The sequence below is a fragment of the Andrographis paniculata genome, unplaced genomic scaffold, assembly GCF_009805555.1.
Source record: "Andrographis paniculata isolate CXL003 unplaced genomic scaffold, ASM980555v1 Contig79END, whole genome shotgun sequence".
Classification (NCBI taxonomy): domain Eukaryota; kingdom Viridiplantae; phylum Streptophyta; class Magnoliopsida; order Lamiales; family Acanthaceae; genus Andrographis; species Andrographis paniculata.
The window spans coordinates 3,043,103-3,115,191 of record NW_026137616.1 but is presented as its reverse complement, the minus strand read 5'-3'; the positions used below and the strand labels follow the sequence as shown (position 1 = coordinate 3,115,191).

At 27.8% G+C, this 72,089-nt stretch overlaps 6 protein-coding genes across 11 annotated transcripts; 1 reads left to right on the top strand and 5 right to left on the bottom strand.

The window, feature by feature from the left end:
- Nucleotides 1–5,950: 5,950 nt before the first annotated feature.
- LOC127240035 (calcium uniporter protein 2, mitochondrial-like) lies at nucleotides 5,951–8,592 on the bottom strand. Its single transcript, XM_051258451.1, has 2 exons — nucleotides 7,911–8,592; nucleotides 5,951–6,622 (listed from the first exon to the last, which is right to left on the bottom strand). Exons 1-2 carry the CDS (start codon nucleotides 8,460–8,462, stop codon nucleotides 6,161–6,163), a joined length of 1,014 nt encoding a protein of 337 aa, XP_051114408.1. The 5' UTR covers nucleotides 8,463–8,592; the 3' UTR covers nucleotides 5,951–6,160.
- Nucleotides 8,593–44,066: 35,474 nt separating this feature from the next.
- LOC127240563 (uncharacterized) lies at nucleotides 44,067–48,162 on the top strand. 2 transcript variants are annotated; one of them, XM_051259289.1, is made up of 7 exons: nucleotides 44,067–44,585; nucleotides 44,677–44,796; nucleotides 45,769–46,109; nucleotides 46,205–46,952; nucleotides 47,026–47,122; nucleotides 47,196–47,250; nucleotides 47,776–48,162. In XM_051259289.1, the coding sequence occupies exons 1-7, from the start codon at nucleotides 44,153–44,155 to the stop codon at nucleotides 47,836–47,838; spliced, it is 1,857 nt and encodes a 618-aa protein (XP_051115246.1). In that variant the 5' UTR covers nucleotides 44,067–44,152; the 3' UTR covers nucleotides 47,839–48,162. The 2 variants fall into 2 exon arrangements, with proteins under 2 accessions (XP_051115246.1, XP_051115247.1); XM_051259290.1 differs by having other exon boundaries at nucleotides 44,677–44,790; nucleotides 47,776–48,159.
- LOC127240564 (transmembrane ascorbate ferrireductase 2) lies at nucleotides 47,053–53,782 on the bottom strand. Of its 4 annotated transcripts, none has more exons than XM_051259295.1 (5): nucleotides 53,129–53,777; nucleotides 52,909–52,957; nucleotides 51,714–51,913; nucleotides 51,496–51,636; nucleotides 47,053–47,152 (listed from the first exon to the last, which is right to left on the bottom strand). In XM_051259295.1, exons 1-5 carry the CDS (start codon nucleotides 53,270–53,272, stop codon nucleotides 47,138–47,140), a joined length of 549 nt encoding a protein of 182 aa, XP_051115252.1. In that variant the 5' UTR covers nucleotides 53,273–53,777; the 3' UTR covers nucleotides 47,053–47,137. The 4 variants fall into 4 exon arrangements, with proteins under 4 accessions (XP_051115252.1, XP_051115250.1, XP_051115251.1 ...); XM_051259293.1 differs by lacking the exon at nucleotides 47,053–47,152 and adding an exon at nucleotides 49,595–49,741 and having other exon boundaries at nucleotides 53,129–53,782; XM_051259294.1 differs by lacking the exon at nucleotides 47,053–47,152 and adding an exon at nucleotides 50,314–50,895 and having other exon boundaries at nucleotides 53,129–53,780.
- Nucleotides 53,783–55,092: 1,310 nt separating this feature from the next.
- LOC127240712 (uncharacterized) lies at nucleotides 55,093–60,426 on the bottom strand. The gene is made up of 9 exons (XM_051259530.1): nucleotides 60,019–60,426; nucleotides 59,373–59,487; nucleotides 59,151–59,254; nucleotides 58,569–58,694; nucleotides 58,370–58,490; nucleotides 58,177–58,261; nucleotides 56,462–56,575; nucleotides 56,306–56,345; nucleotides 55,093–55,692 (listed from the first exon to the last, which is right to left on the bottom strand). Exons 1-9 carry the CDS (start codon nucleotides 60,196–60,198, stop codon nucleotides 55,540–55,542), a joined length of 1,038 nt encoding a protein of 345 aa, XP_051115487.1. The 5' UTR covers nucleotides 60,199–60,426; the 3' UTR covers nucleotides 55,093–55,539.
- Nucleotides 60,427–61,251: 825 nt separating this feature from the next.
- Nucleotides 61,252–65,452, bottom strand: LOC127240737 (uncharacterized). The gene is made up of 6 exons (XM_051259567.1): nucleotides 65,331–65,452; nucleotides 64,596–64,915; nucleotides 63,762–63,907; nucleotides 63,367–63,643; nucleotides 62,596–62,868; nucleotides 61,252–62,005 (listed from the first exon to the last, which is right to left on the bottom strand). The coding sequence occupies exons 2-6, from the start codon at nucleotides 64,902–64,904 to the stop codon at nucleotides 61,523–61,525; spliced, it is 1,488 nt and encodes a 495-aa protein (XP_051115524.1). The 5' UTR covers nucleotides 64,905–64,915; nucleotides 65,331–65,452; the 3' UTR covers nucleotides 61,252–61,522.
- Nucleotides 65,453–66,685: 1,233 nt separating this feature from the next.
- Nucleotides 66,686–71,137, bottom strand: LOC127240084 (uncharacterized). 2 transcript variants are annotated; one of them, XM_051258534.1, is made up of 9 exons: nucleotides 70,947–71,137; nucleotides 70,394–70,524; nucleotides 69,450–69,566; nucleotides 69,128–69,367; nucleotides 68,893–68,982; nucleotides 68,148–68,245; nucleotides 67,186–67,396; nucleotides 66,939–67,043; nucleotides 66,686–66,840 (listed from the first exon to the last, which is right to left on the bottom strand). In XM_051258534.1, the coding sequence occupies exons 2-8, from the start codon at nucleotides 70,479–70,481 to the stop codon at nucleotides 66,958–66,960; spliced, it is 930 nt and encodes a 309-aa protein (XP_051114491.1). In that variant the 5' UTR covers nucleotides 70,482–70,524; nucleotides 70,947–71,137; the 3' UTR covers nucleotides 66,686–66,840; nucleotides 66,939–66,957. The 2 variants fall into 2 exon arrangements, with proteins under 2 accessions (XP_051114491.1, XP_051114492.1); XM_051258535.1 differs by having other exon boundaries at nucleotides 69,128–69,364; nucleotides 70,947–71,136.
- Between the last annotated feature and the right edge of the window lie 952 nt (nucleotides 71,138–72,089).

Genomic DNA, 72,089 nt, shown 5'->3' with positions numbered 1-72,089 from the left:
ATATAAAATTATCCCACCCTTTTTATAATATTACACAAATGCCATCAAATAACACCACTTAATACCATAAATGTTAAGGGATATAATAGTCTTTATGTATATCAGTTGTACCATATATCAATATAATACTAATATACTAAAATCTACGTACAAAAAGTAAACAGATAGATAGGCGGTGGACGGACGGATGAAGTATAACAAAAAGTAAAACAAATGACTAGATTACACAACTTTGCATTTCCTCTATTTTATGGAAAAATACTTCATATTTAGAGTCCTTTCGAAATACCCTAACTAAATATTTCTCATAATCGATACTTAAAATTAAAAATGAAATAAAATGCCAAAGCAACAAAATTTTAAATCAAAGAAACATCATACAATGCATCTGTTAGAAATTTTGGGGGAAAATAATAAGATGGTCTTATTGATCATCAAAATAAAGAACCTATATATATAGACAATACAAAACAGACTCGATAGACTCAAAAATCTAAGTAATCTAATCTATGAATAAGATCAAATGTAGATATAAATCTACTAAATCTAAAACTGAATATCTAAAATATCTCAACAGGATCAAAGAAGATAAACTTCGATATCTTTAATGCTACTATTGGTTGAGGTGAAATAAATTGTGTGTGGTTAGTTAGCCCTAATTAGGACATGAATAACGAATTACCGTTGCACGGTTTGAAATAAATCAGCATGTATTGCGTGTATATATTATTGTCGTGTAATGTTGATTCATATCAAATATGTGTGTGCTTTGTTAATATATATTTTCCGCTGAAATCAACCGTGACATGTATTGTATGAACTATTGTCACGAACATCATGTGATGTTAAATTTATTGCTTATATATTCTTCAAAATTTAAATCAAAACCAAACAATCAAAATCGTATTTTGCTATAAACTTATGCTAAATAATAAATAATGAAAGATTTTCAATCAAAGTAGTAAATGGATGGCAATTAGTTGGTAGGTCTGCTGCACGTTTCGAAATTGAATCTTTAATATATATATATATATATTTAAAAATAATTGTCGGTGGTCCAAACAAATTAAAAATATTACTATCTCCGTCCCACAATGAGTATCTTGGTCATTGTAGACACGAGAATTTAAGATAAGTACAATCAGTAAATAATTAAGAATATATTAATGAAAATAATTAATTTATAATATAAATTATTATAGATTAAGATTAAGATAAATAATCAGTTTAATTAAAATTAAATTAAAAAATTTAAAAAGAAGATTAAAATGGGTAATCATTTTCCAAAAAAGGAAAGTGACATGAGATGTAGAACGGACAGAAATGGTAACATGGACATAGTAAATGAGACAGATGGTGTATTTTTTTATATTACACAAAAAAGACCATCTACTAAACAAACAATCAGTTTTTATATGTTTTATCACTGATAAATCGGACAAAAATAATTTATACAATTTAATTTAAAATTTAAATTTGCAAAATTTTAAAATCGATGAATAAACAAAAAAAAAAATGATATGACTATATATATATATATATCATGGATTGGACTTGATTAGTGAGTTTGATTGTGCTTAAAGGACAAACAATATAGTCTCTCTATCCCAATTTAAAATACTATTTGAAATACTTCTTAATTTCTACTTGAATTACAAATATATAATTATACATACAGTTATTTTATATAAAAAGTCAAATTACAACAATGTCAAAATCTCTTACACACTTCCTGTTAACCAATAAAATACTATTATTTCTTAATTTACTACAAAACTCCTAATAAAATATATGTTACATTGTTTTAAAAGATTACTATTGAAAGTTTTCTAAGATAATAAGCATCAAATTTTGTTTAAGTATCTCACATGGCTTGTTAACACATAATGTGATGAGTTTATATGTAAAGATAAAAAGTGTGGCTAATGGCAATAGTGTGACTTAGTCATATATCTTAAATATATTTTTGACTTTTACTTATATTACAAGAAGAAATCCTTCAAAATTCAATTTAGAGACAATTGCTTTAAAATTTACAATATTATAGTGGTAAATCAACCAAATTATTTGAAAATTTTAAAACTTTGATTCAATAAGAAAACAAATTGTAAAAATCTTAACTAAACGCTCGATTGTCATTTTCTAAAAGAAACGAGTGTAATTTCAATCTTGGTTCAACGAAAAACTAAGTTGTTAAAATCCTACGCCAACACTCAATTGTCATTTTCTAAAAAAACGAGTGTAATTTAGTATATATATGTAGCGGGGTTAAGTCAATAACCCATAAAAATCATTACAGGTACAGCTAGATATTTGAGAAATAATTACTATATAAATGTGAAGTGAGTGTTGCTTCAAATAAACCACATATGAATCCAAACACTAATTTATGGTCAAAATATGAGAAAAATAAAAATAAAATAGTGATATTTAAATTTTTATTGACTAAATTTATATTAAAATAGAATAGTTGAATGCATTATGACAACTAGTTCACCAGTACATCATCTAATGTTGACTATGAAAATTTTAAAATCGCAAGTTACTTATCTTGACATGTTAAGAACTCTATTAGATATCTGGCTCAATTATAGACATCTTCATTGTTCTCGTTAATTGGATGATATCAATCGACAAAATTTGAGCCGAGCAAAAAAAAAAAAAAAAAACATAAAGATATGATTATCATTGGTTTGAATTTAATTAATGGATTTAATTGGGCTTAATATTGAAACAATGTGTTACCATTATTTTTAATGATTATTAAGAAATTAAAAACTTATAGGATAATTAACATAAAGTTTTGTTAATTGTCTCACATTGTTTTTAAAAACATAATACTTCCTCCGTCCCTTCCCAAAATAAGGTTACTGTTTTCTAATTTAGTAATTGTACTACCTACCTAACATAATAAATATCCTTCCAATTTACACTATATTACACAAATGTCATTACTTTTATATTACACAATACTAATAGGGATATTTTCGTCTTTTTTACTACAATCTATTATAATACTAATATTAAAAAACATACATGCAAAACAAATAGAAAATGTGATCTAAAGCATGTTCTATAATATTTTTGTAGGAATATTTTTTCAGATCATCATTGATTGGAAATCAATGAACAATTATTTATTATTTATTTATTTATTATTTAAATGAGAAGTAAATTATAAACCACAAATCTAAAAACCTTTAAAATCCATAGGTAAACCTTCTTTTATAACCATCTGGGCTCTCAATTTTTGAGGATTTATATATATATATATATATATACATATATAATATTAAGTTTTAGTTTAATAATTTATATATATAATTAAGTTTTAGTTTAATAATAATTTGACAATATATATACTCCCTTCGTCCCATTGAAAGGTTACTATTTTTTTTTTCGTCCGTCCCAAAACAAGGTTATTATTTCTTAATTTAATAATTGTATTACCTTTCTAACATAATAAATACCCTTTCAATTTACAGTACGTTACAGAGATATCATTACTTCTATATTATACCATACTAATAGGGATATTTTTGTCTTTTTCTTTACAATCCAATATAATACTAATATTAAAAAATTCACGTACAAAAAACAAATGTCACCGTTTCATTGGAACGGGGGAATATATATATATATATATATTAATTGAGAAATAGAGTGATAAGTGAATAGTTAAAAAGACAAAAGAAACTAAAAAGGACAAACCCATATTAGGAAATCGTTTAGTTGCAATGTGATGGATTTTAAGGATGTTTGGTTTGAAAGTTGAGACTAGTAATAATTTGAATTAAAATAAATATTTTGAATTGTTGTAATATTAATATAGGATTAGTCATTATAAATTTAATTATTTCCACCGCTAATCACTGTTTTATACTACCTCCTTCCGGTTTTAAGGGTTTTATTTATTTTTTACATGTTGATATTTGAATATTAATTATTATATCAAAATTTAGTATAAATTAAAAAAAAAAATTGCAAAAATAATTACATTTGTATCCTATAATATTAATAAAAAGATATTTGTATAAAAAATTATACAAATATAAGGATATTTTTAATGTTAAATACAATGACGCAAAAGGTAAATGTAATCGTCAGAGACGGACGGAGGGAGTATTATATATATATATATGTACGGCGGTGTGTGACGGAGGGAGTATTATATATATATATGTACGGCGGTGTGTGTATATATAATATATAAGTGTGTGCAGCGCAACGTGTGTATAAATATATATAGTATATGTATATATATTCTTATAGATATTATGGATGAAGATGTATGTATGAATATATTAAGGACAAGGGTGTCTTTGTTTCGGGATTGGATTGGATTTATATTATTTATTTTATTTTTTTTTCCAAAAACATCAAATCAAATATTTAACTTTTATTTTTTATATTATATTAAAAATTAATTTTATATTCAAAACATCACATCAACATCTATTTACATCACATCATACGACTATTCAAATTCAAAATTTTTACTATTCAAATTTCAGTTCAAAATCCAAACCCTCAAACAAACACACCCTAAATGCATTTAATGCAAAGTAAGAACGAACTTCCGTGGGCCACGTCGCATCATGTTTTGTATACAAGTATATTACGTGTACAGTATGAATGATTTTATTATTATTATTATTATTATTATTATTATTTTCACAATATATAAAAATAAGTGTTTGATTAGTAATAATTTTGATAAAAAATAAATTTAATGTGTTATGAAAAATAATCCCTTTTTTAATTTTGGCATATAATACATTTAATATATAAAGTGTTGTAACTCGAAGTCAATATCAAGATGAAAATGTAACTAGTAGTTTCTATTTAATTTTAGTGAGAAATCATTTTTGTTCTCTCAACTTATGTAGAGATGCTTGTAGAAAACGATAGCTTGTGTTTGATGTTTGTTCGATTGTAGTATAAATTTTAATAGATATTTCTTGAATTGAAATCCCCTAAATATAGATTTTTAAAATTAATTTAAAAAGTATTTAATCACATGGCTTCGTTTAGATTGAGATTTTTTTAAATTTTATAAGAAAATTAGTATTTGAATGAAATTGTGTAATGTTTATAAGTTAAATAGGGATATTTTTTAAAAAATAAATAATATCAAATGAATGAAATTGTGTAATATTTATAAGTTAAATAGGGATGGTTACGGTGCTGATTGGTGTTGATTTTTCACATGCACGCGTTATATATATAAACAACACACGTTAGTATTACATGTTTTTTTTAATAAAGATCTGTTGTGTGTTGTACGAGACCATTTGTTAGTTCATGTGCTGAATTTGTATTATATTAATATGTACAATATTTATCTATAGTAATAATGTGTGCTATCTTTAGTAATATTGTGTGCTGTCAGACAGCACACAATGTGTTTTAAGATTATAGCATGATGTTTAACACTTAAAATTCAGCACTATAGCTAACCCAAAGTTAAATATTCCCTCCGTCCCTTAACAATCTATCCATTTTTTTCATTTTGGTCTGTCCATAACAAAATATCCATTTTCTTTTTTAATAATTGTACTATCTACCTAACATTACAAATACTCTTCAAATTTACAATATATTACACAAATGACATTACCTTTATATCATACAATACTAATATGATTAATTTAGTCTTTTTACCTTTATTTCTACTTTATCCCAATATAATACTAATATTTATAAAATTTCGTACAAAAAATAAATAAATATATAAATATGAGACAGGAGAAAGTATATAAACACTCATTGTTACCTAGATTGTTGTCATATGTCATCAGTTATGTCCACATATATTTGTCTACTTGTCAATACAATATCCAATAATATCATTCAGCCTTATTTGGCGTCATATCGATACGATTTTTTTCTTAAAAAATAACATAGACTAATAATGTCAAACTAATAAAAGAAAAAAAATCACATAAAATGATTATTTAACCTTCCATGATTAAAAACAAAATGGATACACTGGTTCATTGCAGCACAACCATCATCATCTTCAAAATGACAATATATTTCATTCAACTATCCTAACCATCTGTTTATGTTCATTTCAAATCTGTCTGTGCATCTTTTCACATTTTTTTTTTTAAAAAAAAAAAAGTTCAATCCTTCCTTCCAACTGTGCAGCAAATTGCTATGAGCTCAAGTTAGAGAGAGTGAAGGTACCTTCAAATGGCCTCTGTGAAGAAGGATAGCAACAATTCTTCAGTTCCTCGTACCTCTCGACATCGAACTTCATTTTCTCGATCAGTCGCTTCTGCTTCGCCTTAAGCCTGCTCTGGTAAAACCCCTCGAACGACGGCTCTTTTGACGTCCTCAGGAAGAACGCGTAGCCTGCCAAGAAATAACCCGACGTGACGTAGAAACAAATGGGCTCCATCACGTCCCACGTCAGCTCCCAGAATGTTAGCCTCATGAAAGCCCCGGTTTGGATCAGTAGATAAGCTAATCCGCACCAGAGCTCTCGTTTCACAAGTGTCGATGCTTTTTTGTCAATGGCCGCCATCTGTTTCTCCAGTTCTTGAAGCTCCTTCATTCTCGGATCTTTCGGGGATATGGGCGTCGTTGAGATATGTTTTTCGACGGCTTTCACTACCTGTAAGAAAACAACAAGCGCAGACCAATATGACGGTGAAAATAAGGTTCCATTTCAAGAACCTGGATTTATTGTTTTATTCGGAAACATCATTTATAGATCAATCGCTAGAGAAAAACAATATGGTTTTCGTAATCATTTATAGTGACGAAGATGTTGTAAAACTATCCGGGATAAAACTTTAAGCTCTAGTAGGTAAGAACAATAATTGAAATAATCAAGAGTTACTATATGGTTCCTAATGAAAATCAAATTTATATGCGTAATAAGTATACTTATATATAAGCAAACATAGAAATAATGTAAAAAAACAAACGTCATTCTACCCCGGGGTCATAATAGTATATATATATATATATATACACAATATATGAAAGTTTTTGAAAAATAGAAACAATTTAGAACAGAGAGAAAGGGAGAGATCAAAATTCATATCGATTTCGATCTTCCAAATTTCTCGCTTATCAAAATCCGAGGATAAGATTTCTTCCAAACTTATATTCACCAAACTAATCCTTTCTAAACCAAAAAAAGAATGAAAAGGATTTCAAGAATGCCTAATCACGAAGAAATACACTTTAGTCGGAAATTCCTTCCATGTTTTCCTCTTCAAAGTCGTAAAGAAAACAAGATTCCCCCCTATCAAACAATATGGATTTTCTTGCAAAGGATTTCAAGAATGCCTAATCACGAAGAACTATACTTTAATCGGAAATTCCTTGCATGTTTTCCACTTCAAACTCGTAAAGAAAACAAGATTTTTCTCCCGTATCAAATAAGAATTTTCTTGCGTAGGTAGATTCACAAAAAAACCTCTTGAATATCCCTACCCCCTATACCCCCCCCCACCCCCCCCCCCCCCACCCCCAATTTCCCTAACCAAACATCCAACTCTCACTATCACACAATATATCTTCCTATTAAAAGTGTGTGGCTATTAAAGATTCCTAAAGTTCGATACAGCCGAATCAGCCACCCCCAAATTAAGGTCACCATCACAAGAGATCTGGTTGTGCGAAAACATTTGTTTCACTTTCCTGTGGAATGGAAAAACACAAACACAACCATAAAAGAGCCAATCAGTTTTCGATCTAATAACAAAACATGTAGCTGCAAGATAGTGCAAAATTGAAGAATCTCATCTTGTGTAGCTGCTCTACATACAGTCTAAACTACTGTAATCAGTTGCTGTTGTAGTCTCCAAATTAACACTGAAAAGATGTATTAAAAGCATAGAATGTTCCAAAGTTAACCGCATTAGTAGGAAGTAATGAGATGAGAAACTGACCTTCTGTGGCCTGAGGTGCACGATGTTGCCTAGAACAATCACGCTTCCTGATTCATCTAGAATCTTCGCGAATTCCAGACCTAGATCCCAATCCAAGCATTCCGCAGTAATAATCTCCAGAAAATCCGGATACGAAACGCAATCCTTCTCAATCTGACTCAGACGAGACTTCACCTTCTCCATTAAAGTCAATCGGAGGATCTTCTTCGCGTCCTCGACCGTCACCGTCGCCTCCGGCGACTCCACCGACGGCGGAATCAGTCCTTCCAGCCTAATCCTGTCCTTGGAGATATTCAAATCGCGAAGCTTCTCGAGAAGCGTGTCGCCGGGGGGAAGGAGCCCTAGCCCCGCCGGCGCGGAGCGGCGGTGCAGGTATCGACGGAATACGCCGTCGTCTCCTCGATCTGGAGCGAGTTTGTTCGGCGCGGGTTCGTGGTTGAGCATCACCGCCTTGCGCGGCAAGGAAGTGCGGCAAGTGGTTATGGATGAAGGATTGTTGATCCTTGACAGCCCCAAAAGGCGCTGCGCTAGGGGTTTCCTGAACAACGCCATTGATGATGATGAATTAGAGTTAGATAGATGGAGCAAGGATTCAACAAGCAGGAGAAGAGGGTTAAGGGTTTGGTGTAATATAGCTGTGGCTTCCGAACGTTCTCCAATGGCGTCTCTCTCTGGATTCTGTTCCAACAATGAATGAACCGCAGATTTGCATACGCGCTATTTCTTAGCCATTATTTACTATAAAATATTATTATAATATTTTTTATTTTTTTAATATTTGAAAATTGGATTATATTTTTCTAACTTTCAATACCGAAAAATCAGCTATTTGAAATACTACTCTCTCTTTTTTCTCTTTCAGGTCACATGATATATTTGTTATGAATTCACTATTTTAGGGTATTAGGTACCACGTATTAGTAAATTATTAATAATAAATTATAATATTATTTTATTATTTTATTATTTTGATTATAATGGAAATAAATTATTAATAATAAATTATAATATTATTTTATTATTTTGACTATATGTCCATTATAAACACATGAATTCCACAATTTTTTTTGAATTTTTTTTTTAAGATATTAAATTTAGATAATTAATTAAATTTTGTTACATGATTTATTAGGATAATTAATAACAAAAATGTGGATAAAGTTAAAATTTCTTATATCTATATATATATTTAAGTCAAATAATCAAGTCAAAATCATTGACAAATTTTTTAGGTTTGTTTTCTTGATTTTTGTAAAAAAATTATTTTTGTTGATTGATTGAATGATAATCGAACATGCTTATGATTATAATGAACTTTATATTGGACAACTTGTAATTTTACTTTAATTTATTTATCGTTCTTTATATACTTTTAAGGGAGCGAAGAATTTTTCACATTAAAAAATATCAAATCTATTTTATAATTTATTTACGCAAATAATATATATATTAAAATCATTATAGTAATTTTTTTTGTTTAACTTTTAATATTTAAAGTTTAATTATGCAAAAATTAACCAACCATAATTTTTTTATATTAACTATCTTATTCTTATTAATATATATGTTTTTTAATTTTCACTAATAAATTATTTTATAAAAAGAAAAACAAAATCTCAAGGAAAAAAAAGAAGCAAACAAAATATAATGTATATAATTTTTATAGGATATATGTATTTTTTAATTAATTTAATTTCGAGTATTATATTACAATATTTTTTAAAGTTGTAGATTACATTCAAATTTCCAAAATTTTATTGAAATGAATATTTGAATAAAAATTTTATTTTTATTTTAGTACATTCATTTTTATTGTATATAAATTTTTTAATTATTTATTATTTTTTATTAATCAATTTTTTTTATTATATATATATATTATTCAAATTGATTTAGTTTTAAATATAATATTTTAATACACTTTTTAATTTTTTAGATTATAATCGAATTTTAAGTCTTTGATTTAAAAAAATATTTAGAAGATCCGTATAGAAAATTATGATAAATTTTAAAATATAAGAAAATTATTTTTATTGAAGTCGTTTCATTTTTATTATATATGTATTTTTTTTTTTTTATCTATTTCATTGTTTTTATTTTCTACAAATTATTTTTGTTTTAATATTTTAATGTGTACGTTGTCTTTCTAATTGATTTGATTCGATAATATGTTATATATATAAACACTATATATAGTATTTATATTTTAAAAGAAAATAGTAATATATAATTTAATATAAAATCATTCATGCATAACACGGGTTACAAGTTAGTTAGTAAATAATTAATAATTTATTAGTAAAAATAATTATAGTGTAATAAAAATAATTATAGATTAATAAAATTAATTAGTCTAATTAAACTTTAAAATTTTATAAATTAAAAAATTTAAAATAAGATTAAAGTGTATAATTTTTTTCCAAAAAAAAAGTGACAAAACAAGTGAGACGAACGGAAATAGAAATATGGACATGATAAGTGGAACGGAGAGAGTATTTATTTATATGAGTAGTATTGTTAGTATTTAAATATTTTTAACAATTACATCTCAATAAAATATATGCAATATGAATAATATTTTGTAAATAGTAAAATTTTATACAATACAAATAAATAAAAAATTTAAAAATAATTTTATAAAAAGTAAAGAATTTTAAATATATATATATTTGTTTATTAAACATAATACAAATGAGAGGTTTTGAATGAATCATATGGAATGGCCAATAAAGAAAAATAAGTTATATGTGGCACTACAAAGAGACTATGTTATTTAAGATTATAATATTTTAATAATAAATTATGATATTATTTTATTATATTTTATATAAATAATATTATTTCTAATTTTAATATAATAATTAATATATATAATTAAAATAAATTTATATGTATTTAAATATTTTAAATATGCTATCTTAATAAAATATGATTCGTCCCATTTTAAAGGGATTATTTGTTTTTTTTTCTAGTGAATTAAAAAATAATAATATTTTTTGATAAATAAAAGTGAAAGTATATAAGATAATTTAATATTTTTGTCCTTGAAAAGTAAAAATAAAATAACGATATTTTTGTAATTTGTGTAAAAATATAAATATGTTAATATTTGTATATAAAATATTTTTACTATATTAGAAAAAATATGCTTTGAGTATAATAAAAAAAATAGTAGAAAGATACTTTGAATTTAGTCTACAAAAATAGGGTCGAAATAATATTTCGGCCGTGCTTGAATATGAACTGGATTGTGTCCAGATCCATCGGAGTCGGGCCATGCCCGTCCTGCCCGATCTATATATTAAATATAATTTTTTAAAAATTATTTAATAAATATATTATCAATTGAATTTATGTTAATAATAAATATACAATACAATGGTTTGATTCAAATTAAAAATAAACATGCTCTAATATAAAATAGACTTATGTGCACCAAGCAACTCTAAATTATTGTCCAATTATTTTAATATGCAATCCTAATAATTTTTTCCATTTTTTATTTATGAAAAATACATTATTTTTTTTTATAAAATATTTAAACATTTAAACAAAACTTAAATCAAAATATAAAATCAAACTCTATATAAACAATCTCTTATAAATATTAATAAAAATTACAGTAATGTTAGACTCCACTATTTATTTAGTTAAAAATAAGTTTTAATATATATATGAACAAAATAATGTCATTTTTTTTTTATGATATGAGATTTCGCTACTGAAATTGCACACTGGGTAAACCTCCGACCAAACTTAATACCCTGCTAACCATTGCGTTCTTTTAGTATTTAAATGTTTTAAAAGTTTCCATTGTTATTAAGAATTATAAAAATATTACGAAAAAATATTAACTTTTTGTTATTTAAAATATTTTATAAAGAAATATAGTACTATATTCGTCTTGCTATAAGGGTCTCATTTACTTTTTGCATATTGTTATTTGAATATTAATTATTATATGAAAACATAGTACAAATTTAAAAAAAAATTTGCAAAAATACTTCTATTAGTGTTTTATAATACTGTTATAACGATATTTGTGGAAAAAAATAAAATTATACAAATATAAAGATATTTTTAAAATTAATTACAATATTGCAAAACGTAAATGAGACCCTTAGAGCTTGACGAAATGAGTATACTTTTATTAATGAATGTGCTATGAAAAATGATAAAAATTAAAAATAATCTCATCATATATTGTTTGAGTTTAAATTTCAGTAGTTTCCATTTATACTCTACTCCTCCGTTCAATACAATATTCTTATTTATCATTTTTGTCTGTCCGAAAATAATATTTTCATTTCCATAAATAACCATATAACTATGAAACTACCCTTATTTTTTATTATTATTACACAATTGTCACTACGTTTTACACTAATATACTCACAAGGGCAAAAAATATTTTTACCTATTATTTTTACTCACTACCAATATAATATCAATATTTCTTAAATATCGTGTCGAACATAACCCAGACTTGTAGTTTTGGGACGGAGGAAGTATTATAAATTAATACTATTTTTTTATAATATTTCTTATATTCTGTTGGTCGGACTTCAATGCTCAGAAGAGCCGACCGAACGATGAATTTAGGGTGTTTTTGTTTGGGGGTTTAGATTTTAGGTTGAGATTTGAATAGTAAAAATTTTGAATTTGAATAGTTGTATGATGTAATAAATAGGTGTTGATATGATGTTTTAAATCTAAAATTGATTTTTAGTATAATATAAAAAATAGATGTTTGATTTGATATTTTTTGGGAGAAAAATGAGATGAATAGTGGATTTAAAATTCAATCCTCAAAACAAACACAGTATATAAAACTCTGATATTAAATAATTGGATCAAAATCAATTATTAGCTTGTAACTTAAATACTCCCTCCGCGTGGGATGAACCCTTTTGTCAAAGGAACGATTTTTTAGGTAATACAGATTAATAAGTTATTAATAATAAGTTATTATTTAAGTTTATTATTTTTTATATGAGCAATATTATTGATATTTTAAAATATTTTAGGATTATATCTCAAAAAAAATATGCAATATGAATATCATTTTGTAGATAATAAAAATTTATATAATACAAATAAATAAAAAAATATTATCATTACCCTAAATTAGTTTTATAAAAAATGAGGAGTTTTAAAGATAAATAAAAAATTATATTGATTGAGGAGAGACATAGAAATAAGTGAGTTTTGAATAGGTCTTGCGTGTAAGATCTTAGAAGATTAATTAAATTGATTTATGTTTAAGATCGATAAAATTACAAAAATTAAAAGAGATCATCTTTTGTAAAATATATATAAAAAAAAAAAAAAAAAAAATTGGATCATTTGAGGCAAAGTAAGAGGGAGTATAAAATTGCACAATTGCAAGAGCATATACAATATAATTAACATAAAATTAAATAATAATAGTAAAGTCTTTTTTGGACTGATAATTTTGGGTAAACTATTTTTTTTAGTCCCGGACCCTTATCATTTTAGTTCCATAAATAGAGTCTGTCGCAAACTAGTCCTATAAATAAAAAAATTTTCGTTGTTTTAGTCCTCCGGTGTCGGAGACGCCCGCGTCGCCCGGAGTTCGCTCCCAGAAATATAGCCATCCCTGCCCCCTCACGTCAATCCCACGAGCCTCTTATCCATTCTCTCTCGCCGGATGTGACGTGTCCGCCAGGCCAGCGACACCTGGCGGACACGTGGATTTATTTTTATTTTTTCATTTATTTTTATTTTTTTAATTAGACCAAATAAAAAAATTCAAATAAAATTAAAAATAAATGAAAAATAAGTTTTTTAAAAAAATTAAAAAATAAAAAATAAATAAAAAAATCTACGTCTCCGCCAAGTGTCGCTGACCTGGCAGACACGTCACCTCCGGCGAGCCACGCGAGCGTCTCTGGCGCCGGAGGACTAAAATAGCGAAAATTTTTCACTTATAGAACTAATTTACGACAGACTCCCCTTACGGGACTAAAATGATAAAGGGATCTAGTTACGAGATTAAGTTTACCCAATGAGTTTTGCGTTTCTACTGCATCAATCTGAACCATGTTTGTGCATTAAAAAAAATATATAAAAAAAATCTTAAAAATTATATAATTGTATACTTATTTTTGCCTCTATGTGGTTTCTACGGGTGTGTTTGTTTGAAGGATTTTAGTGGATTTCCACTATTCATCCAATTTTTTCCCCCCAAAAACATCAAATCAAACACCTATTTTTCATTTTTTATATTATACTAAAAATCAATTTTACATTCAAAACATCACATCAAACCCTATTTATATCACATCATACAACTATTCAAATTCAAAATTTTTACTATTCAAATCCCAACTCAAAATCCAAACCTCCAAACAAACACACCCTAATAAGACTTTTAAATACAGTTATAACATCGTATATATTATTTTTTTAAGAACGGATTACTCTAATAAAAAAAAAAGACTTAATTAATTTTACATTTTGAAATTTAAAAATTTAAATTTATTGATAATTTATTTATACAAATATAATACAAAATTATTTTAAAATATCATGTTCATCTACATATTTTTTAAGTATTTAGATTTCTTTAATTATTATATCAAAATTCAATATTTAAATTTCTCTAAATTTTATATTCAAATTTTCAAATATAACTAATCCCACAAATTCAAATAATTTTAATATTTCAAAATTATTATAAAAACTATAACATTTTTCATAATTTATATAATAAATATCTTAAAATTTAAATATATTATTAATGAAAGTATTTGTATATATTTTTCACCACTATTGTTATAATAGTATTATAAGATACTAATAGAAATATTTTTATTATTTTCTCTTGATTTGTACTACGTTTTTATATAATAATTAATATTTAAATATCAATACGCAAAAAGTGAATGAGACCCTTAGAGCCGGACTGAAGCAGTAATATTTTATTAATTAATAAAAATATGTAAGGTAATTTTGATGTTTTTATCATTGTGCTTTATGTATAAGTTAATTGTAAATGTAATAGTATATTTGTAATTTATGTAAATGTAAAATCGTACTTTGATATTAATGTATGATTAATTTTATTATAATAAAAATTATTCTTATTATGTAAAACGAACGAAAATGATAAAATACTATTTATAATTGGGATAAAAATAGTACTTCCTCCGTCCGGTTAGAAAGTATACATGTTTCTATTTTGAGACGTCCAATTACAAAGTAAATATTTCATTAAATACCTTATTTTTTTCCACAAATACCCCTACTTTACATCACATCATTACTTTTACACCAAAAAGCAAGGGCAAAAATGTCATTACACTACTTTTAACTATCCACTATAATTAAAATACTATTATTTCTTAAACATCGCGCCAAAAGTAATTGTATACTTTTTTTTGTGGACGGAGGGAGTATGATATTATGTATATATATATATATATATATATAGATTTTTTTAGAACCACACATGAGTGATTTTAATTTAAAATGAAAACCAAACACACCCTTAGATAAAGAATTGCAAAAAATATATAGTTTATTTGATTATGATTTGAAATGAGGTGTTAGATTTGAATTTTTGTTTAAGTAATATTTTGATACGATTTTATAAAAAAATAATATTTTTTATGTCCCAATACAATAGTCATCTTTATCATATTTGTCCGTCTCAAAACAATAGTTTTATTTCCATAAATAATCATATCACTATAAAACTATCCTTATTTTTTCATCATTATTACACAATTGCCACTATTTTTTATACTAATATACTCACAATCATCACAAGGGCAAAAAAGTCTTTTACCCGTAATTTTTACTCACAAAGTTCTGGGAGAAAGGGAGTATATTTTTATTAAAAAATAATTTTAGATTGAATAATAATAATTTTTATCTGAAATTTTTTAGAAAAAAAAAAAATCTATATATATGTATATGCTTGTATTGGAATATGAATAAAAAAAAAAAAAGAAAAAAAGTAAGACATAGGTTTTGTTAATTTAATAAAAAGAATAATTAAAAAAAATTAATATGAAACAAATTAACCTTTGTTTTTCAATCTTTTTAATAACTTTTATTGTTGTCTAAAATAAATAAATATTTTTATTTTTTATCAAATATTTTATTAGATTATTATTGAATAAAAATCTAAACTTAAAATACAAACATAAATGCGTAAATGAGATGAGTGGAAGGAGTATTTGCGTTTAGAAGTAGGAATGACATCTGGCAAGCGTTGCATATTATGAAATGGACAAACCATTTAAAAAATAAATTTAAAAAAAAAAAAAAAAAACGGATTGAAAAATCTAGACGAAGGCGACAGCTTGGCGCTGACGTGGCTGAATGATTGATTTTGTTGGACTTTCCAATGTTCACGCCACCGTGTCTCCGCGTAACATAAATGAAATAGTATTATATGGTTTTTTATTTTATTTCTTTCGTTCCATATAATTTATCCATATTTTTTATTTTTGTCCGTTCTATATAATATTTTTTTTTTGAAAAATTGATTATACACTTTAATCATATTTTAAAATTTAAAATTTATTTTTTTAATCTTAATTATACTATTTAATTATCTTAATCTTAATCTATAATTATTTTTATTAATGTACCTATTAATTACTTACTAATTATATTTTACCTAAATTCTCGTATATACGGTAATGCGCCAATTGACGGAGGAGTATTATTTACATCATTCTTAGAGTGGGCTCGGTTTTTGAAATTTTAATTTAAATATAATATTATTTTATATTTAATTTGGAGGTTTGAATTTTGAGTTTAGATTTGAATAGAAGAAATTTTGAATTGAAATAATTAAATTATGTCATATAAATAAGTATTAATATGATATTAGTGTGTTTGTTTGGGGGTTTGGGTTTTGATTTGGGATTTGAATAGTAAAAAATTTGGATTTGAATAGTTGTATGATGTGATATAAATAGGTGTTGATGTGATGTTTTGAATGTAAAATTTATTTTTAGTATAATATAAAAAATAAAAATTAGGTGTTTAATTTGATATTTTTGGAGGAAAAATGGGATGAATAGTGAAAATCTAATCCAATCCCCCAAACAAACACAAATGTAAAACAAATTTATTATAATATAAAAAATAAAAAAAGTACTACTAATTTGATATTTTTAGAAGAAATTTGATAAATAGTAAATTATTAGAAAAAATTTCCTACAATAAAATTTTGATATTTTTATTAAAAATTATACAACTAAATAATATCGATCTAAATTTATTTTTTTTAAAAAAGACTCTAAAAACTTTGTGTGTGTTTTTTTAGAGCACACACTTAACTCTAGAGTCTTTTCAGTATGGCTCCCAAAAAAATATGCATATTGTCTATATGAGTAGTCTATTCAATTTATTTTAACCTCTTATTCAACTTCATGGGTATTTCATCTTCCCCGACTTAAGAATGCAACGTCAACGTTGCACCCCAAAGATCCATCAACTACTAAGCACGTCAACAGTCCGGTCAACAACTGCGGGCTGTCGCAAGTCGGTTCTGGTACTAATTATGACACCCCGACCCGTAAGCCACGCGAAGCCAGACGTATTGGGATTGTAGACTGGCCCACAGGTGAACATGAGTCCTTTTAGGACACTTATGTCCTTACTCACGCGCACCCTGGGAGACTTTCCAATGGGTCATCCATCCTCAAATTATTTGAGGGAAAGCACACTTAATTGTAGAGTTCTTTCAGTAGAACTCCCGAAAAGGAATGTGCGCATTGTTGACATAAGTCGTCTATTCAATCCATTTAACTTCTTATTCAACCTCGAGGGTATTTCATCATCAGGGTCGTTCCTCACTTTCGAGCGAAATAAAAGTCAGGGGCCTTAAATATATATATATATATAATATATTTTATCTATAATAAAATATAAAAAAAAATATTTTTTCTAGCATTAATTTAGTTTCGAAACTTAGCATAAATTTTTTATATACTTTACAAATTATGTAAAGTCATCTTCTCATCACCAAAAAAATATAAAATGAGTTCCATAGAATATTTTTAAAGTATAAGAGGTTCATGCTATTTTTAAAATATATAAAAAATTTACACTGAGTTTCGAAATCATAAATGAGTTATTGATAATTTTGCCTAATAATAATAATAATAATAATTTTATCTAATATTTATTATTTTTTAATGCAAAAAAAATAATTAAAATAAAAATAAAAGACCCCTAATATATATAAATGATCTACTTCGATTTTTTTTACCTATAATATAATATAAATTATTAAATAAAATATTTTTTTAAGAATTTTTAGATAAAATATTAGTATTAATATTAACAATGTTAAAACAAATTTTTTTAGATAGAACTTAACCACCAAGCTATGCTATTGTATTAATACTATTGATGTATTTTTTTAACAAACAAAAATAAAATTCAAAGATATGGAAATATCCTTAAATTTGATTAATTAGTGCCTGAGATTAGGAATCTCTAAACACTATACGGTACTATACGGTACAGAAAATAAACTGGAAAGTAAAATACTGGAAATTAAAGTGGTGATCCCCGAATCTCTTGACTTTGCTATCGTTTGTAGATGATTGAAGATAATTGTCAGTTGTTGATCCAAATCCTTAAATATTCCTTGAAAAGACGTTTTGGAACCGTCGCCAGCAACCGCCGTCAACTGCCCAAGACGAAACATTTTGAAACGTCGTCTGGTCGGTTACATCAACCGTCTCACCAACCGCATAACCCAACCGACCAATCCAGAGACCAACTGGTCGCTAGACAAAAAGACTCCTTGGTCGCCTCATCAAGCGACTTGTTGGTCCAGCCGCAAACCTCCCGACCTATAGACCATCCGACCTGCAGACTTTCGGACCTATGGACCATCCGACCCGTTAACCAACCGACCTGCCTATCCGACCGCAGACCTTTCGACCTGTAGACCATCCGACCTGCAGACTTTCCGACCTATGGACCATCCGACCCGCTAACCAACCGACCTGCCTATCCGACTGCAGACCTTCCGACTTGCCTATCCGACCGAGGACCAACCGACCTGCCTATCCGACTGCAGACCTTCCGACTTGCCTATCCGACCGAGGACCAACCGACCTGGCTATCCGACCGAGGACCAACCGACCTGCTTATCCAACTGCGGACCAACCAACCGGACCAACCGACCGAGGACCAACCGACCTACCCAACCGACCTGAGCGCAAATTTTTCTTCTTTTTCACCCGACTTCATTTATAACTTCATTTAAGATCCTGCTATCCTTATTTTTATTATTATTATTAATTTTTGTGCATGTCAAATAACTTATATATATAAATATTTTATATATAACATAAATAAATAATGGACCCCTGTTTATCATCCCCAATTTATATCACTATTCAACTCCGGAGTATTACACATTATCTGTTGATATATATTATTTAAATTATCACATTAGATATTAATTTTTTTGTTTCTTACAAAATTTCATATCAAATGAATCAGTGTCTTTTATCAAATGAATTAGTGTCTTTTATGCTCCCTCCGTCCACAAAAAAAGTATACAATTACTTTTGGCGCGGTGTTTAAGAAATAATAGTATTTTAATTATAGTGGGTAGTTAAAAGTAGTGTAATGACATTTTTGCCCTTGCTTTTTGGTGTAAAAGTAATGATGTGATGTAAAGTAGGGGTATTTGTGGAAAAAAATTAAGGTATTTAATGCAATGTTTACTTTGTAATTGGACGTCCCAAAATAGAAACATGTATGCTTTCTAGCTGGACGGATGAAGTAATATTTATAGAGAACCGTATTAGTAAAAATATTTGGTGAACAAATCATCCTTAATTTTTTACTATTTTCAAAATATTGCAATGAAAATGGGTCTTTTTTTTGTTGTGTTTCAAAATTATTTTCACTATTTATAACATAATAATTTATTTTTCGACCTAAAAAAATATCATATACTTCATCGGTGCAAGAAAAATATAGTCATAATGTTATATAGAAAGACAAAAATACTCCTCCATCCGTCTCATTTTAAGGATTTTTTTAGAATTTTATAATATATTAAGAAATAATACTCTCTTCGTTCAAATCAAGGGGGTATTGAGAATTTCGTAGTAAATAAGAATTAATATTATTTTTATTAATTAGTGAAAATGCGTGAGTTTTTAACATTTTTGTCACTTGATTTTATATATAAAGTAATTATATATGTGATGGTATATTTGTAATTTAAGTAAATATTAAGGGTATCTTGATTAGATATTTTTTTAAAAAAATAGGAAATAGATACTTTGAAGCGAGACAAACGAAGTAAAAATAGTATTTTGAATTGAGACGGATGGAGTAATGTTTTATTATTTAGTGAAAGTATAAAAAATGTTTTAATATTTTTGTCTTTTGACTTTATGCATAAATTAATTATATTTATAATGATATATTTGTAATTTAGATCAAAGTTACGAGTATTTTGGTATTAGTGTATGATTATTTTTATTAAAATAAAAAACAAATACTTTTGAGTGAGATATCGAAAATAAAAAAAAATATATATTTTTTGAGTTAGAATGAAAGAAATATTTACTTTTTTATTCAAATTTATGTTCACTTCTTTTTAATTGTTATAAACAAATATTTTTGTTTATTACTTTAGCAAAAAAATTATATAATTTTTTAAGATTTCTTTTACTATAAAAAATAAAAAATTATAATTATATTCATTTTTATTAAACTTGTGCTTAAATATTTGAACGTACATATACCATGAGTATTATCTCTTATGGTTGTTTTTAAAGATTTATAAAAATGTACTCTAATTTTTTTTTATAAAATATTATTTAAATCCAAGTTAAATCTAAAATCAAATAATAATAATAATAATAATAATAATAATAATAATAATAATACTCTTGAGTATTGACATTTGATGCTGCAAAGAAAAAACGTGGAATAAAATTAATTCAAAACACATTATTAATTACTTTTAATTCAAAATCTCAAAATAAATAAATAAATAAAAATATAAATTTAAATGAACACACTATTACGCGTACCATTATTTTATTCTCTCAACATAATTTCTAAAAGATAATACTACTTTTTTTTGTTTTACATTGCATGTTCAGATTAGGGTAAACACGAAAATTTAGACAAGTATAATTAGTAGATAATCAGTTAAAACAATTATTCTACAGTATAAATAATTATATATTAAGATTAAAATAACTAATTAGTTTAATTAATATTAAAAAATAAAAAAATTAAAATGAAATTAAAGTGAGTAATTACTTTTCAAAAAAGAAAATATAAAATGTAGGACGGATAGAAACAACAATGTGGACATAGTAGGAGACGGAGGGAGTAATAAAAATAAACATAAAAATTTACAAAACTTAAAAGTAAAAAAAAAAAAATTAAAATATTCACTACAAGAAGTTAAGAAATCAAATATTCAATTTAAAATAATATTTTTGTTACTTTTGACACAATTTTTCATATGCACACCAAAAATTAATTCATCTAAAAATATTAAATAACAAAGCTATTTTCTATATTTTATGACATTTTCATTGTTGTTTAATTTGTAACGGGTAGATTAGCTAGTCTTTTAACTTATAATTAGGTTAGCCCAATTTTAAATTTTACTTCTTCAATCCCGGATAAATTGTCCTTGTTAGTGTAGGTACGAGAATTTTAGTAAAGTCTAATTAGTAAGTAATTAAAAAATATAATAATAAAAATAATTATATATTAAGATTAAGATAATTAAATAATTTAATTAAAATTATATATAATAAAATTTAAAATGTGATTAAAATATATAATTATATTTATAAAAAGAAAAGAACAAGTTATGTGGAATAAACAAAAATAAAAAATATGAACAATTTATATGGGACATGAGGGGTATTTATTTATTGTATTATATCATTTCACTATTATCTTTTACAAAAAATAATTCTTTTGTCCACTTAATAAATATTTATTTTTTATACGAAATTTAATAAATATTGTATTTTAATTAGAGTTGGTGATAGTTTTAATATATAAAAATTATTTTAATTTTATAATGTATAAAATTAACAAAAGTATTAATATAAATAAATATAAAAATAAAAATATTGTAAAAAAAAAAAAAAAAAAAAAAAAGAAGACTATTTTTACCGACATCATGAAGAGTAAATATAAAGAAGATAAAAAATTATCATATGTTGAATTCTGAATACTTAAAAAAAATTATACTCCTCCGTCATTCAAATCTATGTTCACTTTCTTTTTGGGTTATTATTAAAAAATATTTTTATTTTTTTTTTAAATAAAAAATTATTATATTTTTGTATTTTTTTTACTATATAAAAAAAGTAACAATTATTACTCATTTTTATTAAAACTTGTGCCCGGTCAAATGAACACATATTTGCATGATGGAGGGAGTATTATTTATAGTATTATTTATTTGTATAAATTAGAGAAAATACATTTTTAAGCATTTAGCACATGTCCTCCGTAAAATATTATTCTATCCGTTCATAAACTAATATCCTACTTTTTTTATTTGGGACGTTCAACAACTATTGTCTTATTTCATTTTTTAAACACAAATTTTACATTTTTACCCTTCATTCGTTTAATACTTTTAATCTCTACCGTATAATTAAAGACAAATTTGTCAATTCATAACAAAAAGACAATCACCTAAAAAACCGTACAAATATACTTTAGAACAATATAAATTTGACGGAGGGAGTAAGTATATAATACTTATTTTTATCCCAATTTTAAATATTTATTTGAATTTTTGTAGCAAATTTAAAATAATACTCCCTCCGTCCCAAAAGAATTGTCTTGTTTTTCCATTTTCCTCAGTCTCAAAACATTTGTCATGTTTTCTTATTAAGTAACAGTGGTCCACACTTTATATCAAAATTATTCATACTTTTTCAAACTACCTTTAATTATTAATCTAACATATTTTTTTTAATTCTTCAAAAGGTAAGGATATTTTAGTTTTTTATATTTTATTTTATACACGCTTTTAATTAAATATTATTATTTCTTAATTTCTGTGTCAACTCCCAACAAGACGCTTCTTCAGAGACGGAGTATATTTTACTTTGGTATAGGGTGTGTTTGTTGTGTTTTGAACTCAAATTGTTATTATGTTAAAAATAAAGTGTATCGGCAATACAAAAGTATCGGAATTGTTGACTTTTTTAGTATGCAAATTATAAATATTATAGTATATGTTATGTAAATATATTGTATTTTTTTATAATGTTAATTAGGAATGTGTCAAAAAAAATAAAATTAGGGGATGATCACATATTCTTTTAAATATTTTGTGAAAAGTTTAAAATATTTTTATTGATAGTATTTTTTATTTGGAAGTGGTGTATTCATATATGTATTTTTATTATGTTAAAAATTGATAAATGAGTAATTTCAATAATTAGATGGGCTCAAAATAATATATTTAAATAGTTATTTGATATAATATTATATATATAAATATTTTATCTGTTCTAACTCAATGTATTTCTCTTATTATTTTTGTATTTCTCACTTAAAATATTTATTTTTAAAAATTATACCTAAATATTAAAATACTTTTAATTTTTATAAAATGATTCATTTCATTTGTATTTTTAATGACAAAGATATTAAAATTATTTTACATATTTTTATTAATCAATAAAATTTATTACTATATTTTAATCTACTAAAAAAATACTCATTCCGTCCCATATACCGTGTCTGCTACACTATAGACACGTTATTTTAAGAGGGGTGTAATTAGTAGATAATTAAGAATATATTAGTGAAAATAATTATCATATAATATAAATAATTATAAATTAAGATTAAGATAACTAATTAGTTTAATTAAAATTAAAAAAATAAAAAAAAAAATTAAAATGAGATTAAAGTGTGTAATTATTTTCCAAAAAAAGTGACATGATATGTGGGACGGATAAAAACGACAACGTAGATATGATATCTGAGACGGAGAGAGTAAGTATATTCAATTGAGGTTGAGAAAGTATATTTATAATAAAATTTATTATGTTGTACACGTAACACAAGATGTTGATAGTTTCTTACATAACAGCTACGTTGTCAGCCCGTGGAAGATTAACGGTCACAATTTTCATTCTATATTGCCTATAATGAGTTTTTTTTCAGGGGACTTGGATTTTGAGTTGGAATTTGAATAATAAAAATTTTGAATTTGTATAATTGTATGATGTGATATAAATAGATTTTGATGTAATATTTTAAATATAAAATTAATTTTTAATATAATATAAAAAATAAAAAATAAATATTTAATTTAATATATATAAAAAAAAATAATGTATTTAAAATTCAATCTTGCAAGCAAACCCAACCTAAATAACCTAAATATATATAAATAGATGCAAACACGATAATAATACTTATCTCCCTTGCTTTCTCTCTCTTCATTGATTTCGTTACTATATATATATTCTATCTAAATATATATATATATATATATATATTAATATAGAGCCGAAACAAGAGCTGTCTCATACTATTTTCAATAGACCATCTAAAATTTTAAAAAATATATGATTTAAATTTTTTTTTTTCATAATAAATGTAATAATTGATTAGAAGTTGTAACATATGTTATAAATAATTAAATTACAATATTAAATAATAAGTGTAAAAATAAAAATAAAAAATTACTAATTTACCTATTATTAGTTGAAAAGTTTTGTTTTTCGAGCATTTCTTAAAGCAAATTCATCAAATTAAATCTTCATAACCAATTGTATTTATAATCTCGTTTTCTATTACCGCCGAAGATAGTCCCGTGACATAGAACTAAAACAAGCAAGATTTTAATACTTATAATTTTAAAAATCTTCTTTCAGCTGATGCAATTGTTACGGAAATTATTAATAATATTATATGTGTTATAATTGTATTACGAAAACAATCAACACGTTTAAAAAAATTTAAAATATCAAGAGCTCTCAACTTTTTTTTTGGTAAAAATGTTTTGAGTAATTTCAACTACACATATAAGTCATAGCCATAAATATTACATCTTATCACTATTTTTTAAGTTTATCTTTTAAATTCATACAAACAAGACTTTAAACTTGAATCATCCAATAAATACATTTTTTTCACAAAAATAATAATAATAAAAAAAAATCAAACATATTTACATATTTCTCATATTGTTCAAATCTTCCTTAAAAAAAAACAATTGTTTAATCGACAATACAATTTTTTGTTCTTTTAATAAACAATTTATTGTATAATTTTAGCATATTTACTTTCATATATATATATATATAAAGTTATTATTTATTAACATATACATATATTAATGGGCCTTCACAAATTAGGAATTGTGTGATTTTAATTTGTTTTATATTTTTTCATAAATAATTTGTTTGTAATTTTAATATATCTACCTTAATATTTAAATCTATTATTAATTAAATATAATATTATATGTGTATATGTTTAGTATAATATATATATATATATACTTATGGCCCTACAAATTCAGGGTACCGGCGATTCCTCACGCAGCATATGCTAATAGTCGATTATGCATTCTATATACATTTATATTCATAGTATATATATTTTTATATATACACACATCGCTATATATATATATTATAAAATATATAAAATAGTGGTTAGATAATTAATCTAAAAACATGTTCTTTTTTATTTTTCTTTATTTTTTTATATATTACTCTTTTCGTATTAACTAGTATCATTTTTATTATTTTGTTTGTTTTATTTAAAAGTATTTATTTTTTATTTTAGTAAAAATAATTATACATTAATACCAAAATACAATTTAATTTTTTATTTAAATTAAAAATATACTAATACACATATAATTATTTTATACATAAAATAAAACAAAAATAATAATAATAAAAAAAAAGCAAAATTTCTTACATATTTTCACTAATCAATAAAATAAGTATTATTTTTTAATCTATATAAATTCACAAATAGGTAGATTGGAGTGGGACAGAAGAGAGTATTATTCTTCTAGTATTTGACATAAGTACGATGGCCTAACCCAATAACACAATTTGTAATTATGTCACACGGGATAGCCCAATTTAAAATAATGGGCCTTCACTTTTTCATAAGGCCCAAAATAAGTCCATCTATTATTGGGCCGAAGAACAAGGGCTGTTTAAAATGTTTTTGAAATATTTAATAATAATCGGACATCATGATCAACATTATTTGAGAAAATTTGAGTTTGAGTTTGTGTTTGATTTTTATTTTAATTTTAAGGTGAGTTTGAATTTATATGTTTTTTTGTGTTAAGATTTTGAGTTGGATTTGAAGATTTTTTTTTTATGTGTATTGATTCGATGGTACTGAATATAATAATGTAAATGTATATTAATTTGTATAATTTTATTATAAATTTTTATTTTTAAATTTTTATTTATTTATATTATAAAAAATTTATTATTTATAAAATAACATATATATTGTATATATTTTATTAAATTATAATTGCTAGAAAATTTAAATTCAAAAATAATAATAATAATAATAATAATGCATCAGGCTTTTTCCCCAAAACCGTGACACCCCAATTTTGGGCAAATTGGGGGTTGTATTCAATTTAGAATTTGTAGGATTTTGATGAATTTTCAAAATTCAAATTGAAGTGTATTCAATCTGATTTTTAAAAGTCTATATTCAATACAGATTTTTAAAAGTCTTTTAAAATATTGAAATATTCAACCATTCATAAACTTTCAAAGTCAATGGATTTTAATAGATAGAACTTCAAAGTCAATGGATTTTAATAATCATTAGAGATTTTTATTGATTCTCAAAATTATTATTATTATTATTATTATTGTTGTTGTTGTTGTTTTCATATGGAATAACTAATATGATAATATTTAATAAAAATAATAATTTAAAACTAAAATATATTAGCAAATTATTATGAACTTTCTTTTAAATATATATTTTTATATTATAAATATAATTTTAAAAAATATTATTATCATAATAAATATGTATTACTATCGTTTTTTCTTTTCAATTATCGAATATAATATATTGTCATTTTGGTGTAATTTTTTTTAATTATCGAATACACTATATATTATCGTTTCGATGATGGTGAAATAAATATTTAAATATATAAATATATTTTAACCATTAATTTATATTTATTTATTTTAATATTTTTTCAAAAATAAAAAATTATATTTTTTATTTTATTTATATACGTATTTATTTTTTATGTAAAAAATTTATATAAATAATAATAATAATAATTAATAAAGAAATATAAAACTAATTTGATATATTGAATGATAATATAATACTAAAATTATAAAATTAAAATTAATAATCTACAATATAGTAATGTACACTGTACGGATGTTAAAATAGTTCTACATTATTAATATTATATGTTATTTATTAATATGAAATTTTATATTATTAATAATTATATATTATATTTATAAATTTTTGTCTGATATAAATTTATATAATTAATATATATTCATAAAAAAAATTATTTTATAATCCTACAAAATTCATATAAATTCACAAAGAATTCAATCAAATCAATAGAAATTCATCTAAATAAATTATTAAAATGCATCAAACTCAGCGTAGAATATGATAAAATTCACATAAATCCATAAACTTTTTAAAATCCAAAAAATCCATTAAAATCTCAATTGAATATATCCCCTGCTCAAAACTGGAGTGAAGAAACACGATTGAGATAAATTTAAAATACAGAATGATTATAATATTGATTGGCCTTATCAACATATTAGAACTAATAAGCACATTATAATGATATCATATGTTATGTAGACTATTATAATGTATTATTCATATATTCTATTATATTATATTAATATAAATTATATATTGTCTGCTATACATGTAATATATACATATACAATTGTAATACATATTATATAAGGAGGTGGATTGAGTGCTCATATTTTACCATCAGTATCCATGCTGATTAGGGTAATATAACTACACATAATTATATTAATTATATAATTAATAAAATAAGTTACTATAACTAGATTTGCTGATTGTAAAACATATACACCCTCCGTCTCGCTGCAAGATTACCATTGACTTTTTGCACATTTATTTTTAAATATTAATTATTATATCAAGGTGTAATATAATCCGTGAAAAAAAAAACAAGAATATGTTTATTAGTCTTTTATAATACCAATACAATGACATTTGTAGAGTGAATTATTCAAATATAAAGATATTTTTAATGACAAAGACAATGACGTAAACATCAAATGACAACCTTGTAGCAGGACGGAGGGAATATAAACTATTGTCATATGCTAATTCATATATTATATTGAAATTATATTAATATAAAATATATATTTGTTGTAATATTAATATAGGATTAGCCAATATTTAATATAGAATTAGCCAATAAAAATATTAATTATTTTTACCGCTAACCGCTATTTTATATATTATATAATATAAAGTGTATATATATATATAGGGGTGTGTTTGCATATATAATATAAAATAATAAGAAATATATTATTATTATTATATATATGTGTGAGAGTTGTATGTATGTACGTGTGGGTGTATGTTTATAGGTAAAGTGGACAAGCATTAATGAGAAAGATAGGGGAGAGATGGAGATTGATGGAGAGTGATGGAGTAAATGATATGTATCATATTTCATTGCGTTTACTCATATTTATAGGGATAAATTACAAAGGTAAATGGTATTGAACAAACCGTGCTGCATCCACGTAATGACATGTAGTGTCTCTGTTGACACTACGTGTATCAACACTCCTAATTGGATGTTTTTATATACAAAATATGTCTCGTTGAAACTTTAGTAGGAAAAAATCTTGTGGGAAAAAATCCTAGTGAAGAAAAAAGATACATCAGTCTTGTATTGATTCTTCCCCTGATCTGAGCATTATTTGAGATCCCTGAACCGACGCATTCCAATTTTCTTTACCAATTTTCAAATGTTGCAGTCGATAATGCCTTGGTTAATATATCCGCCAAATTATTATTTGATCGAATTTTTTGCACATTGATTTCACTATTTTGTTGATCATGAGTAAAAAAGAATTTTGGTGAAATATGTTTCGTTCTATCTCCTTTAATGTAATCTCCTTTCAATTGAGCTATACAAGCCGTATTATCTTCATACAATGTAGTTGGAGGAATTTTATCGTCAGGTATTAACCCACAGTTTTTTTGAAATGTTGAGTCATAGACCTCAACCAAACACATTCTCAATTAGCTTCATGTATTGCCAATATTTCAGCATGATTTGAAGAAGTGGCAATTAAAGTTTGTTTCATGAAACAATCAAGAGATTACTATTTCGCTACAAGTGAATATATAGCCAGTTTGTGACCTGGCTTTATGAGGATCAAATAAGTATCCTGCATCGGCAAAACCAATCAATTCATGTCGAGAATCTTTCGAGGAAAATAACCCGAGATCAATTGTTCCTTGGGGATAGCGAAAAATGTATTTAATCCCGTTTCAATGTCGTCGAGTAGACGATGAACTGAATCTTGCTAATAAATTTACAGAAAATGATATATCAGGTCGGGTGTTGTTGGCAAGATACATTAATGCGTCTATAGCACTCATATATGGCACTTCAGGGCCAATTATTTCTTCGTTTTCCTCTTTTGGTCTAAAAGGATCTTTTGCTGGAACATACAACACAAGCAAATTCATTCGAACTCAATATATTTTTCTTTTTCAATTAGTGACCATTTGAATTTTCAACAATTCGCCTCAGCATTACATTGCCAGGATGCCTAAGTCGATCGTGCCAAGTTTTAAATTCGCTAGTAGCCATTTGGTTTACTAGGTGATATGTTTCAATGACACTGAATTTTTAGTAATATAAGCCGGAAGAAAATTATGACAATTTTCCTTTCACAATTCTCTTGCCATTCACAATCTGAGTAATCATGAGATACTCATTTTCTGCCTCATTTAATGTTTCAATATGATACCCATTTTTTCGAATATCACTAAAGCTCAGCAAATTCCTTCGAGCTTTGCTTGAGAACAAGACATTTTCAATTTCTATTTTTGTCCATTTTGGGAGATATACAATAGCTTTTCCTGAGTCTTCAATCATTTTTTATGCACCACTGATAGTAACAATAGTAGTCTTTCCCTTATTCGGGTGGGAGAAATAACATTTGTTTTTCATAGTGCTGTGAGCGTGGTACTGTCGATAAGGCAGATGTTTTCATTGACTCCAAAATATTTGGCATCTATATCTTTGCAAGAAGGTAAAAATAATAAAAGACATGCATTAGTAACATAATCAAAATAGACTTATATTATAGGGGTAATACAAAAAGGGGGCAGAAAGCATCAAAATAACAAAAGAGATACAACAATATTTTATCATTTAACATCATCAGCTATGTCAAGCAGATCATCGGCATCCAAGTGCGTGATATTTTCATTTATCACATCGTCAAATGGGTTTTCTTGGGCAGCGTGATTTGATTTGGGGACAATACTTCCCTGTCTTTCTTTAGAGGCCCGATACAATTCAGCCAAATGACTGGTCATGCGACAAACATGGGCCCAGTAGTCTTTGATTCTACACCGGGTGCACTCATCGTCATTGTTTCTGTTTCTCCCGGTGTTGAACCTCTATTGAGGTCTGTACGGCCTTCTGTCATTATAACACTGATTTGGCACATATCGGGGCCTGTTTTGATAATTATTGTGGCTGTATGCGTTTGCCCGACCCCGTCCGCGATTCTGATTTCGATCGCGATCAATTCGCTGATTTCTGACTTGCCCACGACCATACACCGGATTTTTCGGTTGTATTGCATTTGCCTCTGTAAATGGATTTGCACCTGTCGGCCGAGATTCGTGATTTTTCAACAGCAATTCATTATTTTGTTCGGCCAGCAAAAGACAGGTGATCAACTCAAAATATTTCTGAAAGCCTCTTTCGCGATACTTCTGCTGCAAAACCATGTTAGAGGCATGAAAAGTGGAGAAAGTTTTCTCCATCATATCAGATTCAGATATATTTTCGCCACAGTGGCCCAACTGTGATATTATTTTAAACATTGCAGAATTATATTTTTGGACTGTTTTAAAGTCCTGAAGCCGTAGGCTTTGCTATTCGCTTTGTGCCCTTGGCAACAATATCAGCCTCAAATGATCATATATTTATTTCAATCTCTCCCACAGTTCAAGTGGGGATTCCAGCGTGACATACTGCATTTTCAGTGTCATCGATGTGATGACACAAAAAGATCATGGTCTTTGCATGATCTTGGCTCGGGGAGTTTTTATCCAGTGCAATAGTATTTTTCAAGCCCATTGATGCTATATGCATTTTAACATCGCGAGCCCATGCCATATAATTTTGGCAAGAAACGATGAGATAGAGAAATTCATGTTTGGCAAGGTTAGACATAATAAACAGATAAAATATAAAGTATTACCTTGCGAAAATTAAAATACACAATCGTGCTGATAACGCTTTGTAATATTAATATAAGATTAGCCAATAAAAATATTGATTATTTCTACCGCTAACCACTATTTTATATATTGTATATATTATATAATATAAAGTGTATATATATAGAGGTGTGTTTGCATATATAATATAGAAGAATAAAAAATATATTATTATTATTATATATATATATGTGTGTGTGAGTTGTATGTACGTACGTGTGGGTGTATATTTGTATGTAAAGTGGACAAACATTAATGAGAGAGAAAGGGAAGAGATGAAGATTGGAGTAAATGATATCTATCAAATTTCATTACGTTTATTCATATTTATAGGGATAAATTATAAAGGTAAATGGTATTGAACAAATCAGGCTGCATCTACGTAATGACATGTAGTGTCTATGACACTTCGCGTATACTTCATCTGTTCATTTTCTAATGTCTTAAGTGATATTTATACGTTTTTTTTTAGGTAATTAGTTTTTTGTTGTAAATTGATAAAATAGTCCTTTTATATTATGTATAGATATAAAAAGATAAATAAAGTAAGGGTAAAAAGGTGAATTCTATATATAAAAATAGAAAGAGGACAATCATTTTTTGACATTTCAAATAAAAAAGTAGGACGTTAATTTGTGGACGAACGAAGTATAAAATATTTTTAAAAATAAAAAATAAAATTGTCTCATACTATTCTTAGTCATTAAATGAAATGAAAATTAAATAGTACTGTTCACTGAGATCAAAATGAAGTCCCAAAAATAATTAATACTAATATTTTAATTATTAATTTATTAGAGACAAAGAAATCAATTGTGATTCTGACGAAGACACACCAAAATCCCGAGAAGATTCTCAGCAGGTGTTGAGATTAATTGAACTTTGCCACTGTGTTGGATAAATCGAAACTAGGATTTTATTTTAATAAATTAATTTAATTACCACTAAATTAATTTTTTATATGTATAAAAAAAAAAAAGTAAAATAAAATAATAGAGAGTAGTAAGAAACATGGATCGAGGCAAAGACTGGATGCAGAAGAGGGTGTCCCTCACGAGCCTGTCACGTGCCAGCATGTCTTCCTTGTACTCTACAGTCCTGTCTTATTTCAGCATTTGCATATTTATTTATAAAAATATTTATATTTAATTAATTAATTATTAAAAAATTTAAATTTATGTAGTTCTACGGTAAAGTTGACTGTTTGTTTATTTGACCAATCAGTTCGGTTTAACCTTGTAGTAGAAAGTGTTTACAATACTGCAAATAAACAGTCAGTGTGTTTGTTTTGAATTTTTATTTTTATTTATTTTTTTTAATGTAATATATAGAAAATTATATAGTATATTAATTTTTTAAAAATATAGTTAAAAAATAGGAAAAAAAAATTATTTTTGGTCATAATATAATCAAAACTCATTATTTTTTACTCAATATAATCAAAACTCATAATGTTTTGTCTCAATATAAAATTTTTATCAATTTTAGTCCCAATATAACCAAAATTTATCATTTTTTGTCCCAATATAATCAAATATTTATCTTTTTTGGTCCCAACGTCAACAAACTAACGAAAAATACTGACAGTGAAAAGAAATCAAACCTTATATTTATATTTGAAGAAATTGCACAATCTTGCAAGTCCAAGTCAGCATTTTTTTTTGTCAGTTTGTTGACGGTTGGACCAAAAAAGATAAGGTTTGATTATAATAAGACCAAAAATGATTAGCTTTGGTTATATTGGAACTAAAATTGATAAAAAATTTATACTAGAATCAAAATTGATAAATTTTAATTATATTGGGACAAAAAATAAAATTTTTCCTTAAAAAATTTTTTGTTAAGGAAACAAACCGAGTATTGTCGATGTTAAATGCAATTTTAAGTACTAGTATGTCATAATATATGTGTAAAATTTCAGTGTTTATCAATAATAAATTTAAATAATATATATAAATATTAAATATATATTTTAAATATTAATTTAAAAGTATTCAAACCATCATATTTAATATTTTATTATATTACAAAAATATATTATAATTCAAAATTTTTATTATTAAAAAACACAACATAATACTATAACATGTGTAGTTGTAGGTTTGTTACAAAATTTTGACTATTCATCTCTCTCTAACTTGCTTTTTTTTTTTTTTACTCACAAAATCAAATTAAATATATATTTTTATTAAAATATTATAAAAAAATTATTTCTATTTAAAATATTATACTAAATATTTATTTTAATTTAATCTTTTATTACTATTTTAATCATATATCCAACTCGCAAAACTTAAGTCCCCACACACTCTAAAAACATCGCTTTAAATCTTAATATTTTGTATTAAATTATTTTTTTTAAATCAATATAATATATTTTATTTTAGTAATATTAATAGGCAATATTCCTCTCACCGGAAAAAAAGTTCAATTAACAGATATTTAATACTACTATATTTTTTTAGATAAAATATCCAATATATTCTCTCCGTCCATATTATATGTAATTATTTCTACATTTTACATAATATTACAAATAATGTCATTAAAAATAAATAAGTTTAAAAATAAAATTGTCTTTTTATTTTTCTATTGTACGATTACCTCCGTCCGGCTCTAAGAGTTCAATTTACTTTTTATTTATTGATATTTGAATATAAAATTATATCAAAACGTACTACAAATAAAGAAAAAATTACAAAAATACTTCTATTAGTATTTTATAATACTGATAGAATAATATTTGTACAAAAAATTATACAAATATAAGAATATTTTTACTATTAAGTATAATGATGTAAAATGTAAATATGACCTTTATAGACGGACGAATGAGTATTACCTATAAAATATTAATATACTAATTTGTTTGAGGGTTTGGATTTTAAGTTAGGATTTGAATAGTAAAAATTTTGAATTTGAATAGTTGTATGATGTGATATAAATAGGTATTTACGTGATGTTTTGAATGTAAAATTATTTTTTAGTATAATATAAAAAATAAAAAATAAGTGTTTGATTTGATGTTTGTTTGAGGAAAAAAATGGAATAAATAGTAGAAACTTCACAAATTCTTTAAGCATAAAAAGATGTGGGTTTTTTCCTTTGATTGTGTTTGGTTTTTGAGTTCACAATAAAACATTACTCTCTCCGTCGTCCAATTATATGCTCATTTGATCGGACACAGATTTTAAGAAAAATACGTAATAATAGAAATATTTATTTTTATTTTTGTCAAAAAAAAGTGATATTTTTTTTTTCTAAAAAATTAAACGTGAAAAAATTTAAATGACAACCAAAATAGAAAAATAAAATAGATTTGAACGACGGAGGGAGTACTATTTAAATAGTGCGATTTTAAATAAAGATAAAATAATTTATTTTATGAAATATTAAATTAAAATGCTAATGCTACAAAAATTCAACATTAAACTCAAACTTAAATCAAAACCAAACAACCCTATTTTTTAAGATTTTTTTTTTTGTATATAATATTAGAAAATTATTTTTATTAAAATTTATTAGAGCTGAATAAAATAAAGAAAAAAACACCCAAGGCCCTCTAAAAACAAGACAGGTCTACTTGTGATGTAAGGATGTGTTCATTTGTATTTTCTTTTTCTTTTTAAATATTATTAAATTTATAATTACTTAAAGAAAGCAATTACATAAATTTTTTTTTTTTCATTGAACACATTGTATCTTATTTCACTTAAAAGATATAAATACCAAAAAAAAAAACAAGAAAAAGAATTGAAGAGGTAAGATTTTGCATTTGATTAGACTATTTTTAATTTTTTTTTCCAAGACTAATAAATAAAATATTTATTAAATTTTAATATACTACACTGAAATTTAAATTTACATTCAAACCAATATTTCAATTCAATTTTTTTTTTTTTCAATTTCTCCTTAAAAACACCAAATCCAACATGAATTTTTCATTAAATATTATATTCAACAATTATATCACTTAAAAATATTTCAAAAGAAAAGAAATCAACATAACAAACTCATGATTTTTTTTTTAAAAAAAAGAATTAATATACTTTTCTATTTCGATGATATATATAGTTGTAATTATGTTTTCTATTTTTATTTATTTTTTTTAAAAAAGAGTAAAATATCGAATGAAGGGTTGGTGTGTTTCTTGGAGAATCTTGAATCCAACAAGTTGAATTAGTTAATATTAGAACTTGCATGATTATTGCATATGTCACATGTGAAACCTTATTATTCCAAATCCCAATTGTTGGAAGACAAATCTTTCTCATATATATATATATATATATATATATGTATGAATAATGTTTATTTATATATTTCTTGACCTAAGTCCGATGCTGATGTGGCGCACATGTATGTTTCAATCCTCTTCTTCTTACCTCGATCCATTATATATAAACTTCAATCAACGCGAACACATAAGTATATGTTGTCCTGACAATATCTCTCTCCCCTATTCTTACAAACCCTACTTTCGAAGTTGTGTAATAATACACTAACACTATTCACTAATGGAGATGAAGAAAGCGATATGGTCGTCGTCGTCATCATCATCATCTTCGGAGAAGAAACGAAGAAGAACGTGGGGAAAGTGTTTGAAGCAACAAAGAGGGAGGCTTTACATCATAAGAACTTGTCTCGTCATGCTTCTATGCTCGCATCATTAGCTGACTCAATTGCTCGATTAGATTGATTTTTGTAGTAATATTTGAGACGAGGTTGTTTTGACAACACAATTTTTTAGGGACTTACTTACTCTATCTTATCCCTCATTTTGTGATATTTTTAGTAGCTTGATGGATGAGGAATGATGAGTTTAATTAACCAATTATTCTTTAAATTTGTTCTTGTAGTTTCATCGCAATCTATATATAATTAATTATAGAATTATTTAATATCGTTCTTTGTTTTTATATTTTAATTTGTTCTCAGGGTGTGTTTGTTTGGGGATTGAATTTTAAATTCACTATTCATTCAATTTTTTTCCCTAAAAAATATCAAATCAAAACACTTATTTTTTATTTTTTATATTATACTTAAAAATCAATTTTACATTCAAAACATCACATCGACACTTATTTATATCACATCATACAACTATTCAAATTCAAAATTTTTACTATTCAAATCCCAACTCAAAATCCAAACCCCCAAACAAACACACCCTAAGGAATAATAATATTATATTGATAGTTTTTTTTCTATTTTGTTGTTATTCTTTATATAGAAAAAATATATATATATACTCCATTCGATCCAAACAGTATGAAAATTTGAGAATGACACGAGAATTAAGGAATAATAATATTATATTGATAGTGGTTGTAAAAGTATTTTTAAAAGACTAAGATACCCAAACTTTTATGTAATTATTATAAAAAACTGGGGACAATTTTGTAAAAATATAGGGAAAAATGAAAATGAGATTATTGTTTTAGGACGGACGAAAATAATAAAATTGAACTATTATTTTGAGACGAATGGAATATTATTCAGTATTTTAAAATATTATATTCAAATTAAATAAACTACTAAGACAAAACGCCAAAAGATAATTCGAAGTATATGGGTGAAAATTTTGGTTTCCATTATCTACCTTATCAATGTATTTTAAATAATTGGGCTCTATAATTGAAATTATAATGATATTATCTAATTTAGTTAATAACTTCTTCACTTTAAATACTTAAAATTTCCAATTAAGCAAAGTTCATTATGATAATAATTAAATTACAAATAATTAATCATGATTATAAACAAAGGATTTTGAGTAAATAAAATGACCATAGATCAATCATTAAATAAAAATATTGCATAATTTTATTATATATAATTATTTGAAACATTCTTAATTATAATACACCTATACTAAAAATTACAAACGCCCTAAGATAATATAAAAATAGTTCTCTAGAGAACGATGGCTGTTTTGGTTAAATTTTATACTTTTGAATTTAGAAAGAAAAAAAATATACATACATAAATATAATACTCCCTTCGTCCACCGCCTATCTATCCGTTTACTTTTTGCACGTAGATTTTAGTATATTAGTATTATATTGATATGTGGTACAACTGATATACATAAAGACTATTATACCCATTGACATTTATAGTATTGAGTGGTGTTATTTGATGACATTTGTGTAATATTATATAAATAGTGGGGTAATTTTATATTTTAGTGGAATGTAAATTTACTAAAAAAAAAAAAAAGAAATGGATACATTTGCGATTGACAGACTAAAATGACAAAATAAATAGATTGGCGGTGGACGGATGGAGTATTTTATTTTGAATTTTATTTTGAGAAATTAACACTTTATAACTTATGGGTATGTTTCTTTAGATGGGTTTGAAAAACATTTAGTTTGAGTTTGGTATTAAAATAATGTATGGTATGATATTTTGTGAGAAAGAAAAATATATTTTTTTTCGAAAAATCTGGACTTTTTGGAGAAAAGAAACGGGCGGGCAAAATTGAGCTTGGCCAACTTTCGTGGCGGGCTGGGCTGGCGCAATTTTAAATTGGGTCGGATCGTACGGCCCAATTCCAGACAGAGTGTGTTGAGCTGGGCCAGTTGGTAATTTTTAAATTTTTACTATTATTTTCTATTTTTAAAAACAATCGACTTTTTTATATAAAAAAAAATAAAAATAAAAAATAATAATAATTAATGGGAGTACGACAATAAGATATAAAAAAAATAAAAAATAAAAAATAATAATAATTAATGGGAGTACGACAATAAGATAAGGGCGATGAAACTATGATATTTTATTGAATTTTTTAGGTTGTGTTTACTTTGGTATAATTTTCTCAATTTTTACGATTTCAATATATTTTATTTATTTCGAAAAAATATACTCTTCATTTGGAAAAAAAAAATGAAAATTTATTTGGATACAAAAATTATAAAAACACTAATATTGTAATTAGATAATTAAAAAATAAAATGAAAGTATTATAATAAAATAATGAAATAAATAATAAAAAAACAAATGGTTTAATTAGGTATAAATTTGGCTGATGATAAAAAAGAAAATACTAATGTAATTTTAATCAGCCGTATAAAATAATTTTTTTTTTAATGAAATATTATATAAATATAAAATTCAAACTAAATATTCTTGATCAAACTCCATAGATTAACAGTGGTTTATATACCATCCATCCATAGATTAGCTCTGTTGGCCCAGACCAATTTTAAAATTGTGATTATCAAAATAATAATAAACAATAATATTTACAAAAACTAAAAAAATACAATAAAATTCAAAAACTCATTAAAAAAAAAAAAATTAAAAAGTCAAATATTTAATTTAAAACAATATAATATTTTATTTTTTACATAAAAAAAAAAAAAAAAACTCATCTAAATGTTAGGTGAACCGAGTGTTGGGTTAAATAGTTTTTTCAAATCAGTTAATTTTGGTGTTTGGTAATTAGCATCTTCAATTAACTTATTGGTCCAAAAAGCTAATTTTGAAAAAGTTGTATATACGAACGTTTCAAATTAGCTTTTTCATTTTAATTTTTCTTATTCTTTATTTGCCCTTAAAATTAATTAATTCTTTCACATATATTCATATATATTTTTATTACACTATTTATTAATTATTTAGATATATTTTCTTCTAAAAACTTATAAATTCATATTTACAAATTTAAAATAATTATTTTTTTATATATCAATTATTTTATTTATAATAATTATTTTGATAATATAAAAACATTAATATTATTGAATTAATTATATATCATTTTTTTATCACATAATATTTTTATTAAAAATAAATATATTTATTTAAAATTATAAATTTAATGTAAATGTATATCATTAAAAATTAATCTAATAAAAATACATATGGTAATAATTTTTGTTCTTTTAAATTTATACTATTTTTAATAAAAAAATATATATTTTTCAATAAACTTGTCGTAATTCTTTACCAAATATTTTTAAAATAATTAAAATAAATATCTTACTAAATTTTTTCTAATTTTTAAAATTAATAATAAAATTATAAAACAATCTACCTATCGAAAAAACTCAACTAAATATTTTGAAAATAAAATATAAAATATCCTTAATTGTCATTATACGTATAAACAACTAATATCAAACCGCTATGTTACCAAACACTTTAATACAAACAGTTAATCGAATCAGCTAGTCAAATTCGCTAATTGAATCAACTAACAGCTAATCGAATCAGCTATCAGCTAACAGCTATCATCTAATACCAAACATACCCTTAATCTGATAAAAATATAGTATTTTTTTATAAAATACTCCATCGCTCCCGCGCCACAGATAACCTTTTTCTAATTTGTCCGTCCATTTAAAGATAATTTATTTTTATTTTTAATCAATTTATTCAGTTTAAATATATTTAACAAATATAAATTAATTTAATTAAATTTCTAACAATCTTAGGTATGGTCTATTCAACAAAATCTTTTAAAATTTGTCTCTCCTTAATAAACAAATATTTTTATTTATATTTAAAACTATTTATTTTTTATAAAATTAGTTTTAAGTTAATTATAAATACATAAAAAAACAATTTTTTATTTATTTATATTATATAAATTTATTTTCTACAAAATAATATCCATATTATATAGTATATTTTTATTTAGATATAATATTAAAAATTAATTTTACATTCAAAATATCATATCGATACCTATTTATATACATTATATAAGTATTTAAATTCAAATTTTTTATTCCCTTTGTTCCATAACAAAGAATTCATTTTTTCATTTCATTTCGTCACATATCAAAGTATTCATTTTCTTTTTTGGATGATTTCACGACCTTCCTATCTGGCTTTTCAGTCTAGACCAAGGAAGGTAGTCAATCTCGGTGTCTTTGCCAGTCGCCCGGGCCTGGTCACTGTGACCCCCTTTGTGAGGAGGCGCATTCTTGTACAAACCAGTGCAGACGAAGTAATACATAGTAACTGTATTATCTACCTAACATTACAAATACCCTTATAATTTACAATATATTACACAAATGCCATTATTTTTATATCACACATACTAATAAGGTTATTTTAGTCATTTCTACTTTATTTCTACTATATCCCAATATAATACTCCCTCCGTCCCAAACACCCTGCAACATTTTTTTTGGTATGTCTCAAACACCCTGCAACATTTCCAAAATAGGAAATAATTAATTATATTTAATCTCTACCCTTACTTTATAAAATATATATTTCTCTCTCCATCACATCACCTAATTTCTAAATTATCCTTCTTAATACTACCGACCTACAAACCCGTGCCAAAAGTAAACGTTGCACCTTGTTTGGGACGAAGGGAGTACTAATATTTCTAAATATTACGTGCAAAAAGCAAATTGATACTTCTTTATGGGACGAATGGAGTATTATTTAAAACTTAAATTTAAATTTCATACTTCCAACCAAATAAGCATAAACAAAATTAACAAAAGTTTTAAGAAAATATTCTCAATCCGTCCTAAATATAGTAGATTAAAGAATAGTGTTAGTATTTTATTAATTAGTGGAACTGTATAAAATTTTTTGATATTTTAGCATTTGACTTTATATATAAAGTAATTATACTTAATGATATGTTTGTAATTTAAATAAAAATTATAAATATTTTGATATCAATTAATAATTATTTTTTATAAAATAAAAAAAATATTTTAAAATAGGATAAACCAAAAATGATAAAAATGATATTTTGCATTAAAATAGTATATATGATAAAATAATGCATCCAATAATGAGTCCATGACACTAATGCACCGGTCTAAAACACGAAGGGCTCCTTTACTCGTGAGATTTTACTACTTATTTTATTATTCTAATTTATTTTTTTTTCAAATACATCAAATCAAATACTCAATTTTTACTTATTTTATTACACTAAAAATTTATTTTAAATTCAAAAAATCAATCAATACATATTTATATCACATCAAATAACTAATTCAATTCAAATTTTTACTATTCAAAATTAAAATTCAAAACCAAAACTTCACAAGTAAAAACGCCGGAATAATCTTACAGTTAATCTTCCAAATAAACTGTTGAATAATAATAAAAAAATTTCGACTACTAAGTTGGATGCTCTAGTTTAATACCAATGCCTTTAAACTTATTATTCCCCCGTCCCATACAAGGGTGTATTACTGTAGACACGGAAAATTTAGGTAAAGTATAATTAGAAAGTAATTAATAAGTGTATTAATAAAAATAATTATTGTATAATAAAAATAATTATAGAAAATTAAGATAACTAAATAATTTAATTAAAATTAAAAAAAAATCTAAAAATTAAAATTTAAAATGTGATTAAAGTGTATAATTATATTTTCAAAAAAGAAAATGACAAATTATGTGGAACAGACAAAAATAGAAAATATGGATAAATTATGTGGACCGATGGAGTATTAAAGATTAATCCTATTTTTAAAAACCACATTCATAAATAAATGTTAATAACAACAACAATAATGATAATGAATGGGTTTGAATTTAATTAATTTTGTTTCACAAGATAAATCTATAGAAATAATATTATGAAGAATGAGAATAAACAAAGACTAAAAACTTATAGTACTGTCTCTATTTCTTAATTAGATATGTATTTACTTTTTCACGAAGTTTTATCTATATTAATATGTCGTAGAAATAAAGTAGAAATGATTAAAATAATTTTATATTGTATAATATAAAAATAATGATATTTGTGTAATACTCTTTTCGTTCTATATCTATCTATTTGTTTACTTTTTACTATATTTATCTATTTGTTTACTTTTTACAGACAGTTTTATAAATATTAGTATTATATTGGAACATAGTAAAAAAGGTAAACTGTTTTTTTAGTCCCGTAACTTGACTCCTTTGTTATTTTAGTCCTGTAAGTGGAGTCTGTCGCAAACTAGTCACATAAGTGAAAAAAATTTGTTGTTTTAGTCCTCCGGCGCCGGAGACGCCCGAGTGGCTCGCCGGAGGCCACTTGTCTGCCTGGTCAGCAACACTTGGTGGACACGTAGATTTTATTTTTTTAAAAATTTTTTTAAAAAATTATTTTTAATTTGATTTGCCTTTTTTAATTTTTTTATTTGGTCCAATTGAAAAAAAAATTATAAAAAATAATAAAATCCACGTGTCCGTCAGGTGTCGCTGACCTGGAGGGACACGTGGCTTCCGGCGAGCCACGCGGGCCTCTCCGGCGCCGGAGGACTAAAATAACGAAAAATTTTCACTTATGAGACTAGTTTGCGACATACTCCACTTACGGAACTAGAATAATAAGGGGGTCCAGTTACAGGACTAAAAAAACAGTTTACCCTAGTAAAAATAAAGGTAAAAATACTAAACTAATTTTATTAGTATTGTATGATGTAAAAATAATGACATTTGTGTAATATATTGCAAATTGAAAGAGTATTTATAGTGTTAGGTAAATAGTACAATTACCAAAAAAAAAAAAAAAAGAAATAGATACTTTGTTATGTTACATACCAAAATGAAAAAATTGATAGATTGTTAAGGAACAGAGTGAATATATTGTAAGTTATAAAAATATTTATAATGTTAAGTATATATTACATTTACTAAAAAATAACAATTGATATTTTGTATGAAACACACTAAAATAAAAAAATAAATAATTTATTAAGGGACTGAAGAATTTATATAACTTTTGAAATATGTCTATATTTTTTTGTTAACAATCATGATATTTATAGTTATATATCTTGTGTTTTTTTCTACCAAATTTTGTGCTCTCACTTGTGCTCAACATATGCTCTCTGTAATAATATGTCATAGTCAAGAATACTTAAATTTCAAGAATAGAGTGTGTTAGTTCGGGGGATTGGATTAGATTTTTATTATTCATCCCTTTTTTTTTTCAAAAATATCAAATCAAACACCTATTTTTCATTATTTATATTATACTAAAAATCAATTTTACATTCAAAACATCACATCAACATCTATTTATATCACATCATACAACTATTCTAATTCAAAATTTTTACTATTCAAATCCCAACTCAAAATCCAAACCCACGAACAAACACACCCTAATGTCTTCTTCTTCATATTCATCTCCGCATTGCGGTCATTTGATCATTTTTATCACTATCAATTTTTTATTCTGGCTTAGTTGAATGATTTTTTTTTATCCATCTTATATTTTTATCTATATTTAAAATTCTCTATTCTTTTATAAATTAATTTAAGTTAATTATAAATAAATAAATAAATACTTTTAATTGTATTATATATACTATTTAAAAAATAATATACATATTATATATTTTATTAAAATATAATACAATAATATTTAAATACATACTATAAATTTAATTTTTAAAATACTTAGTTACAATAATCATATAAAAAATAATAAAATAATATTATTTTTTTTATTAATAAATCACATTTAACACTACGGAGAGAATAATATTTTTTAGAAAGAGTCATTAATGTATTGTTAAATATAATTAATAATTATATAACACACGTGTATTATTTATTTATTTATTTATTTTTACAGTGTGTGGTAGACCCCATTGTAACTTCATTTTCGATTTCGGAGGGACCGAACCAACGCAAAAGTACTGAAACAAACCCCTTTTCCCCTTCCCTTTCCCCTCTCCTCTCTTCTTCGCCGGAAAATGGACTCTCGCCGGGGTCCGCGCGCCGTCAGCGACCCGAAGGTCCGGCAGGTAGGTTTCTTCGCTCCGGAGGCGCCACGAAACCCTACATCAGCGTCGCCTCCGGTATCCGATCTCTCTCCTGCTAGTAACCACTTGTCTCCCGTTATGATCCCTCCTCCGCGCCACGCACCGGCCGACCAACCTCCGCGGCAGTTACCAAACGCACCGCCTACATACACGCTCCTCCGCCCCTCTGCACCTGCGATCGATCCTTCCTTTCCGGTCGGTAGTTATAATCCGGCTCCATCGGTGACGACGGAGTTTTCTGAGGATTCGCTTTCCTCTGCGTTAGGTGGGGACGGTAGCCCTCGAAAATTCGCTACGTCTTTGCCGTCTGTAGGAATCAATTCGGCTGCGGCGAATCCGAATGGTGCTGCGAATTTGCCCCAAGGTCGATTCTAGAATCACTCTCGGGTTTATTCTATAATTTTCGTGAAAAAGGAGTATTTCGTGAAATTAGGTTCGATCTGATTGTGGAACAGATAAGAAATTGCAGCAACAGAAGGACGCAGGCGGTGGAAAGCCGCTGAAGGAGAAGACTACAAAAGCAGAGCGGCGTGCACTTCAAGAAGCACAGCGAGCTGCCAAGGCTGCTGGTAAAGGTTTTCATCTCCTTCTTCTCTTTTAACCTTACTGAATTATTGACAAACTTGCAGTGTTACCGTTTCTGTTGATTTGGGGGTGTTCTATGTATTATTGATTCTTCTTCTGTTGGCTAATTCATGAAAGCTTTAAGAACCTCCTTCTATGTAGATTTGCGGTCTCTTTTACATTTTTTTGAACTATTGATAAGCTTGCATAGTTAGCTCTGACTGACATTTATGACCGTTCACTGTAGTGTTGGATTCTTCTATTGTTAGCAAATTCATAGCTTAGTTAAACAAAGGATATAGAGCAGGTTGAGTTTTGATCAAATTCAGGGTGAGTAAAGAGAGGACTGAACACCTCAGTGTGTCTTGCTTCCATACTTGCTGATAAATTATATCGACAATACTGCAGTGACATTGAATTTGAGGAATAGTCTGCTGTTTTTGATTGTTTTGTGGAGTACTCCCATGAATATCACTGGATGTAGTGCATTTGAAACTTCTGTAGGTTAATATGGCTTAAATTAAATGAATTTTCATAAGGATTTGCATAAAAATCTGTTTCTATTTGCTCGAAGTAAAAAGCTCATTCTTTAATGTTATAGCTAATAAAAGAGTGTTATGTTCATAGTGACAGGCTACAATCATAAATTAACAATTAATCAAATGGCCACTAGAATATATGCTTACAATAGCCCTATAGTCTATAAGATTAGATTAGTTGTATGGGGGTTTGAATTTTGAGTTTTGGTTTTGAACAGTAACAAATTTGAATTTAAATAGTTATTTTATGTGATATAAATAGGTTTTGCTGTCATGATTTGAACGTAAAATTCTCTTCTATTATAATAGTATGAAAAATGAAAAACAAAAGTTCGATTTGACATTCTTTGGGGAAAAAATAGGGAAGAGTAATAAACCTTCAAAAATGGTAGACAACACATTTGAGTACTCTCGTTAAGGTTTTTGCAAATAATGTCTTTGCAGGTGAAGGAAGTAAAAATTCCAATGTTGCTGCAAATCCCGGGAAGCCCGTGAAGTCATCTTCGCAGAGGAAAGACAACTCTTCAGTTGCAACCTCTGATAAAAAAGGTATTCATCATCAACCCGAGAAAGATCGAAAGAAAGATATCCCACAACCACGGATGCAATTTGATGATGAAAACAGAGTTGGGAAGGCAAAGAAGCGATCAGCACTGAAGCAAACAGAAGCCCGGAACAGAGTAGAACTCTTTCGGCATCTACCGCAATATGAACATGGAACTTTGTTTCCTGTCTTGGAATCAAATTTCTTCCAACTCGAACATGTTCATCCTGCTGTTTACAAGGTACATTAATATAGGACTGTATTTTGTGATTTTTGCTATTGTACAGTGTCAAATGACTTCTATTCATACTAATATATATATATATATATTATCAGGTTGGACTGCAATATTTATCCGGTGATATCTCCGGCGGCAATGCGCGCTGCATTGCTATGCTTCAAGCATTCAAAGAGTCGATCAAGGATTACTCCACACCTCCTGAGAAGTCGCTTTTCCAGGACCTGTTGACCAAAATCAATAATTATGTTGCATTTCTGATCGACTGTAGGCCTCTTTCGGTCAGCATGGGGAACGCCATTCGCTTTCTCAAAGCCCGAATCGCAAACTTGCGTTCCTTCAACCTCTCTGAGTCCGAGGCAAAAGCCAGCCTGACCTCCGACATCGATCGATATATAAGCCAGAAGATTATTCTAGCTAATAAGGTTATCGTGAAGCATGCTGTGAGCAAAATCAGGGATGGCGACGTTCTTCTCACGTACGCATTGTCCTCCACCGTCGAAATGGTGTTTATGCACGCTCACGAGCTCGGAAAACAATTCCGCGTGGTGATAGTGGATTCCCGCCCGAAGCTCGAAGGCCTGAAGCTAGTCCGTAGGCTCGTGGAAAAGGGTATCCGGTGTACATACACTCACATAAACGCCGTTTCTTACGTCATGCACGAAGTGACGAGAGTGTTCTTGGGGGCATCCTCCGTATTGTCTAACGGAACAGTGTACTCGAGGGTCGGCACGGCATGTGTCGCTATGGTCGCCCATGAGTTCCGCGTCCCCGTCCTTATTTGCTGCGAAGCCTACAAGTTTCACGAACGGGTTCAGCTCGATTCGTTCTGCTTTAATGAACTCGGTACGGTTTATTTACTACACTTTAGACGAATCTTTACTGCTCGGATCTGTCTAACTTGTGCAACTTTTTGCAGGTGATCCCAATGTGCTTTCGCAGGTGCTGGGTAGAAAAGAAATCAATCTTTTTGAGGGTTTGACTAATAAGGAGACGTTGCAACCCTTGAGCCTTATGTAAGTGAGATTATGTTACCGACTCTTTCTCTGTAAATCGATTGGATAAATGTTAAATTTGTTTGTTTTCCAGATACGACACAACGCCTTCAGATTATATATCGATGATCATAACAGATTATGGCATGGTAAGTTCGGTGAATAAATCCTTAGTGCTTTATTTATATAGATCGATGCTACAATGATTCTTGCCTATGCATCTATATATGCATTATACAGACAAAATTACTCGTAACTCCCTTGTGGTTTCGAAATTCAGCATAAATCTCCCATTTACTTCAAAAATTGTGTGATGCCCCCTTATACTTTTAAAAACGTTACATGAAACTCCTCTGTGATTTCGAAACTCAGTGTTAATCCCCCTTATACTTTCAAAATGTTGCATGAAACCCCCTGTCATGAAAAAAAAAATATAGATAGGAAATCATCTTTTCATCGTACAAGAAAGGTTTCCCAGCGGTGGAGTTTCATGCAACGTTTTTAAAAGTATAAGAGGGTGCTATGCAATTTGTAAAGTATAAGGAGATTTTACGCTGAATTTTGAAATCAAAGGGAAGTTATAAGCAATTTTACCCATTATATATATATATATGGTTTTATATTTGTATTGTTGCATTAAAAATCAAAATGTTGTGGTTCGATGATTTCTTCAGATACCGCCTACGAGTGTTCCTGTGATTGTGCGAGAGTACTGCAGAGAACAGCTGTGGATATAGAGAGACATACGCATACACACAGGTATGCCAAAATGCAATGCAATGGAACCCGGTAGGTTGTTTTTGCACATTGACAAGTCTTATCTCTCCATTTTTGTTACAATTACAAGAAGGTGGTATGTTAGATTTTAGGGCGAGCTGGTTTGATATTTTAGCCGAATCTTAATCTGATTCTGCCAAGAGCGCGAATTTTTCAGCCTCTCCGGGCAGTTTTTGTTTTCAGAATATGGTGAAATATGCGATGGTTTTGTTCTTCATAGACTCTTGGATATGACATGATTTTGCATTTTTATTATTGGGTTTGTTGGTTTCTTGCATGTTTGTTTGGGAGATTGGATTTTAAATACACTATTTATTTTTTTATTTTAGTTTTCAAAAAATATTAAATCAAAACCTATTTTTTATTTTTTATAAGAAAATCCAAACCCCGGAACAAACACACTTTGCAATAGCATTTATATCTTGACTTCCTTGTACCAAAGGGATTAAGAAAATTGTGAAGTTTTAGGCCAGTTTGGTTCACGGGTTTTATGTGATTTGACTTTAAAATCCTGTGAACATTCCATGTTTGGTTACTGATGAAATTTAAAGCATCTGAGAGAATGATTTTTTTAATACTGGGGAGGGTTACTTTAAAATTTCGTTTCTATTGTATTTTAATTTTATTTTAATTTTTATAACCACGTACCTAACAAAAAAAAAGGGCCCTATTGTTTCAATGTTATATAATACTTATATTTAAATTATATTTGATTGATTCTATAAAAATACAATACTCTCTCCGGCTATGAGGTATCATTTATCTTTTTATTGAACTTAACATTAAAAAAATATTAATATTTGTATAATTTTTGCACAAAGTACTAATATCACTATAATAGTATTATAAAATATTGTTTTTTTTTTTTTTGGTTTATACTAAGTTTTTATATAATAGTTAATATTCAAAAATCAACAAAAAATAATAACAATAAATGAGACCTTAGAGCCGATCCTAGGACAAAGTATCCATTTTTTCATTTTAGTCTATCTCTATTTTATTCCTACTACATTCAAATATAATACTAATATTTTTAAAATTATGTGAAAAAAAACACATGAATATTCAGTTATGAGATGTAAGGAGTATTTAGTTATAATCATTAATTTTATTTATATTTAATTATATTAATAATTTCAAAATTATTTGATTGGTGTGTTAGTTTTGTAATTTTAGTTTGGAGTAGTATTTTTTTTTTTTTTTGAGAGAGTGTTGGTAGAGTATAAAAATAAATTTTTATTTGAAATGTTGTGTTTTTTGTTGTATAAATTATATATTACATGTTTTGTATGAATTTGTATATATTGTATATTTTTAATATTAATCGAATATCATATCATATTTTTTTTTAAAAAAAAAATTATTAGGACACATCCAATTTGATAAAAAAAATAAACAAAAAAAAAAGAGATGGATCCTCGGGTTTAATTTATCACAAAAAAAAAAAAAAAACTCTTTATATGACAATTATGTTATTTAAAATATAAAAAATTCAAAATTTTTAACTAATTTGCCAAATAAAGTGAATTTGAAAATTATAAATTTTTGGATAATTTTACTATAAAACAAATCATAAACTATCAATCCCATAAAAACTGTGTACTAAAGGGATTAAGAAAATCATGAATTTTGATCCCGGCATGCCTCATGTATTTGGGAGGGGATACTCAGCATCATCTTCTCTCTGTCCCACCCTGCCCTCCACACACAAATATATAGGTGTCTATAACTTTATAGATACACACTTATGTATTTATACATGGGTGTATGATAATGCTGAGAGTGGAACAAGTAAAAGTGACGCTGAGGATCCCTTCTTTGCTCTTTAATTCTTTCAGCATTAATATATCTCTTGCTCTTTGCCTATAAAAAAAATTAATTAAATAATAATTAAAAAATCATGAAATTTGATTACGTGTTGTGGGTTCATGAAAATATTTGGTGGTTCTTTGTATTTTTATTTATTGTGTTTTACTGTTGAGTTTATGTTTTTTATTTTTTATAAGTAGAGCATGAGATGCATTATTGGAAAACAATTTTACTTATTCATATATATTTATGTGTTAAGAGATGGAAACCTGAAATTATTCAAAATCCAACCTTTACGAATTTTAAAAATATTATTATTATTATTATTATTATTATATATTTTAATTATTTTTATACAACTCTCAGAATTTAATATCTACAAATGTGTACGGAGGAGTAATTTATTTGTATAATTATTTTCTTTCATTTTAAAAATAGATATACACAAATATGATCTAAATTGAAATAAAATATTTTATTAAATAAACATTTAATATAAATAAATTTCCAATAGAATACTTCCTCCGTCCCAGATACCGTGTCTGGTACACTGTAGACACGGTATTTTAGGAGGGATATAATCAGTAGATAATTAAGAATATATTAGTGAAAATAATTATCCTATAATATAAATAATTATAAATTAAGATTAAGATAACTAATTAGTTTAATTAAAATTAAAAAAATTTAAATTAAAAAATTTAAAATGAGATTAAAGTGTGCAATCATTTTCCAAAATGAAAGTGACATGGTATGTGGAATGGATAGAAACTGCGACATAGTATCTGGGACGGAGGGAGTAATATATTTCGTTGTCTAAAAAGGGAAAAAATGAAAAAAGCTGAAATTAAACACACTAGTAAACAAAAACAGTAACCATCCAAATACAGCTTCGATCAAAATTCAAATCAAATAAATCAAACAATTGACCTTCTGGAGATAAATAAATGAAAATAATAAAAAAATTTCAATACGATGAAAATATAAACTGAGGCTAACGACAGTCAATTAAGGTCATGTTTAGTTACTTACCATTTAACATGAAGCAGAGACATATCGAAAATAAATAATCATACTTTACCTATTATGTGTAAACTTTTGCTCATATAGAATAAAAAATGAACTCTCGATTCGACTTAGAGAACGAGTATCGCGGGAGATTGAACTTGTTTACACAGCCGAATCGAGAGCTCGAACCAAATTTGAATCTAGCAACAGCAAAAGATATGAATAAATAAATAAATGAGCACCATTCTTATCATCAATCCAATTCGAGCTGGCTAGGTAATATACATTAACATTGGATCGAGCATAATCAGCACAACAATAAATCAAGTACTAAGAACTTAGCTTGTTTAATATAAATATTATCAAGCCGAGCTCGAAAACTAACATGTCAAGCCTAATCAAATATCTAAATAATTCGAATTAAATGGAAACACTAAATTCAATAATCTAAGCAGTAACCACCAGATAATGACAAATCGAACAACAATATCCAAGTTTCTTCATCCTTCCATCAAATGAGGGAGAATTCCTCAAAACAATTATGCATTTTCATTCGTTTGAATCTCTATAAAATGAGGTTAGAATCTCCAAAACAAAAAAATTACTGATTTCTCCGTCGCTTCTTTTTTAAAACACTATGCAATTGTGTCTCTAAGAACATCAGCTTTGGAATAAACAGGGGAGGTGACTCCATGAATGACAAGACCAGCCAAAACAACAATCAAGATACCTAAAGAATTCACTAGCATTGCCTCGGTCGAGTAACGAGTTATAATATGGTGTTTTTGAAGAAAAATTACCTTCTCCACGAACCCAGTAATGCACGTGGCCACGGCTAATCCATAGATATAAATGCCAAAATATACATGCCAAGGCATCAAACTGGATCGGCGGTTTCTTGATCCGCCAGGATACCAAAAGGTTGCGAATCCGGAGGCCCACTGTTAAATAAATAATGAAAACAAGAAAATGAGATTATTTACGGAAGCTAGGATGAGAGGTTCTGAAATCACTCTACCTGAATGCCAAACAAGAAAATGCAAAGGAGACCGAGCCATGAGTGGAGGCTATAGAAATTATCGATTCCTCTGTCAATGTGAAACTTCCAAACAGCCCATAGTCCAACAATGCTCGTAAAGAAAGCTAATGATTGCAGGGAAAGATGAACGATTTTTTTGAAATTTTTCGTCCCTGAGAGAGTCTTGTATGCTAGCATGGCTGCAAAAGTCAATGCCCTACTACTTAGAAACCAATTGACTACTAAAAAGTTCCAAACTATTAAAGATCCAATCTCAAGTGAAGAACACTCCCATTAACATCACGACTGAAAAGCTCGTTTCATAACAAAACAAAATGCATCGAACTCCATTAGGTTTGAGTAACAAAATTAAATAAATTGATCTATTTCTTACCGACCAAAAACCTGAATGATCGTACAATTTTAAATATAATCTATTCGCCGTTACCTATAAAAGATGATCTAACAATTTTCAATATAATCCATTCCTTGTTACCTATAAAAGAAGCAAACAACTATATAGAATCTTATTAATTAGATAAGACGTGGCCTGGCGTCACTTATTAATTAGATATATTGTATCTAATTAATGGTTTAAATATAATATAAATAATAATAACAATAAATATAATAATATTATTATTGTTGTAAAATAATTGATTAAATATATACTGACATTGATTCGAATTTATTTTGTGAGCAAAACTATGAGGATGGAACTCTGACTTCTACCTCGTAGCCTAGAAACCAAAATACGTAAGTTTTTCTTCAATGATAGAAATGAAATTATTTCGGCCTTTTATAGGAATAGAGAGGACCAATTTTCTTAAAAAATCACGTGCTATCGCTGAACAAAAACTCATTTATTTTGGTATCTAAGCTAAAAGGGAAAAATCAGAATTTCATCCTCATCGTTCTGCTCACAGAAATGAATTCGAATCAAGGTAAGTATATATTTAACCGATTATTTACAACAATATTGTGAGAATCACAAAGTTCAAATATATTCATGTTTATGCTAACAACAACATCAACTGATTTACTGAACTATTGAGATAATGACAGATTATTCACCTAAGCTAGCTTAGGACACCCTAGCCCTAGGGCTTTTCAATTTAACTCGATGAATTTTAAATCAACACACAGAATAGGTTTCAGCAACAAAAATTTTTCAGAATTAACATACGATCCATACCTTCTCCATTCATAACCACAAGTCCAACCACCATTAACACAGGATGAACCTGAAAATGACATAGAAAGCAGTTATACAAAAAGAAACAATAAAAATCAATAATCAATTTCACACGAAAATCATGCGCGCGCCAAATTCGTCCGCCATTCTAACGATTATCCAGCAACACCTCAAAAATAAATAAATAAAAGAGAACTGAAAAAAAATCAAACAAACTCACATTGAATATGAGAATCTTGTTCTCTGATGCGAGCGCCATTCCGCCTCTGTAACGTACAGCCCATACTAGCACGAGCGATGCCACTGCGAAGCCGAGTAATCTCGCCGCCGCGGAGATCTGGAATCGCACCGCCGGAGCAGACATCGGAGAAGAAGAAACGCTAACAGTAATCAGAGTTGAGAAGGATTCCGATTGAGAAATGAACGGAAAAGGAGGGTTTCCGATGGCATTGAGATCTCTTCCGCCGAAGAAGAGAAAAGAAGCGAAGAGAATTGACTGGCTGCTGCCTTTTATAGTGGAGCTCAGCTTTGACTTAGCAGTGGGTCCCACAAAGGAGTGTTTGGCGGAAAAGAAAATAAAATAAAATTGGTATAAATGGAACGAGTGGAACTTACAATTAAAGCAGTCACATCAATACTATTTTTGGATGTACAGTGTATAATAGTACTCCTGTCCAAAGGTGTCTACATAACTACATTACTGTACATGAATTAAAAAGTATGCTCCCTTCCTCGTCCCAACGTGTGGTCATTTGATCGGTCAAGAGTTTTAATAAAAGTAAATAATAATTATTAAAAAATTTATACAAAAGTATAATAATTTTTTACTTAAAAGAAAATTCGAATATTTTTCGATGACAACTCAAAAAGAAATATGAACATATATTTGAATGAGGAAGGGAGTAGTATATATAATTGATAAAAATAATTATTATATAATATAAATAATTAAATATTAAGATTAAGATAATTTAATTAAAATTATAAAATTTAAATTTTGATTAAAATATATAATTATTTGTTTAAAAATAATAGTACTAATTTTTTCCACTTTTATTTAAATGCAATTAATAAGTATTACTCTTTCATTCATGTAAGTGAATAATAGTTGTTACTTTTTTTTATATTAGAGATAGTGGTGCCAGAAGGGCTGATGTATAGACACGGTGGTACGAGTGAACTTGTGATCACGAGGTCGTGAGTTGAATTTTTTGAGATAAAATCTTTTTGATAAATGATAAAAATATAAAAATATCTAGTTAAAAAAACACCTTTAAAATGCATTGAAGAGCACACTTTTTAATTCTAAATTAATTTTGTTTTTAAACAAACGTCAATCCAACATTTTTTTAAAAGTTCATTATTATTATTTGAAATTCAAATATACTCTATCCATTTCAAACATTGCGCAACATATGAATTTGGCACAAAAATTTAAATGATAGTATTAAGTGGAGTTAATTTGAGATAATTTAGAGATTAAATGACATAATTAGGACAAATATATATATATATTTATTATTTTTATTTAAATAATATAATGAGATGAAAGAAAATATATATTTATATATATAAAAGTGTAATTAATTATTTTTAAATTTAAATATTGCAGTGAAATTAAACAAATATATATTGTGATATACTTGAGATAGAGGGAGTACTTATTTTAATTTAATTTTCTAATAATTTCATAATTTAGTGTTTTTCTTAATGTTTTAAATTTTGATATTTTTGAAATAAAATTACTGTGTGATGTTAAATACTGAATAGTAAAAGTTCCGATTAAAAGCACATTTGTTTGGTTGTGTATTTATTTGAATTTAAATTAAATATGCCTTTCGCCAGCCTCTGATGTCTCATTTACCTTTTGCATCACTGTAACATTAAAAATATCATTTTATTAGTATCATAAGACACTTGAAATATTTTTGCAAATTTTTCTTATTTTTGTACTGCATTTTGATATAACAATTAATATTCAAATATCAACATGCGAAAAGGAAATAGAACCCTTATAACTAGATTGGAGGTAGTAATTTATAATACTCCTATAATATTATGTGAAAACAATAGTAATATTTTATTGGAAGCAATATCAAGTAAATAGTAGGAAAAGAAAAATAATTTCAAATAGAAACCAAAGAACAAAAAACTTCTATAGTATCATCTATTTAAGCCATCGCATCTAATACTTATTCTTCATTCAATACTTGTACGTTCCCCCAAAACAACACAAATCATCAAATCATATCTAAACTCAAAATGCCAAAAACATAATTTGATTCCAGTGGCATATATAAATAATACATACGAAATAAGCAATACCAAAAGTAAAATAAAATAAAACTATCAAAACCTTACCCAACCAAATAAATGTGTTCTAAAAAAAAAAAAAAAACAAACAAACAGCATAGAAGAAACATCTTCTTGCAAAACTTAAAGGGAGATAGATATATAGAGATAGATTATTAGCAGCAATTCATGTTATAGTTATAGTCAAGCATGAAACAGATAGAATTACATATATATATATATATATATATATGGTTCTATCAGATAAGTATAGATAGATATTTGATGGAGGATCGAGCTAAGTACCTCTTTCTTTTTTTTTACTTGCTCATCATGATCTTATCTTAACCACCATTTCTGAACAGCGGCAAGAGGACGGTTGAGGAATGGGGCGTACCTATAGATCAGTGGATTCACACTCTGTCCGATCTTAGTCCATGCACTTCGATGGTAACTAGCCGTAGCAGGAATGTGGTACATGAGCTTCAGCAGCTGCATCAAATCAAATCAACACATTTTATATATATATATATACACGATTGCTTGATTGTCATAGATTTTCATAGTGCAAAACCGAAATTGTAAATTGATAAAACAAACAAGAGATTAAGGTTGTTCTTTTGTAGATTTTAGCCCAGGTTTTTTATTATTCAAATTCTTTTTTTCCTCAAAAATATTAAATCAAACAATTACTTTTCCTTTTTTATATTATACTACAAATTTATTTTATATTCAAAATATCAAATCAACGGTATATTTATATCACATCATACAACTATTTAAATTCAACTTTTTACTATTAAAAAATCCAAATCCGAAAACCAAAACCCACAAACAAAAACACCCTAAAATATTCAACAACTCTGATGAGGTTTAAATACACAACTTTGTCAAAAACTGAATCATGCAATAGAGCCTATATCCTAATTCCCACCATCACCCTCTCGAAACAATGGAGTAAACAGAAAGTACATGGAAAAGATAAAAATTCAAAAATCCCAATAATTTTGTTGACAAGAAGGACAAGAACTTTTATAGCCACAGATAGAATATAGAAAGAAAGTTGAAAGTTAATATTCAGATTCTATACATATGTGACAATTACCTGCCAGTACATAAATGCTTGTATTATATTGCGCTGCCACCTGCAGATTAAGAAAAGAATAAATAAACAAATATAAATGATAAAAAATTCAGCCGGCATTGTTGAAATTGAAAGTTATTGGGACTGAGGATAAAAAGAGACGGGAGAGTTACTGACGAGAACAGAGAAATAATCAGAAGAAACCCGAGTCCAATCTCAGCTTGTGATGAGAGGATGCTGAGGGTACTTGTGTTCGATTCTACCCAAACACAGGCCTGTTCCAAGTACTTCCTGTAAACAATACAAGGAATCAACCCCAAGAACAGACAGAGAAGTGCACGATTCATCATAAAATGAAAAGATTTCATTAGCTATTTTAAGAAATGTTCGAACATGTCAGTGTGTTGCGTGATTTTGTGGATAACCACTACAAACTGATGACATGGCTAATGAAGAAGTTTTCATACAACTCTATAATGCGTTTGAAGCAAGAACACTTAAGGGTGTGTTTGTTTGGGGTTTGGATTTTGAGTTGGGATTTGAATAGTAAAAATTTTAAATTTGAATATAGTATGATGTAATATAAATAGGTGTTGATGTGATGTTTTGAATGTAAAATTGACTTTTAGTATAATATAAAAAATGAAAAATATGTGTTTGATTTGATTTTTCTTTGAAAAAAAAATTGGATGAATAGTGGATTTAAAATCCAATCCCCCAGACAAACACCCTAAAAGAATAACAGATGTGCATATTTCTTACTGCTACTAATATAAGCATGCAGTCACAGAAATTAAGAAAAAGATGATAGCATATTTAGGGATAGCAGCAGACTGAGTTTGACAAGGGACCTAACGCTCGTAAAATGATCTTGTTCAGCCCACCATGAACTAGACTAGAACTTATAGGTTGGACCCACTAACCCATTAACAACAATTTTTATGCATAGTATCGCCCAAGTTCTGTCGAAAAAATAATTTTTATCATCTTCACTACTGATTGCTTTGGTGAAGTGAATTGCAAACTCGAGAAAATTTTATGAATCAATATATTATTACTCCCTACGTCTAGGATAATTATGTCAATTTTCTTTTTTCTATTGTCACCTAAATTTATACATAATTTATTTATAATAAATAATTTACTTTAACAAATAATAATCAAAATTGTCAATATTTTTTCTACTTATCCAATTATTTTTCTTTAATAATATATTATAACACCCCTCATTTTAATTTTTACCTGTCCCACTTTTATATTAAGGGTGCGTTGATACAGAGAATAAAATTGCAAAGAAACTAATAAAATATGAACACTATCAAAAATGGAATTAGTCTAGAGAATGAATATTAATTATTCTGTTTGATAAAACAAAGAATTCAATTGGAGAGATATAACAAAAATCAATTATCATTTATTTATGCATATGATATATACACAAATTAATAATTTCAAATAATGATAATAAATCCATCATAAAATTCTACTATTTATACTGTGAACCCTCAAATCCTGGTGGATGGTGTGATGATAGCAACAAAGACGAGATTTGAGGGGAAAATAATAAAAATTAATTTTATACAAAATTTAAAAAATGAGAGAAATTGTAATTTTCTCCCATAAATTCAATCAACTCTTCTGTATATGAGAGAAAAATAAAAATAAACAATAGAAAATGAATTATTTCTCAAACTTCAATTGCCAGGAGCAAAAAACAAGGAAAATGAATTCATTTCCCTTTCTCTGTTACATTTCTTTGTACCAAACATCTCTTAAAATATTATTATAATTTAATCTTTGTGCCCAATGAAAGTGGCATATACTGTCTAGGCCAAACTGAAACACCTAGTTAGTAAGATACATATGTAAGTACTGCAAACATATATTCTTACCTGTACAACGTGGATCTGCTAAAATTACGTCTCAGGAACTTTGCCATGTGTTCAACGACTTGGCACAATATGGGAATCAAAGCAACTGAAAGTGTTGAATAAACAAAGTGTAAACATTTGAGGAACTTAGGAGAAGAACCACACAAAGTAATATGTACAAAATCAGCAAATTAAGGACTAGAGTCGAGCTTACATTTGAGACACAGGTGCGAAGTGATGAAAGTAAGGCAGTAGACGGAGTTTATAAAATCCTTGGTAACTACCACAGATTGGAACCATACTTGCAGAGCCTGCAAGTTCCATGCTCTAGGTTTCTGCATAAAACAATTGGTTCTATCAAGGAGAAGCTAATTAACACAGTGGAAAAATATACGAATGAAAGAGAGGCTTACCCCATATTGTGAATACAAAGAATAGAGGGAACAACATGCAGTCCCTAAAAAGGAAAGGCGATATGCCCGATTGGAGAGATTCCTTGGCACAAGTGGGAAGATTGCAAGAGTGGACACAACAAATACCTGCAAGAAAATTTATGAATAGAATCGAATGACTGAAGGAAACTATCTCATAGCCGGTAATGAACACGACAACTGTATACATTACCGAATTCTCCAACTAAAAGAAATCTTTTTAGGCATTATTTGCACTAATACTACATTCTAATTCTAGTTAAAATTGTAATAAGAATTTAAAACTACAGTAAGAAGTGAAAGTTAAACATTTATAAATATTAAGTCATAATTATATTTGGGTAATTAAAAAATATTTTGGCCCTTAATGTAAGAAATAACAATGGAAGATATTAATGAAGATACATTAGTTTAGTACAGTTATATTGTATCTATTTGGGAAATCCAAGAACATACCAAAAGCTTCTTCTTTAAAAATTACTTTTTCAAAAGTATAAATGAAATTTATCATGAGCACTTTAAACTCTGCAAACATGTCTTGGTTTGATATCTAAATTAACATACCCAAGCATTCACAGAAAATAGGATGGTGTTTTTATCCCAACGTAGAGACGTAGAATTGGGAGGTGGCGTGGTTGTGGATGTCCCGGATGTCCTAGTAGTAGACCCTACAATACAGATTTCCAAATATTCAGGTCAAGGCTGAGATACTTTAATACAATGAATTAAAGAGAAACATCCACTCTCGAACGGTTCACAGTAAAAACTACGGTCTTGACTCTGGACCTGAACTTCTTTGGCGAGTAGCTGAAGATGATGACTGTGGTTGTGTTGCTGATGCTCTCGCCGCTGGCTGCGATGAGCTGCTGGTAGAAATTGGCTCTACAATTAAATCAGGGTCCTGAGTAGAACAAATGACATACACATAAAAGTTAGCACACAAATTAGATCTAAAAGAGAACCAATATGACATTTTTCGATAATTGAACACCTCTAATACTTCAAACAACAGCAGAGAATATCACTAAAATGAGGGAACCATATTATTAAGCGATTAATGAATCAACTCATAAATCTCCACAATAGTAGCAAAGTCTTAGCCTCATTAGCTAGATTAGATCTTCACAAGGAAATCCATATCTAGACAATTCTGAATCAACATGAAGTACAGATTGCAGTTTAAACATTGTAACGAAATCTATTCTCGTAATTAGTCGTTCTTCACAAAATCAAGACTATTTGGATGCATCTCGAAAGCTTCAATCGACTGACCAGTGACCTAGGGTTCACCGAAATCAACATAAATTAATTTTTTTAAATTAAAATCTAAAGCCCAACAGAAACTCCGATGAGATTCGATCCTGGCTTCTTCAATCAAAACCTAATAGATTCGGAATTGGGGAAAAGTCGAACTGGAAAGCAGAGTGCATACTATGAAGCGCTGGTAGAACTTGCGCTTGAAGTGGTCGACGACGTCGCTGCGGGAAGACATGCTTGGCGGAATTAGGACATTTGACCAGTAATCCGCCCAGCGAGAGTCGTTCTCGTAATCGTATGCCGCCGCCGCAATCCGCTTCAACTTCTGCGGATCCTCTCCTTCTCCGCCGCTCATATTGGCTAGTGTAATTCACAGGCAATAGATCCGATGACAGTATTGTTGTGTGCAATTGAATTGATTCAACTCACCGCCTCGCAAGAAGATGGAGTCTGAAGTTGTGGATTTCAGTGTTGTCGTCTTGGTTTGGTTTGAGTTCAATGGTCCGTTCGTTCGTGAACTATAATATAGCGTGCGGTAGCGACATTTTCATTTTTAGGGTTCCCTCTCTAACTCTCTCTATATCTATTCTCTCTCTATATCTATTTTTATGCATGCTTCTATTGTGATATTTTTATCTAAGTTTTTTTTTTTTTTTTTCAAAAATATACATATTTACATGGGAGTAATTTTATTTGATATTTATTTATTCTTCCAATTTTATGATTTTACGTTTTTTTTATACCATTTTTAATATATATGATTTTTTTAAAAAAAATAATATTTAATAATTAAATATATTTTTTTATATTAGTGATATAATTTTTTATATTAAAATTTAAATAAAAACACTAAATAAATATATTATTAATATTAAATTTATTTAATTGAATTTTCAACAACAGTAGTATCCAACAATTATATGAATTATCCAACATTTATCTTTTACTTCATTTTAATTAACATAAAAAATATTCGTAAAAAAATTTGTACAATTAATATTATAAGATACTAATTTGCAATTTTTTCTTAATTTACCATAATAAAAAATCTCATCCAGTTGATCTTTTGAACCCAATTTATAACGAATTGCCCCACATATAGTTCTTCAAACCAGTTCTTTTAAACGAATACGTTTTGATATAATTAATATTAAAAATTAACATGAAAAAATAGATGTAATTCTTAAAATCAATCGAGAAAAATAAGTATATTTTTATAAAAAATACATAAATATTTGATACAGTAAGCTTTTACTAAAAATTTGTATTTAATACAACTTAAAAAAAAAGTGATCCCAATCAAAATTAATTCAATAAAAAAAATATATCATTATCTTTTTTTATCTCACCATTGAAATTTCAAAAGTATAATTAAATGTACATATTTTAAGTTAACAAATATTTTACATATTTTTACTAGAATACAAATATCTATACTATATTTTAATATACCATACCAATTTTTATTTAAATGCAATCTATAAAATCAACGTTTATCATTTCAAATACTTAGAAATCCAAAACATTCCTTCCCATAGCCATAAATAAAATTAGATCAAGAGTACTTCTTCTTCTTCTTCTTCTTCTTCTTTCATCGTCACTATGGCAGCCAAAGATGAATCTAAAACCTACCTGCAGCTCCATTTCCAGAAGCCTATGGCGCGAAGCAGATTCTACACTCAGAGCTTCACAAAAGCTTTGATGATTCCCATCATTTCCCCGCCGGGAAATCGTCCGAGCAGCCCTCTCGCCGCAGCCGTCTCATCGAACTCCGAGATGTTGTCGCCGGCATAAGCCCGCCGGCAACTTCCGCCGCCACCCTGTCGGCTCGGAGGATCGCACGCCAAATCCTCACCCGGTTCGACGGCCGGAAGCGGGAACGGGTCGAGGGAAGTTTCCATCACTCGGGATCCCCCGCCGGCGGCGCCCACGAAATCTTCGAGACGGCACAACGAAAACGGGACCGGTTCGAAGCTGTGGTCGCCATACTCGACGGGAGTCGAGTGATCGCCGGTGATGCATATGTAGTACCGATACGCTCCCCCCGACGCTTCCTCCGCCTGCCACAGCTGCTTCGCAAGCTGCCCGACGGCACGGTCGACGGCTTCGAGTCCTCGAACTTTGAATACGGTCGCTTTGTCGTGACCTGCATCGTCGATTGCCTGCAATTCCATTTCGATAATAATAACATTAGGGAGAAATCAGCATCAAAATTAGGGATGGACAAATTTACCGAACATACAGAAACACCAACTTATCGTACCGTATTATGTCGAAAATATAAAAAATTTTGGTATACCGAAGTTTTCGGTATAGTATCAGTATGAATTTTCGAAAAATTCGATATGATACCGTACCGATATTATTTTTATTAATAATTAAATTATTTAATAAAAATAATAATTATTAATTTATTTAAATCATAACAAAAAAATATGCAGACTATTGAAATTTATTTTTTTTTCATAATATTTTTGTGGTGGAAAATGATGACATTTATTAATTTTTTAAAATATTTTGAAATTTAAAATTATATTTTCAGTATAATTGGTATATACCGGTAATTTCGGTATGATACCAGTATATACCGAATTTTGGTATACCGAAACTTTCGATGCGGTACCGATATGTATTTTCGCTATACCGAAAAATTCGGTACATTATCGCTATTGATCGGTATTTTCGGTATGGTATGGTATGTCATCCCTAATCAAAATTAACCATACAATGAAGAGAATTTGAAAAAAGCAACCTTGATGTGAAGGAACCCGAAATCATATCCATCTGACCGGCCGGGCTTATGTTCATCTTCCCCAGGCACAAATACATTCGGGCATGGATTGTAAGGAGCCGAGAGTGCTTTGGCTATTGCCGTTGCTTTCGATGTCAACAGGGTTCGGTAGTCCCCAGTCGCCCCCGGAGCTTGCAGGATATCAATGCCGAGAGATAAACCCAATCCGGCAATGATTTTAGTAGGAGCAACCATACACGGCCATAGACCGTGTATCTCTTCAAAATGAGGAACCTAGAAAGCGACACGATCATTTTAATAAGAATTTCCCAGAAGTGTAAAATTTTATGAATAATAGATTTTGAGAAAGAATCTCCCAAACAAACACACCCTTAGAAGATTCTTCCCAAAATCTACTATTCATCAATTTTTTTCCAACTAAAAACATCAAATCAAAAACCTATTTTTTATATTATACTAAAAAAAAAAAAATTTACATTCCAATTCAGAAAATTTTTACTATTTACATTCCAATTCAAAATCTAAACCCCCAAACACACCCTAAAATGGACACTTCAGTTAAAAACTTAACATCCTTTGTATGTATCTCATGTTTAATCAATCCAAACTAGCATCGACAAAGGACAATTTTAATGGAACACATTGTGGATTCGAATATGGAACTTCACATGAAAGGGCTTCAATCGATAGAATAATCGCAAGATTTTTTATTTTTTATTATTTGGTTCAGAAAAATGAGGCAAGGAAAACACCTAAACATAAAAAGATTACCTCAATTCGAATGCCACAGCCTCGTAGAAGGACTACATTAGCAATATTCTTCCCCTCCGCGGCTCGTTTAGTGTTCAATGGATGCGCAACCAATATGCGAGATATCTCCTTTGATAACTCGTTGACAACTGCAGCTGTGTTCTCCGCTTCCTCGGAATCATCCAGTGGTTTAGCTTCTAATAACAGGCGATTATCCTTCAACGGGTCTGTTCCTGAAATGTTCCCACTTAATTTCGGGCCCTTAACAACCACGCCGCATCTATGCTCAGTTGCATATCTAAAAGAAACATGAATTCAACAGATGATTAGCTTGAACATTTGAAATTCAAACAAGATCACTAGAATTGACTCTCAAAAACAAATAAAATATATAAATTTTAAATGCCAATCCATACCTAACTCGAACTTCGTATTGAGGAAAATGAGGCAGCTTCAATCCATCCAATGCTGCACAAAGAACGGGCCCTTCTTCCTCAAAATGCCGATCAGCCCTCCTGCTGGTAACTACTCCACTTTCCTCATCAAGGGTTGCAAAGTTTGACTAAAACAGAGGTAAATGCCCATCAAGAATAAGATAAAATCATCAATGCATAACCATAAGCAATATTTCTTCTCGAATAAGAAAGAAAAAAGAAAAAAAAGAAATCCAATACAGGGTTTGATGTTAAGAAGCTAATTTCACATAAAGAATGGAAACAATTTATGAGATAGAGAAACCATGAAAAAAGTTCAAAGCCTAAACATTCTACACCAAAAAACAAAAAGATGAGAAAAAGCATAACCAAAACAGATAAATTTATCAATTGTATATTCCTAAATCCTAATAACCATGACCCCTCATGCTTGAGTAATTTCCTCTCCATCAGTTTCTTACAAAGATTTCGATATCAAATAAAGACGATCTAAGCCTTTTATTTGGGGAAAAACAAGGAAAGCATTTTTTTGAACTTCAAATTTACAATAACATTTTCCTTACCACATCTTAAAGTCGTATATAAAGCCATTTAATTCAAAGTTTCTCACAGCCCTCAATTCTCCAATCACCTCACAAAAGTTTAATTCGATGTTACTGCAAGATTGAGTTCTGCATAAAACTTATGACAAGAACTGTAAATGTGCCGCATAAATCACAGGAAGATTTGCACTCATAATCTTTCCTATACATCGATACAAACTACAAGCAAAATCCTGCAAACAATTTTTCTTTAAAAGTGAAAAAGGGGACATACTTTAAATGCAATATCTCCAGGAGACATTGCCAGCCCGGCGCCCATTGATTCAAACGCACCTCGCCCACGGTAATACACTCTCGGATCATAGCCTAATAGAGAAAGGTGTGCTGTGTCACTTCCACAAGCCAATCCCACTTCGACAGGGTCCATTAAGCCGTTGATTCCCGCAGAAGCAATGGCATCCATGTTTGGTATATTGGCAACTTGCAAAGGGGTTTTGTAACCAAACCTTGGCAGAGAAACATCTCCCAATCCATCAATTAGCACAAATGCCACCCTCCTCTTTGGATTCTCTGATTTAACCATTCTCTGATTATCTGCAAAATGAATAAATAATTCTTTGATTCAACTCTTTTCTAGTCACTTTGAAGACTTATTGTGTGTAAATTTTCTTATAAATTTACCCATATCCATTATAATTGCTATTTCAAAAATCAACAGCATACTGATACACATAAATTGAGAGATATGAGAGTTTCCAATTGAAATTGCATAAAAAAATTTTACCGCCAGGAGATTCAAAGCAAGAGAAACAAATTATTAAAAAAACAAAAACAGATGAAAAGAAAAATCAAATTCGGGGCAAACAAATTGAGCTGGACAATACTCTTTTGAAGCAGCATTACTCACTCACCAGAAGAAATATAATATCAAACAATCATATACAAAACATAAATATACAAGAAAGTGACATCAATCGCCATTATCAGAGCTATTGTTCAGCGACCATACCTGCCAACAAAATTAAACCCTAACAATATCTAGAAATTAAGATCGACAGGTTCTTGACATCGAGCGAGGGGAATTCTGGAGAATCTGAAAATTGGTTCTTTGGTTGCGTTAATCTCACAGGCGTTCTTTCCCAGATGCGACTTGCCCATCCGGTTCGGAAGCGCGGGTTCGAACCGGACGTTATGGTTCAAACCCATTCCGACGGTTCAGTTCGGTTTGTGTATTTTACGGTTTGCGGTTTAAACCAGCGGTTTAGCCCTTATTTATTTATTTTTTTAACCAGGGCGGCGACGGTGGAATGTTGCAGGCTGGCGGGACGGAAAGAATTGGGAAAGAAGAAAGATGGAGAAATACCTGAGCGCGGCGGCGATAATAGTATACTCCCGCACGCATTTAAAAAATAATAGTATTTGCTGTAAAAATAATAATACGATATAAAATAAGAATATTCGTGAAAAAAATAAGATATTTAATAAAATATTTATTTTATAATTTAATGTTCCTAAATATGTATACTTTTTAACTGAACCGAAAGAGTGAATATATAATTAAAATTATTATATATTAGCATTAAATTGTTATAAAAACAAAAATAATATCAATCTTAATAAAATAAATAATTATTTAAGATATAAAAATAATAATAATATAATATTATTTTAAAAATTAATATTATATTTATATTTAGTATAATATAAATGCAATAATCGGTATAAAATATTATTCAAATATAAAAATATTAAATATATGACAAAAATAAATGAATCCTTTGTTAAGGTATTTAGAGAGTATATTTTTATTTATAACAAATAATTTTTAGGTACTTATTTTTGTTATGGTTATTTATAAATTCTATTATTTGCTTTTACAAATATTTTCTAAATTCTAAATTATGTTTACTTGTGTAACTTTGAATTTATTTTTACTATTCCAATAAAAAAAATTTATTTTACATTCAAAACATTACGTCAATACATATTTATATCAAATAATTATTTCAATTCAAAATTCTACGGTTCAAAATCAAAATCCAAAATCTCACAAATAAGCACGCCTACGTGTTTCTAAATAAATGTATTTATGTATTAAAAAAATAATAATAATAATCCACCAGAGTATTTTTTCTTTCTCCAAAAAAATATACACTTTTACACACTATTTAATTTACCATTCAACATTATATTTTTTCCAAATTATCACAACTAAATTATACACTCAAAGCAATCTAACAAAAAGAAATTACCACTTCGTTAACTCATTTATATACTTTTCAAAATGCCTCTATTTTATATCACAATCAACCAATATACCACGGTTAAAACCAAAACATAATTTAAAAAAAAAAATAAAAATAATTAAAAAAATAAAAACAAAACTTCCATACAACACCAAAGAGTTACTACATAGCTGTCAAAAATTAAGTTGCAATTCTCATAGCTAAATACGAAAAATCAAGATCAAGTGTGTACCCATAGCAGCATCCATGGCGGCCGGTCGGCTGACCTCGACGCTGCGAAATAATTACATGAACAAATCAAACCATCAGAGCCAAAGCTGGAAAGATAAACACAAGATAGCATACATAGCAAAAGGTGCAATGTTAAGTACCAATGAATATCTCATCCCATCAATAGGGCCGGAATTTCCGCGCTGCTCTCAACTGCTGTATCCGCTTCTTGTCCTGCTCGAATTTGCTCTGCAGCATCATAATCTCTGCATCCGCAATATTTCTCAACAATTCATGTTTCAAGCTTTGAATTTAAGTGAAAAGAATGTCGAATAGAATATATAATAGTTAATTTGATTATGATTCTGTAGTGAACTAGAAACAATTTGGGTTTGAATTAGCACATACCGTTCATCTGTGCTTCCTTTTTCTGGAACCGGTAGAAATTTAAACCGACTTCTTTCTTTTTCTTTTTGGACATCTTGTCAAGAACGGCAGCTTGGGCGACGGAACCTACAGCGACTCCAGTTTCGGTATCAGTTGTCTTTTTCCGACCTTTGTGGTGTACTACCACTGTCCAGCCACCTTCTGCAACTTGGGCTTCTCTCTCAGCTCTTGCCTGTATCAACAGATTTACAATTAGATGAATACAGTCGAGTTTCGATAAATTTAATGAGGACTGGGATGTATAGCACTTGTACAAATATAGTCCCAAATACACTCAAACTCCAAATTTACAAAAAATTAGGGTAAATTATATAAACCCCATGTGTTTTAGTAAAAATACACAAAATACCTTGTGTTTTATTTATTACGTGTCCAAAACTGGTATTTAGTTTTAAATAAATACCTAAATTACGCAAGTTTTATAAATATAAAAAAAAAAAAAAACACACACAAAATATCTTAAATAATTTTTTTGCATTAAATAAATAAATAAATAATTTATTAATCGTTCATTTTATAATTTTTGGAGACAAATGGTTGTCTGATTTTTAAAAAAATTATAAAAATAAATTATTGATCAATTATTTATTTATTTATTTATTTATTTATTTTATTCAAAAAAAAATTATTTAAGATATTTTACGTTTTTTATTTATATAAAACTTACATAAATTAGGTCTTTATTTCAAACCAAACATCAGTTTTGGACAATGAGGGTGTTTCATGCAAATTTTCCATTAACACAAGGGGATTTCACGCAATAAATAAAACAAAGGGTATTTTGTGCATTTTTAGCACAAGACAAGGATATGTTATATAATTTACCCAGAAAAGTAATAGAAAGAGCATGAATTCAAAAGATTTAAATTAGAGATCATTAAAGATGATTTTAAAAAAGAAGAGATGTAGAACAAAAGTATTACCTTCGCTTCTTGTGCCTCATGGTTCATTATGAAATCATCGATCCTTTCTTGCAGAACCTTGAGACCAGGCCGACTCCGATGATATTGGGAAATCCATTCTAATCAAAGACAGGATTGACTTAGTATCATAAACCAAACAAAGAGCAACATTCTTCAACTCAGTCTAACACTGGAGTATGCATTTTATATTATCCGATAGCTAAACCGCCAACATGGTTCATTTTGGTAAGTTCAAAATTATAACGTTACCTAGATATTTTAATCATCCTTTGTTCCAGCTTACCAAAAGCAACCCCTGTTTTTCAATGTTTGTATACATCCTAATATCTTTTATTTTAAAAACATTACATCTATATACTTTTAACTTACCTGTCGTACCCACTATTAATATTTACTATTTCTTACATATGAAGATTTCAACAATTATATATGTTAATAATTACTACCATGCACCCAAATTCAAGTTCTAATATATTCATACTCACAAAAACACAATATCCAATTCCCTAAAGGCTAAAACTAACAATCAACCTTGAATTCAATGACATCAATCTTTCAAAAACTATATATTATCAGGTATATATCATTTTAATTTTCTTTTTTAAAAAACACAATATATTGCTATTAAATCATCAAAATCTAGGTACCACAATTTTCACCAAGGCTCAATCATTGTAAAATTGACATAGAAGATTTTTTTTTTTTAAAGCATCAGTAGTGTTGTTAATGGGTGTAAGTACCATACTTGTCATTCCTTTAGAATAATCTTCGTCCCCAGATGACATCTCGTAGCAATCATCTTCTACGTCTTCCCCTTTCTTCTCTGCCAAAGTACCTGATGATAACAAATTTGTCAATAACTAATGCTCTTCTTTATTTCCTAATTTTACTTTCAAAGCAATATATATATATATATATAGTAAATTGCAAAAGTTGAAAAGCTACAAAAAGTTCAATGAAGTTTGTACAACTATCAATACCATCTTGTGTTCCAGACACATCGTCATTTTCAGTGTCAATATTCTCTCTCTTCTTTTTCCTCGACTTCCGCAGTTTTTTTGCCTTGGGCTCACTTTCAAAACCTTCTTCATTTTCGTCTTCAGTAGAATGAGAATGGCTGATTTCCTCGGCTCTGGACATAGTTCTAGTATTCTTTCTTTTTTTATCTTTCATCCTCTTACTCTTGTTGCTTCCATCATTAACATCATGTGTTTCATCTGCTGATAACACAAAGACTAAGCTGAAGTTCATCCATCTAGAGTAATGTCAATTTTGAAATCTTTTGATATGCTAGTAGTGTACCTTTAACAATGGCAAAGTTTATGGCATTAGCTCTCTCGGAAGAATCCTCAGAATATTTATTCTTCTTTTTATTGCTTTTCTTCTTGACTTTCTCGTTAGTTTCATTAAAGTTTCCCTCTATGAAAAAAACAAAATTATCAGCATATAGATAAGTGGAAATTGTCACCAATCCAAAGAATACTAGTAATAAAACATAAACAGAAATGAATGAAGACCTCAAAAGGTCATCTACAAGACCTACAGTGCTAACAAATATAAAATTACTATATTAGTTAAAACCATGTGAACTAGAGCCACATCTTCGATAAACGGTTAAAGTAAAGGATATGTAAATATTTGAATAAATATATATGTACATCTATATGAATTAAGTTTCAACCATCCAGCATGATGGGCTGATAAACACCCAAAACAATTCCATCAATTATGTCCACACCTCTTAAATATTCAAAAAGATGCAGTGTCTTGAAGATATACAATATAACACATTAGCCTATGTTAGTTATCTGGATCACAGGATATCAAGATCATACTTGTTAAGTATATGTGGTTCGTATTGACATTATACTTTCTCAGTTAACACCTTTTCTTTTTAATAAATTAATCAGATAAGAATGATTCCACAGTTTTCCATCGAAATGAATTCCGATCAAAAGTTACCGATCGTAAAAACTAACAATAGACTAATAGAGTTTACATTCACTGCCGAAGCCGCTATGAAAAACTCTTTCACAATCTTTTTGGAGAAGCATGTTATTTGTTATAACAACTTTTACAAAAATTAACTAAGACTATTCAAGCCCTAGGATAAACTTAATCATATGCTATAATCCCCTCATGCAGCCACCCCCACCCAAGGAAAACAACAAACCGGATAAAATATATATTATATATTTAAATAACATTTGGGCAAAAACAAAAGGTAAAGAGTATAAAATAAATACCAATTGGAGAAAACCCTGTCTCCGAGTCATACTTCTTCCTTTCCTTCAAAGTTTTCTTCTTTTTCTTATGCAAATCATCTGCAGCCATAGCTAACTTCCAATCTCAACACAAATGTTGAAGTAAGAAGAACCTGTAGTGGAATAAATCAAATTAGCACATTGGAAGTTATCAAAATTAAAAATACAGAATTTGATGAATTCAGCTATACAACTAGTAAGGAAATTTAGGATAATACTTCATTATTAACAGAAATGACAATGAAATAAGCAATAAACACATAATCAAAATAACAAATGCTAAAGATTCACAATTTCTTCTCTCGCAAATCCTTGCTGTGATAAAAATTGGAACACATGGAAGGCAAGCTGCACCCTCCCCTTTCATTCCATTATTTGTCTATCCATTAAAATTACAGTAAACAATCAAATTGCACTGTCAACTTGTTGCAACAAGGAAGATTACATCAAATCAAAATTTCTCTGCATATTCTCCAAAGATTCCCAGCCCTACTAGTTACTACACTTTTATCCAATAGGACTAAACTAAACTTACAGCGATGAGAAGTAGAATGGCCGCCGGTTTTCCCTATCTACTTTTCTGTTACTACTACTATTTATTTTAAAATTTCCTTGTAGAAAGTCACTACGAGGAGAGGAAGGACGGCAGACAGAAGAAGATGAAGAGAAGAACCCGGCGGCGGGATGAAGTAGCGAAGAAAAGAAGGATGAGGGAAAAGAAGGGGCGGCTCGGTAGGTTTAGGCCATCTAGACTTGAACATTCAGTTCCGAACCGCCGGTTTACGAACCGGAGGCTACGGTTCAACCGAACCGTCGTCCGGTATTTATTTGTCAAACCGTGAACCGCTTTTACTGTTTGAACCGGCGGTTCGATAAGAAGGAGGAGGAAAGGAAAGAATTGGAGAAGAAGAAGAACCTGGTTCGGTCTGCGGCGGCGGCCACCGTGGAAAGTTTCCGGCGGGCGGCGGCGGCTGTGGGTGTGGGGGTGTGTATAATGTATTATTAGGGCAAAATTGTGGAGTAATATATTTTATAATAATATTTATAAATAATACTCATTTCATCTCGTCTCATATGATTTATCAACATTAAATATCTATTTAATTAATTAATATAAATTAATTTAATTATTTATTAAGTTTATTATTCTAAGTATTATTATATTGTAATATTCTAATCAATTACTCCCTTCTTCTCACTTACTATATTCATGTTATCGTTTTTTGTGTGATGTCACTCTTTTTTTAAAATAAAATAATAATTACTTATTTTAATTTCATTTTAATTTTTTTTTAAGTTTAATTAAACTAATTAGTTATCTTAATTTTAATTTATAATAATTTATATTATAAGTTAATTATTTTCATTAGTACATTTTTAATTATCTACTAATTATACATATCCTAACTTCTCGTGTTTACCGTGACTAAATTATAAGTTAATTATTTTCATTAATATATTTTTAATTATTTACTAATTATACATATCCTAAATTCTCATGTTTACAGTGACCAAGACATACAATATGGGACGGTGGGAGTATTATTTACATGATTTTTAAACTTAAACATAAACAAATAATAAACATATTGTTAAGAGAAAATAAAAAAGAAAACAAATAAAAAAACAAAAGGTTTTACGTAGTTCGATGACGGTGTGTCAACCTATGGACAGGAAT

Coding starts and splice junctions, on each gene's coding strand:
- LOC127240035 (XM_051258451.1), bottom strand. CDS start 8,462: ATGGCGTTGTTCAGGAAACCCCTAGCGCAGCGCCTTTTGGGGCTGTCA. Junction 6,623..7,910: donor TGCACCTCAGGCCACAGAAG/GTCAGTTTCTCA, acceptor GTTTTCTTACAG/GTAGTGAAAGCCGTCGAAAA.
- LOC127240563 (XM_051259289.1), top strand. CDS start 44,153: ATGGACTCTCGCCGGGGTCCGCGCGCCGTCAGCGACCCGAAGGTCCGG. Junction 46,110..46,204: donor TTCATCCTGCTGTTTACAAG/GTACATTAATAT, acceptor ATATATTATCAG/GTTGGACTGCAATATTTATC. Junction 47,123..47,195: donor TTGCAACCCTTGAGCCTTAT/GTAAGTGAGATT, acceptor TTTGTTTTCCAG/ATACGACACAACGCCTTCAG.
- LOC127240564 (XM_051259292.1), bottom strand. CDS start 53,272: ATGTCTGCTCCGGCGGTGCGATTCCAGATCTCCGCGGCGGCGAGATTA. Junction 51,914..52,908: donor TGTGGTTATGAATGGAGAAG/GTATGGATCGTA, acceptor TGACTTTTGCAG/CCATGCTAGCATACAAGACT. Junction 51,637..51,713: donor TTTTCTTGTTTGGCATTCAG/GTAGAGTGATTT, acceptor TTTATTTAACAG/TGGGCCTCCGGATTCGCAAC.
- LOC127240712 (XM_051259530.1), bottom strand. CDS start 60,198: ATGAGCGGCGGAGAAGGAGAGGATCCGCAGAAGTTGAAGCGGATTGCG. Junction 56,576..58,176: donor AGCAGATCCACGTTGTACAG/GTAAGAATATAT, acceptor TATTGTTTACAG/GAAGTACTTGGAACAGGCCT. Junction 56,346..56,461: donor CTGATTATTTCTCTGTTCTC/GTCAGTAACTCT, acceptor CTTAATCTGCAG/GTGGCAGCGCAATATAATAC.
- LOC127240737 (XM_051259567.1), bottom strand. CDS start 64,904: ATGGTTAAATCAGAGAATCCAAAGAGGAGGGTGGCATTTGTGCTAATT. Junction 63,908..64,595: donor CTGGAGATATTGCATTTAAA/GTATGTCCCCTT, acceptor CCTCTGTTTTAG/TCAAACTTTGCAACCCTTGA. Junction 62,006..62,595: donor TCGGGTTCCTTCACATCAAG/GTTGCTTTTTTC, acceptor ATGGAATTGCAG/GCAATCGACGATGCAGGTCA.
- LOC127240084 (XM_051258534.1), bottom strand. CDS start 70,481: ATGGCTGCAGATGATTTGCATAAGAAAAAGAAGAAAACTTTGAAGGAA. Junction 69,567..70,393: donor GACAGGGTTTTCTCCAATTG/GTATTTATTTTA, acceptor TTTTTTTCATAG/AGGGAAACTTTAATGAAACT. Junction 69,368..69,449: donor AAACTTTGCCATTGTTAAAG/GTACACTACTAG, acceptor TTGTGTTATCAG/CAGATGAAACACATGATGTT.